Source organism: Moschus berezovskii, chromosome 16 (genome assembly GCF_049115385.1).
Source record: "Moschus berezovskii isolate FMDL1 chromosome 16, NW_MosBer_1.0, whole genome shotgun sequence".
In the NCBI taxonomy this organism is placed as follows: domain Eukaryota; kingdom Metazoa; phylum Chordata; class Mammalia; order Artiodactyla; family Moschidae; genus Moschus; species Moschus berezovskii.
This window is the reverse complement of record NC_142475.1, coordinates 68,823,769-68,884,387: the sequence shown is the minus strand read 5'-3', so window position 1 is coordinate 68,884,387 and position 60,619 is coordinate 68,823,769. Positions and strand designations below refer to the sequence as shown.

General features: G+C 39.5%; 1 protein-coding gene and 1 non-coding gene across 2 annotated transcripts; both read right to left on the bottom strand.

Moving 5' to 3' along the window:
- Positions 1-238: 238 nt before the first annotated feature.
- On the bottom strand, positions 239-26,462 carry VCPIP1 (valosin containing protein interacting protein 1). The gene is made up of 3 exons (XM_055431884.2): positions 23,470-26,462; positions 13,866-13,952; positions 239-4,625 (listed from the first exon to the last, which is right to left on the bottom strand). Exons 1-3 carry the CDS (start codon positions 26,180-26,182, stop codon positions 3,754-3,756), a joined length of 3,672 nt encoding a protein of 1,223 aa, XP_055287859.2. The 5' UTR covers positions 26,183-26,462; the 3' UTR covers positions 239-3,753.
- Positions 26,463-57,070: 30,608 nt separating this feature from the next.
- Positions 57,071-57,143, bottom strand: TRNAR-CCU (transfer RNA arginine (anticodon CCU)). Its single transcript has one exon. It is a non-coding gene; the product is annotated as a tRNA-Arg (tRNA).
- Positions 57,144-60,619: the final 3,476 nt, after the last annotated feature.

Sequence of the window (60,619 nt, the reverse complement as noted above, 5' to 3'; positions counted from 1 at the left end):
ACTTAGCATCTCAAAGAATTATTAAGAATGGCAGAACTTACAATTAACTATAAATCTTACATTGGTAATATAGCTCCCCTTTTGTTAAGTAAACATTCTACTGTGGTGTTTTCAAGTGAATACTTCTGGTTTGAAAAATTATATTGTGAAGAGCCTGAGGTTATGCAATTTTGTTGAATTACATGATAACCTTGAAATGTAGGATATTATCTATACCCCAGCTTAGAGTATGTATCTATTACTCTTATAAAAGGTGATTTTAAAGTCATATTAAGATGGAGTTTAATTCAGTTCTGCAAAAGCTTTTATGAAAATCTTAATATGGAAACTTTGTTCTGAGAACCATGAATCTTAAAATTCTGCTCTGTGGTATTTTATGTATGAACCAATTAAAATTCTTGTTGAAAAATAAAAACAAAATGGTACTGATATTCTGAAATAAACGTTTTATATTGTCACTGTATTGACCAAAGCTTACTTAAAGACAGAAATTACAAGTTTATTTCATACCTAAAGGTTATTTATTAGTGAGGTCTAAATTTTTTAGAGAAATGTTCACTAGCAGCCAGTTAGTAGTTAACTACATAAAATAATACTGTTGTAAATTCTGCATTTAGTAGCTAACATGTGATGTCAGTACAATTCTCAAAAACCTGTCATTAGTAGTGAGTTGCTAGCAAGTGATCTTCCCTGAGGTAAGAGATCATATGCAAAAGTTTGCTAATTTCCAATAAAGTTAGATTCTTAAAAATAATGGCAATAAGGACCTGTGTGGCTGGGAACCATAGATGCATTTCAGATTGACATCTTAATTGCAAGCAGTAGACTTGATTGCAAAAAACCAAACTAGACTCATCAGAAGATTTAAAGCAAAGTTCACAGTCAATAGCACTTGCTAAATGTCTCAGGTCTTTAGCTTAACTTTTCCAATAAAATACCTGAAATACAGTGAAAAAGAGGGGAAATGGGCCTTAGACTTGCTCTTCAGTTCCTGAGTAACCCTTCCCTGTGTGTTCATTATATTCTAGCTCATATTTGACAGTGTCTTGTTTTCTTCGATTTCAACCAGTTTCTCACACCAGTATTCTAGAGACACATCATCTTCAACTCTACCTGGACTGTGGGTCATCAATTCAATCTTGATATAACTACACTTCAACTTTCAGTTAAACACTGCAAATATAATTTAACTATAGGATTGAATTAGAGTTATTATGTTACATGGAGAGCTAAGAAAATATTTTAACTAATTTATGATCCCCAGTTTAGACTCAAAGTGTGGCAATCACAAAATGTAGTTCTAAAAATCATTCCTGTAATTTATGTATTTGATGATGGTAACCATATGGAAAGACAAATAATGATAGTCTAGAACTTAAAGAAATTCTAAGACTTTGTGAAGATGATTCCTGGCCCACTTCTCAAATCCATTAATTCTTACAACCATATTTCAGTTGATTTAAAATAATGTCAAGAAACCTGACCATTCTCAGCATCAAGCCTTTTATTCTTTATCAAGGGAGAACCCAACTACTATTAAAATATTCACACCTAAACCAGCTTCTAAACAGCACTGCCGTAGCAAGAAAAATACTGTTGTCAGAGATTGAGCCTGCCTTCTACTATCCACAGGTGCATTCTAACTTGACTAAAGGGAGATTTAATAGGGAGATAAAATGTGTAGCTGATGTTTTAACTTTATGCTATGAAATGTATTTGTCAGTTATCAAACATACTGAGCCACAGGTGAAGAAAATATTTGTTAAAGAAAAGATGATTATATTGTTTACCTGGAAGAAATGCATTTGTTTGTGAAACAGTTTTCCTGTATCTAAACTAAAAAAAAAAAAAAAAAAGGGAGGGGGGTGTTCAGTGGCTGAAAAAGCCGAAAATAATTACAGTGGTTAGTGATATGTGTAATTTTTAAATTTAATACAGAGAAGTCACCTGCATTAACTAAATGGGAAATACTATTTGGGAGCCACAGTTCTTTATGTAAAACTAATACACAATATAGAAGTTCTAAAATTTCCTTCTATTTATAGACATAGAGAAAGGTATTTGAAAGTAAATTTAGAAAATGGAGATAAAATGTGATTTTAAACAGGTGATAATGTGATAAAACTAACCCAAATGTGTATCTTGCTCAGATATCACCTGCAAAACGTCTACAGAGTGCCCATTCTTTCCCTATTCAAAACGGAGTAGTTCGTTTAATAAGTGGATTCAGGCAGAGATACTTTCATAGAAAGAAACCAAAACCTCCCTTATTTGGGAACACAAGTACTGTCTATATTCCTTATGAGTTAATTGGCTGAGATTTTTAAACACCTGATAATATACTTTCTGATGTACATTTTTTAAAAATGCAAACGGTCCTGCATCTATCACACGAGCAAACAGAGACAGCCAGGCTTTGAATGCTCTAGATAAGAGATTGTATTAACATACATTTTGTCTTTCATCCATTCAAATTCAACTTAATTTCAGTGAACAGAGGAAAAAGATGGATTAATGTGTACATTTCAGAATACAGATTTGCAGAATAGGATAAAATAGTGCGATGCCAATCTCAGGATAAACATTCTTTAAGGAGTAAACATGAAAGCTGCTTCATGAGGAAACAGGCACTAAAGGTTTGATGAATATACTATTTAAGCAAATGCCCAGTTGATCAGGGTATGATGAAGTCAAATTTGCATCCAAATCCAAGTGAAGCTAACAAATGAAGAAAATCTAATGGATTCTAAGGGGAAAAAAAGGAAACATTTTTGGTTCGGGGGGCTCAGAGACATTTAGCATATACAAACTTAAATACCACTGATCAAAATTGTAGAACAATGTAACCCATTCATAAAGATAAATTCTTATTTATAAATTCTCTGTGAATCTGACAAACTCTGAAAATTAGAGATTAACTACTGCTACCATTATTTTTTTTATTATTTTTCTACCACACTTTGCAATCAACTTTTCTGCAAGATTAAAGAACAAAAATTTGGTGGTACCTGACCAGGCCAGGATTCAAAATAATGGTAACATATTATCAACACCAGAGCACACAATTGGCTGTGTTGGCTCAGACAGCAACATTACTGAATCACATTGACTTTATCATTCTAGAGTAGGTACTTTCCCCCAAGCTTGCTCAAATTAGCATATCATTAAGCTACATTCTCAAGATATTTTCAGGAAGAATACGCAGAATACATATCTCTATGAATGTGTTTACGTTCACAGAAATGTCAGGATCCCAGTGTCTAACATATCCTTTATGAATTTCAAGATACAATTTCGTTCAGACAACCTTCAAATTTACATAAATTCTTTGACACTCTAATAAGTATGTGGAATGGTTATCCTGATGACATCAACATTAGCAAAATCTTATTTTCCCCCAGTTCTAGCCTTTTCAGAAATCAAACAGATATAGCAAGAGAATCTTCATGTTTGCAACATTAAGACTTTCAAGGAATTAAAATTACAAAGAACTTCCAATGAACCACATATATGGAAGTAACTCATTTTAGCAGATCTAATAACTATTTTACAGGAATTCAGAGCCAGCCTGGGCAGCAGTATATTAAAAGCTATTGCCAATCACACACTTGCTATCATGCACTGAATAACAAGATATAATCTTTGAATTATATACGTACAAGATTTTTTAATGACTAATCAAGTTATGTGGCCCAGCCAACAAATATTACATATTCACAATAAACATTCTGCCTTTATTAGCCTCTAATTAAATCAAGAGTGATCCATTGGCTCAGTTGTGTTTGTCATCTCAGCATCTTGACTATCCATCTCTTCGGGCTCCTCCACGGAACTTCCCTTTTGTGCTTCTGACCTTGCAGCGAATGCTGCTTCCAGTGCCTCTGCCACACAGCCGTCGGCTGTTTCTATATTCAAATTTTCAGTGTCACCAGTTAGAGAAAAAGATTCAGGTAAGCCAGTCTGAAGACTCCCAGACTTCACAGAAGAACTCACAGCTTCCACTTTCCTTTGAGGAGGATCAGATGGTGACTGCTCTGTACTTTGATCCCGCAAGTGCTTGTCCATCGACGCCTGAATAGAAGACACCATTTCCTGCAATTTTTTCCGCTGGGCCTCAACCATATCAGGATCAAGCTGCCTGCTGTCTCTCATTGTAACTACTCCAGGAGCTATTCGAATAAGCTCACTGTTACTAGGAGCAGCTGTGAATACAGAAGGCTCTGTTTTAATGGAACTACTACTAAAGTCTGTCCCTGTCGTATGCTTCCTTACAACTGGAGTCTCCCTGACTCTTGGGTCAAGGTGTGGGGTACTGGATGCAGTTCCTAGAGAATGCCCTTTCCCCTGAAAGGCTGTTACATTGTGAAGTTGCTCGGATTTCTTTTTCACTACTCCACCACTACCTAGTTTTAATAACCCATGTGAGGGGCTTGATTCCCTACTTCTTGTACTAGCCTCTGCTCGAACCTGACTTACAGCCTCTTTAACTAAATCTTCAACATCAGGACCGATGGGAAAATGTCCTGCAGCGTCCACACACAACTCCAGTCTATCTTCAGAAGCATTATAGACAAAGGTTTTGCCAGGCAGATGTGGGAAAGTACAATGCTTGCCATCAGCCATACCTTAAGAAAGGAAAAAGAATTTAACACATTAAAATCTTACTTTAAAGGTGGAGTAAAGACAATTATAATTGCAAGAGTAAACCTCCAATAATAATTTACAAGTTATTTCAAAACAAAATTAATTAGCAAATAATTTATTATACTTATTAACAGAATTTAATACATTACAAAAAAAAAAGAGAAATTCCACCATAAACCTTAAAGTAGTTCCCCAGAGGGTTTGAAAAATATATATCGTTAACCTATTACAAAGTTAGGAAAGTTAGTCTTGAGACAAACAGCTGAGTTGAATAAAAAAAACATTAGCAACAGTGTTAGTCAAGTATTTGCTTAGAGTAAAGCAATAAGAAAATAGACTTTCATTTAATAAAATTCAAATTATAAACTTAAAAAGTTCCTGTAAGGGCGAAGTGTTGTATACACATGTTGCATAATACTGAATTAAAAATCATAGTAATTTGATTAAATTACAGAATACCAGAATAAAAAGTTTCCTCTGTGTGTATATATGTATTTTCACAAATATAAAAAGTATAAACTTTCAAAATAAGATATTCCATAATTAAAGGAGTCGATGTGGGGGCACATTTAGGAAAGTTAACATTAAGGCTTAAGTATAATTGCAAAGAATTAAGTATAACTGCAAGAATTGACATCTGGTCACAATAAATTAATAATATCTTCAACTCCTTTGAAATAGCTGTATTTCATGTTACAACTCTTATTCTTCTCTGGCAGATGAGAACCACCAAAATAAGAGTGAGTTGTCGATGCACCTCAAATGGTCCAGTGTGATATCCTTTCTCATAGTCAACTGATGCAACAGTAGAAGGTAAGAACTTTAAAGCAGGCTTCCCTTCATTTTCCAGCTGAAGAGTTTGGTCTCACTACGTGGTATTTCAAATGTTTACACTTTATCCAGCCTGGGCATAAAAAAACTGCATGTGTGTTTTAAGCTATCCAATATCTATTTACATGTTAAGTTTGTACACTGTAAGTATACTCCAAATATGCAAAAATCAGGGTTTTCAAATTTTATGAAACCATAGATTTTTCTATGTTTAAAAAAATGAAAGAGAATTTATAATAATATATGTATATGTTTATAGCAAAATATAAAGCCAAAAGCAAACTAGTTTAAAATGAAGGCGACTGTTAGCAAGTACTACGGAAATTCAGAGAGGGGAAGGATGAGTGATATCTGGAATGCTTTGTGGGCATTAGGTAGTCTTAGAAGTATTAAGAATAGCTTCTTCCTTTCTGAAAAAAGCTACAGAATGAGAGTTAAGTTCAAATAAACATTCATTTTGGCGGTAAGTTAAAGATCCAACGAGAATTTCCTCTTAGCACTACAACATTTTTGGCAGAGAGAACTGACAAAAATAGATGGACAAACTTTAAAATCAGACGTGTCTAAATCATACCTTTCAGAGTACAACCCTGAAATCAGGTTTACCATCTACCAATCCCCTACCTCAGAGATCTGTAAACCATGGCCCAGGAAACAAAAGTAGCAAAGAAGAAAGACTTTTGAATGGTAAGGGCAGGGATTCCCCGAGGCAAAGGTTTTACACAATTATTTCAACAAAGAACAGCTACTGAGTCTCACTACATGCCAGGAACTAAAGTAGACCCTGAAGATTAAAAAATAAAATATAATTCTTAGGAGATGGATAAAAGAGATAATTATAACACAATCAGGTAAGTATAACAATGATAGTACTTAATTCACTAATTACTTGAGGATTATATAACTCATGCAAAGCACATACCACAGTGCCTAATATACATCAGGCAGTCAATAGTTTTAATTTCTCTTAGATCAAAAGGTTTTGTAATTGCTTCCAGGTTTCTACTGTGAAGCTTTCCCTTGGCTATTCCTGGAGAGAATCATAGCCCCAACACATTTATCACAGTATTACTTAACAATAAAACAATGGAAACAATCGAAGCTTTCAATAAGAAGAGGGGTTAAGAGAACTGAGGTCTATCTACCTAACAAAAGTAATTGCAGCTACTAATACTGATATAAATAAGTAACCGACAATGCCTCAGATAGACAGTGAAATATGCATGAAGGTAAAATAGCAGGAAAGTACTGTAATTACAATCATGCCAAAAAATGTATGTATAAGAGCAATATTTAGCAATTTTAGGTCATGTTCCCCATTTCTATACTTTCTAGATTTCTTACACTGTTAAAAAACTCTAAAATATATATCAAAGAATCAATGCAAATACTGTGTTGTGATTAAACATAATCATTTAAGCTGATATAACTTACATAGTCCTCTGAATTTTAAGAATCAAGGTATATTAAAATTTCTATATCTTATATCAACAATTCCATTGGACATATATACCAACAGACATGTATAATAATATTTATAACTACATTCTTTCTTACATCAAAAAACTGGAGACTACCTAAAGTGAATCAGAACAATGGATGAATTATATTAAAATGATAATAGAATACTGTGCAGCAGTGAAAATGAACAAACTCGTTGAGCCCATGAATTTGAATGAATCTGAAAAAAGAGCTGCATAAGAGAAAATCACAGAGAGAATGTACACAGCATAATTCCACTTTTATAAAGTCCAAACAAAGCACTAAACACTGTTAAGGTTAGATACCTATAAAAGTATTAAAACTAAATTTGTCATTCATCTCTGCATTTATCTCTGTATAAACATCTGCAAGGAAACTTACTACGATTTAAGCAAATTAATTTAAAAACACCTTTCCAAACATAAACACTAGGAATATTAAAAGTTGATTTGTTATATTAGGCAATATGTCTGTTCAAACATAAATACATACAACCATCTATCTGTTAAGAGTGGATTGGAAAGTAAGAGAATTATGTTCTTTTCCAGTTTTTGGAGGGTAGGGGTGTACGTTTTGGGGGAGAGGAGGGCATGTTACACTTTGAGTCTTTGCTCACGGCATTAGGATAATGATCTGCCTAATGAATCTGTCCTAAAATTACAGATAACATTTTACCACAAATATCAGATGAAATTATATTTGAAAGGTAAAATAATTTTCTGATGGTGGCCCATTTCAAATGGCTATGTGATGGACAAAAATTTTTAAAATAATTCTGCAAATTACAGCTGGGATTAGCTAAGTAATTATTAGGTACAAGGCCGTTGGCTAACTGCTTTATGTGCACAACCTTATTTCATCCTAGTAACCATCCTGAGATTACCATACCCACTATACAAACAAAGACACTGAGGCTTTGCAATCACACTGGACTAAGCAGTAGAGCCAAAATTTGACGTTAGATGTTCTTACTCCAGAGCTCTAAACTACCTCCTAATAAGAATAAACACCACAGGTAACATTTGAAAAATATTACTGACATCTAACCCACATACAATTCACCCATTTTTAAGTGTACAGTTGAATGTTTTTTTAGTATATTCAGAGTTGTGTAACCATCACCACAATCACTTTTAGAATATTTTCATCATCCCAGAAAGAAACCCTGAACGCATTAGCAGTCCCTCCCATTTCCTTCCCCCATCCCATTCCTGGCTCCAGGCAACCTCTGATATATTCTCTGCAGCTGCTAAGTCGCTTCAGTCATGTCCGACTCTGTGCGAGCCCATAGATGGCAGCCCACCAGGCTCCTCCGTCCCTGGGATTCTCCAGGCAAGAACACTGGAGTGTGTTGCCATTTCCTTCTCCAATGCATCAAAGTAAAAAATGAAAGTGAAGTCACTCAGTCATGTCCGGCTCTTAGCGACCCCATGGACTGCAGTCTACCAGGCTCCTCCATCCATGGGACTCTCCAGGCAAGAGTACTGGAGTGGGGTGCCATATATTCTCTAGGTGGGCCTATTCTGTCATTTATATGACTTTTCATGTAAGTGAAATAATACAGTATACGGCCTTTTGTTTCTGGCTTGTTTCATGTAGCATATTTTTAAGGTTCATCCATGTAGACTGTACCAATACTTCATTCTTTCCATTGCCAAGTAATATTTCATTGTGGGTATAGGCTACATTTTACTCATCTAATCATCAGCTGATAGACATTTGCATGCTTTCACTTCTGACTATTATGAATAATACTATTACAAACATTTGTGTACCATTTTGTGTGGACAGTGTTCATTTCTCTGGGGTACAAATGTGAAAGTGAATTGCTGGGTTGTACAGTGACTTCATCTTAAATCTTTTGAAGAAACTTGCCAGACTTTTTCCCCAAGCAACTATACCATTTTACATTTCCATCACAATTTCCTTGCCAATAGCTCTTATTATCTGTCTTTTTGACCACAGCCTTACTAGTGAGTGTACTCAAAGCCACTCATTGTGGCTTTGATTTGCAATTCCCTATGGTTAATGATGTTGAGCATCAGTTCATGTGCTTATTGGCCATTTATATATTTTCTCTGAATAATGTCTATTCAGAGTCTTTGCCCATTTTTAATCAGGTTGTGGAGAAGGAAATGGCAACCCACTCCAGTGTTCTTGCCTGGAGAATCCCAGGGACGGGAGAGCCTGGTGGGCTGCCATCTATGGGGTCGCACAGAGTCGGACACAACTGAAGCAACTTAGCAGCAGCAGCAGCAGCAATCAGGTTGTGTGTCTGTTTACTGCTCAGTTCTTTATATTTTGGATACAAATCTATTACCTGACAGACAATATTCAAAATCTTCTCTCACTCTGTGGGTTAGTTCACTTTTCTGTTGGTGTTCTTTGCAGCACAAAACTTTGCTTTTTATCTACTTTTTTCTTTTGTTGCTTGTAATTTTGGGGTCATATCTTAAGATTTTGCCTAATCCAAAAGCAAGATGTTTTATGCCTCTGTCTTCTTCTAAGAGCTTTCTAGTTTTAGCACTTATACTCAAGTTTTTTACACATTTTGAGTTAATTTTTTATTTGGTGTGAGGCAGAGGTCAAACTTCGTTCCTTTACATGTGTATATTCAGATGTCTCAGCACCATTTATTGATAAAACTATTCTTTCCCCCATTAAATTGTCTTAGCATCACAGCTAACATTTTTAAAATAATTTCAAACTGAAAACAAAAAACTATTTAGAAAACAAGAGAATCATCCTCATACCACCCACCACAACCCTCCTACACACAAAAAACAACTGAGGAAAGTTATTTTCAGTTCTGTGAAAGACACTGTATATGGACCCCTATTACTGGGAGCCTTATGATCAATTACAATTAAATAATAACTTAAAAAAAAACATGAACTGGTATCAATATATTTCAAAAGATAGAAAGAAGTGACAGATGAAAAGTTAAAAAGAAAAGGATGCCAGAAAAAAAGGGGGGAGGCAGGGGGATGCTCAGAGAGAAATCTATAGCTTTAAATGCTTATAGTAGAAAAAAAAATTTATAATCAATAATCTAAGCTTCTACCTAAATAAGCTTGGAAGTACAAATTAAATCCAAAGCAAGCATAAGGAAGGAAAAAGTATACATAACAGCAGAAATCAATGAAAATGAAATCAGGAAAATACAGAGAAAACCTATGAAACCAAAGCTGTTTCTTCAGCTGGACTGGTCAGCAAAACAAGAAAGGCAGAAGCTGCCAATATCAGAAATGACAGAGCTATAGGCCTTACAGACATTAAAAAGACAGTAAGGGAGTATTATAAACAACTTCATGTCAATAAGACTGCTAACTTAGATGAAATGGACAGATTTCTTAAAGGCAAAACTAACAAAGCTTACTCAAGAAAGGGATTAACCTTAAGAGCACTTTATTAAAGAAATTAAATTCACAGTTAAAAACTGTCCTATAAAGAAATCTCCAAGAACAGATGGCTTCACTGGTGAATTCTACCATTTAAGAAAAAAATAATATCAAAGCTATAACACTTCCCAACTCTATTTTCTGAAGCCAAAATTACCCTGATTAAACAGTCATTACAAGAAAACAAGATGGTAAGATGGCATGGGGTTGCAAAGAGCTGGACACAACTGAGCAACTGAACTGAACTGACAAGAAAACCACATACCAGTATTACTCATGAATATGCTCACAAAAACACTCAACAAAATACTAGCAGTTGGAATCCAGAATGTGATGTTGGTTCAACATTCAAAAATAAACCAATATAATTCACACTATCACCAAACTAAAGAGAAAAGCCTTAAAATATTATTTCAATAGATGCAGGGAAAGAACATCTGATAATATTCAACATCCATTCACAATACTATGAAATCATCGATAAACTGATAAAGGGCATTTCTGAAAAACCTTCAGGTTTGAATGCTTTCCCCCTTAGACCAGGAACAAGGCAAGAATATCCACTCTCAACCCAAAATACAGTAATCAAGACTGTGGTATTGGTGGAAGGAGAGACATACAGATCAACAAAATAGAAAAGAGATCCTAGAAACAGACTCACATGAATAAGGTCAACTGACTGCTTTAAGAGTAACTTTACTGATTATATGCTGTATATAATTCACCTTTTTCAAGTGTCTGATTCATGGTCAATTGATTTTTCAAGTGTCTAATTCATGGTCGATTGATTTTTTGATACAAGTAGCCAATAATTCAATGTACAAACTATACCTTTTCCAACTAATGGTGCTGGAGCAACTACTGGATATGTACACACACACACACACAAAATGAACCTCATCTCATAGCTTACAACATATCAAAAAAATCAATTCCAAATGGATCATATACTTACATATAAAATTAAAACTATAAGACTCGTATAAGAAAATACAAAAGAAAATTTCGGTGACTTTGGATTAGGCAAAGATTCTTGAATAGGACACAAAAAGTATGAATCACAAAAGACTGTTAAAAATCAAAATTATAAACCTTTGATATTCAAAAGATAATGTTGAGAGAATGAAAAGACAGGTTATAAAATGGGAGAAAATATATCCAAAATACTTATCTGATAAATGATGTGTGCCCAGAATATCTAAAGAACTCTTAAAACTCAATTAAAAAGAAATTTAAACCAATTTTAAAATGGGCCAAAAAATAACAACAAGATACAAATAAGCACAGGCTTCCCTGGTGGCTCAGACAGTAAAGAATCCACCTGCAATGTGGAAGACCTGGGTTCGGAAGATCCCCTGAAGGACGGCATGGCGACCTACTCCAGTATTCTTGCCTGGAGAATAATCCCCATGGGGTCGCAAAGAGTCGGACATGAAGGAGCGACTAAGCACAGCACAGTACAAGTAAGTACACAAAAAGGTGCTCAGTATCATCAGTTATTAGAAAAATGCAAATTAAAACCATTATGAGAGAATAATATAAATCTATTAGAATAGTTTTAAAAATAAACACCAATACTACCAAGTGCTGAAGGAATACAAAATGATCCAGTCACTTTGGAAAATGATCTCGAAGTTTCTTATAAAGATGAGCATATACTTACCACATGACTCAGCAATCCCACTCCTAGGTATTTAGTATTTGCCAAAGAAAACTGAAAACATCTGTTCACACAAAGACCGTACACAAATGTTTTTAGTGACTTTCTTCAGAGAAGCCCAAAACTAAAAACAAACTAAATGTCCTTCAACTGGTCATAGGATTTTTAAAATGTGATATATACACACAATGGAATACTACTCAGCAATAAAAAAATAAACAAAAATGAATAACCTATTAATACATGCAACCAGACAGATGAATCTCAAGCATTACATTAAAAACTGAAATTAACAAAAATTTTTTGTAAAGAGGTAAGATGATAAATATTTTAGGTTTTGTGGACCATATAGTCTTTGTCACAACTATTCAACTCTGCCAGTGCACTGTGAAAACGGTCCTATGTAAGTATAAGAGCGGCTGTGTTTTGATAAACTTTATATACAACAGGCAGTGAGCCCGAAATAGCCCACAGGCAGTAGTCTGCCAACCTGCATGTTCAATCAAAAAGCCAGACACAAAAGATTAAACTATATGTCCCTATTTATATGGTGATATGAAAAAGGAAAACAAATAGGGACAGAAATCAAATCAGTGGCTGTCAGGGCCTAGGGATAGAGGTAAGGGATTAATTAGAAAGGCACAAGGCAACTTTTTGGAATGGTGGAAATACTCTATATCTAGAGTGTAGTAGTGGTTACATGACTGCATATGTTTGTAAAAATTCACATGCCCGTATACCTAAAAAGGATGAATTTTATTATATGCAAATTATGTTTCAATTATCTTGTCAAAGAAAGGAAGGGAGGGAGGGAGGAGGGAAGCAAGCCAACTGGCCATTTTCTGGTCCCTGATTCAATAAATCAAAAGAAAAAAACCATTTTTTGGAAACAATCAAAAATCAAGGAAATTTAAATACTGCCTGGTGATATTTTAAAAATTATTGTTCTTGTTTTTAGATGTGATAATGGTATTAAGGTAAAAAAAAAAAACAGTTCTTACTTTTAGAAATACATACTGAAGTCTTCTTACAGATGAAATGACGTCTGAGATTTATTCTAAAACAGTCCATTTGAAAGGGGATGGATAAAAATGTACTGATAATTACCGAGCCTGGGTGGTAGGTAAATAGGGGTTCATTACATTATTCTTGCTACTTTTATATGTGTGAACATTTCTACAACAGCCAAACTGGGTATTGTTTTTTTAACAAGGAAAAAAAAGTACATGAGAAAGAAAAAACATAAAATAGAGATTATGCACTTGGTCTAAAGAGGTCAGGTAGGTAAAAAAGTGAGAAAGCCAGACTGATAAAAGTCAGAAGCCAAAAGCATTCACATTAAATCTTTGAAAAAACATATGGTGTCTAAACATATATACTAGCAATCTCTCTTAACACCTTAAAACTCTGAAGATAACAGTTACACACTTGCACATATCTTTATAAACAATACATACACAATGTAAATGTTAAATGTAAAGTGAATTATTTCCTAGACTCCAGAAAATACTACGGTATATAGTAATCACAGTCCAACACAACAACAACAATAAAATCCGATTCTGGGAGGGACACTAGCACTATAAACAAACTGGCCTCTAATTCCACAATTTAAATGAGAAAATATGAAAAAGAAAGTGATAGGAGATTTTTAGTAATATTATAGCAGAAAACATAGTTGACCATATCAGGATAATAATCCATTCTAACTAGGCAGACTGATAAAGAAGAATATATACCCTAACATTGGAATTCATTTTAGAAGAATATTATCTGAACTTTCTTAAAACCTTATAATAGCTTGAGTGGAGATATTATCCAAGAATAAAGTCAGAAAGCAACTATACCCATGGTTTTCTTCATAATATTGTAGAATACGCCACCCTGCTGGAACATGTGAGGAAGACCTTTTGCATAAGACCATACATCTTCTCCTATAAAATAAAAAGATACAGTATTAGCAGAAAACCAGAGAGTTCAACCCAGGCTTGCTTTAATATGGATGAGCCTCAAACAGAGATTGTAAGGCAGATACTCTAAATGAGCAACACAGTCTAGTATAATAAACCATCTAGGGAGCAATGTGGAATGAGGGACTATAGCCCCTCTAAATGCGACAGCCATTGCCAAGTGCTGTCACAGAAGAATATAGGTCCAATGGTTCAAGAACAAATGGCATTTTAAGAGAAGCCAGAAATCCAAATTTCTAATGTCAGTTCTCCCAGTTTTAATTAGTTCTCCCAGGAACTAATTAAAAAATGTCTTTAAAACTGCATGAGTCAATACTGGGCATATTAAACAAAATATACATGAAGACTCAAACCAGTTTAAAGTAAACTAGTATGCAGCTATGGACTAGAACAGCAGAAAAGGTTATAGAAAGATATTTATGTTTTTAAAGGAGAATATTAAAAATATATTCTATATTTATGTTAAAACTAATAAAAGCAGATGGAAAGGGCTAGGGAGTAAAGTAAATAGGTAGACTGAAGATAAGTAATTAATGTATTTTGTTGTTCCAAAGTTGACTTTTTAAAACAGAAATCTGGGGGGTGGGGGGAATGATGAGATTTAGAATAAATATCAGAAGCCCACAAAATAGCCACAAGCAAACTACCATTTCACAGAAACATATTTTTCAAGAACACCCTTTGAAGTGCCTATTATCAATAAGAAGTTTCAAATAAAAAGTTAAGAATGATAACCACTATCCAGGAAGTTAACAAAGAATGGAAGGAACATAAAAGTTATTTTGTTCTGTGGAATATTTTGTTATTTGTTCTGTGGTTTTTATGTGTGTGTGTGGTTTCATTATTTTCTAATCTGATAAAGTATATGTACTGCTTTTATACTTAAGACTTTTTAAAGTTGATTTCTACTAGAAGACGATACTGTTGGATCTGAGCTTTGAATGGAGGTTATGAGGATGTGAGTTAAGCATTCTGTACCTATAGTCTCTCAGAGCTCTAACCCCTTCCCACATTCATAAACAGGAATATGAATCTGCATGGCAGTTGGTGAAAGTATAAAGTATACAACAAAGCCTAAGTATATAAAAAGCCTCAGCACTTAAGTGTTTCAGTTAATTAGAACATTTACTTACACATAAACACTTCATTCACTAATGATACAGTGCAACCGGAATATGGCAATATTTAAGGGTGAACACAGAAGTTTAATTTAAAAATTTGAATATTAATAAGAATCCCCAAATATAGAACGTTAACAACTCTGTCAGATGTTCTGACTGCTGAATTTATCATTGAACTTTACTTGGATTATTTCTCTGGTGGTAACCTTTCATTTAGTTATTATCAAAGTTATCTTAAATGTACTTAGTATTTTATAAAATACTCTAGGATATCAATTGTCAAATATTCTAGAATATCAAAGCATATCAAAAATTATATGGTAGCACTTAATTATTTGGTCAGAATCTAAACAGGTGCCAAAATAATAAACTGCTCAGAACTGACCACCCAAATGCTAGTAAGAAAAATGATGTTTCTTAGTACTACTTTATAAACCCAATGATTCCTTACTTAAGCAGGCAAAACTCTAAAAAAAATTCTACTTAAGTGCTTATCAACCCTGTGTTTTCGTCATCTCCCTAAGGATTCTTTTTAGACATTATTTTCCTAATCTGCCTTCCTAATGACATTTGAATACTACAGACACACTGTTTATCTGGTTATGCATTATGTGTATATCTCACACTTGTTTTATTAGAGTAAGATTTATTTCACCCTTCCCCAAGAACCAAGTTTCACCCCCTTCAGACTATATGGCCCCAGTAAGTATGCATACTCTATTGCTTTAAGGAAAGAATAGATACCATCTAAATTCCTCCCAGATGCCTCAAGTGGTAAAGAATCTCCCTGAAATGCAGGAGCCTCAGGAGCTGCTGGTTCAATCCCTGCATCAGAAAGATCCCCTGGAGGAGGAAATGGCAACCTGCTTCAGTATTCTTGCCTGGAAAATTCCACTGACAGAGAAGCCTGGTGGGCCACAGTCCATGGGGGCACAGGAGTCGGACACGACTTAGTGACTAAACAATAACAACCACTCAGCTCTGAGCAGGCACCTCACGTGGCTTCATTTTCTCCTCACAACTGAGCCCTATTTCACAGAAGAGACAAGTTCAGAGAGTATAAATCATTCTCCCAAGATCAAATAGCCATTAAGTGGCAAAGCCTGGATTTGAATCCTGGGTACATTCTACAGCTTATACCCTTTCCACAGTTACTAAACCGCTGCTGCTGCTAAGTCACATCAGTTGTGTCCAACTCTGTGCAACCCCACAGACAGCAGCCCACCAGACTCCTCCGTCCCTGGGATTCTCCAGGCAAGAACACTGGAGTGGGTTGCCATTTCCTTCTCCAATGCATGAAACTGAAAAGTGAAAGTGAAGTCGCTCAGTCGTGTCCGACTCTTAGCAATACCATGGACTGCAGCCCACCAGGCTCCTCCATTCATGGGAGTTTCCAGGCAAGTGTACTGGAGTGGGTCGCCAGTGCCCTCTCCAACTAAACCGCTGCTAAAGGTCAAATCATGTTAGAACAAATTTGGCATAACCATCAACACACTCTCTTCTTATAGAAACCCACAGCATCAACGACTGATTGGAAGAAAAAAAAAAAAGGCAAATTATTTCCTTTGGTGTTAATATATACACTTCCACTGAAGTCATGTTTGTTGTAAAAGAACCAAGGAAAGGGATTAGAGATCAGAAAGCAGGAACCGTGACACAGTTAAGTCTCCCATCAGTCACAGTTCCCCATCCCTTCTAGAACTACCCTGGTTTAGGCCTGTCTCCTGCCTGAAGGGCTGCCACTGCCTCATCCTTGGTTTTCACTCTAATCTTTTTCTCCCCAAGTCCCTCCTCCACACAGCCTTCAGTTAAACCTTTAATGGTTCCCCCATACAATAAGGCAAAAGGTCTAGTCCCTTTTTATGGCATATAAATCAGCCTAAGATTCCTTGTCCTCACTCTCGCCTCACATCTCTCATTAAATCTTGATTTCTACAAAGCAAACCACCAAACTGCTCCATTTCCCCAAAGGCCAATAATAGCTATGCATTCTTTAAAACTCAACTTAGGTGTCACTTCCTCTAGGATTCTTCAGTGGTGGGTAGGGAAGTTCCTTCCTTGCTGCTCCTATGTTATGAACACCATAGCCCTGATCACAAGGCAGGTTGACTCAGTTAACTTTTCTGTTTCCCTTTCCATAACAGAAGCTTCTCAGAGTCAGGAAAAGGTCAGTGGCCCATTTGACTTTCTACTTCCAGGGCCTGGCACAATGCTGCAGAGACAGGAGCACTTAGAATTCATATTATGAATAAATAGTATAAATGAGGCTTTTTCTTTTAATAACGCCTGAGAGGAGTCCATGAAAAAACTTAGCTGGAGCACTATAATGACAACTGTTCCATAATGCTATATGGATAAAATGTTAACTAATGGTACTATCTGTATACCTCTTCATGAATTTAATAAAATTATAGCAAAAACAAAGGTAAAGACTTTTAGGTACAAACTTGGAGTTAAAAAATAAACAAATCACAGCAATGTAATGTATATCATGGTGACCATAGTTAATAATACTATATTTGAAAACTGGAAAGCAAATTCTTAGAGAAGAGGACTAGTCTGGTAAAGCATCTACCAAATGTTAATTCATATTCTTCTGATAGCCTCCACTTATTTTTATTTTAATTCAGCTGCTTCTTCATAGTACAACAGTAATAGTACTTACATTGAACATACTGTGCATAACTGTACAAACCACAGAAAACCTCTGTTCATACCCTGTCTTCCTCGAATCCTTCCTAATAATCTTTAATTCTCCTACCTGACAGTAGTTATCACCTGGCAGTGATAGTATGGAAGATTTTCCCTTTGGTTGTCTAATTTTCTTCCTCTTTAAAAAGAAATAAAAATTTTAAAGTATGTTAAATTATTTTTTAAATATTGTTTTTCTAGATTTTAGAAATCAGTTACTAACAACAAAATAATGAGGCTAAAATAATCACTAACAATAAAATAATGAGGCTAAAAGTGAGTTTAAAAGGTCATCATTCCAATTTTCTAACTTTAGATATTTAAAAAGGCAATTTGAAGTTTCTTCTTGGTAATTTATAAAGCAAGTATGATTTTAAAATCTAACATATATGTGAAATATAGTTATTAAAAAAAGAAAAACAAAATCAATTTTGAAATACTATTTAGAGTCCACCCCTCCCCAAATATCTAAGCTAATTCTGAACTCAAATGCCTATTACCATAAAATAAACTGATCAAAATGTACATTTAAACTAGGAACATGGGGCTGTTTCTAGTACAAAAAATTCTAAAGGTGTTCATTAGCTGAGAAAGTTGTTGCCATCTCTCTACCCTTCCTGCAGATTCTGCCATCTAAAATTGTATCTACCTTGAAAGAAAAGTGGAAGTGAAGTTGCTCAGTCCTGTCCCACTCTTTGCAGCCCCATGGACTATAGCCGACCAGGCTCCTCCATCCATGGGATTTTCCAGGCAAGAATACTGGAGGGGGTTGCCATTTCCTTCTCCAGGGGATCTTCCCGACCCAGGGATTGAACCTGGGTCTCTCGCATTATAAGCAGATGCTTTACCACCTGAGCCACCATCTACCTTACCAACTCTCAAAACCATTTCTAAGAAAGGCATGCTTGTTTCTCTCCTTGTACTCAGTCCCTTATGCATCTCTCAGTGTAATCATCAGCATTAAAAGATATATTTATCACACACAGACATGCACACAAACCAAACTGTGTGGAAATGTGTACACAAACAGAGTCTCTGGGGAGTACAAGTGTTTAAGAGAACTATTATATTCTACTCCCTACATACTTGAGTTCTTTGAATTTTTAAAAGTAATATTATCTTATAATTGAAAAAGTATGAAGAAAAAAAGAAACAGAATCATGTTTAACTTAATCTTCAAAGTATATTCTAAAAATCACCATTTATAATATACATATTTACCTTAAGATACATCTATATGCATTCCTTTTATTCAATTTTATAACTGTTCCCCCATTAGAAATATGCTGTTTATAAATCAATTAGAAAAGTTATCTGATAGTATGTTAAGAATAATAGATGCATTAAGTACTATCTAGATTTGAAAGTGTCCTTCACCCAATATTTGAAGAAAAAATTCAAGAAGCAATAATGATATTCAGACTCCAAGTCATCTTAAAAATAAGTATCTGAATACCATGTGTGATTCTGAAAATACCCAAGGCAGCTACAACATCAAGAAGTACTATGAAATTATGAAAAACTACGTTAAAAAAAAAAGCTGTGTAATTTAAACTTGTATATTAAAAACTCATGCCATTCTTTCAGGAAGACAGAAAGTAGTTTCTCAACTCCTGAAAGGATGCTAACCTTTGCAGTAAAGTGGAGTAAATATTACAAGTAGCTTAATTCCATCAAAGCAACTCTGACAACATATGTATAAAACGCTCATAAAACTGACCAACTGTTTTTCACAAATCTGTCTTTATCTCTTGAAAAAGAAAATTAATGAAAAGTTCTGAGGAATGTAATACTAAGAAAAAAGAAATTAGCCTAGTATTTACAGTGGATGATGTACTATCTATCTACCACAAAAAGCTGGCCTATAAGAAAATTTAATTACATATTTTGCAAAGCCAGAGTTAGAGTCACTCACATATTGTATAAATAATGAAGAGAACAGTGTAAAAATTGTTTAATAACGTCCAAGTGGTCTGGATAAAGCAGATTAAAATCTGTGAAATAGTACAGGTAAGAACACTGTTATTTCATTTTTAACTAACATTATTAGATTCAAAGTGACAAGTTCCATGAACTGAGCAAAAGATTGATGCACTCACTTATTGTCTTGATACAAATAATATATATAAATTCTATTTAATAAATATCCTACTTAAAAAAACCATAGAAAGAGAAACCACATGTCTCTGACTATCAAGAAGTCAGCCTATTTAATGAGGATACACAATTATTATACATACACACACACAGCTTTCATCAACAGGTCTCCAGCTTCCTTTTTCTCTATACATAAAAATTATAAATGAAAGACATAAAAAAAAAAAGTCCTCAGTTGAAACCCTACAGATAAATTTACGGAAGGCAAGGATCATGTGTGATTTATCTTTGTATCTACAGCACAGTCTCTAGCTCATAGCAGACATTTTGCTACATCTACATTCATTCATTCAACAAGCATGTACTTAGCACCTAGTAAGTGCGAGGGCTTCCCTGGTGGCTCAGAGGTTAAAGCGTCTGCCTCCAATGCGGGAGACCCGGGTTCGATCCCTGGGTCGGGAAGATCCCCTGGAGAAGGAAATGGTAACCCACTCCAGTATTCTTGCCTGGTGAATCCCATGGACGGAGAAGCCTGGTAGGCTACAGTCCACGGGGTCGCAAAGAGTCGGACACGACTGAGCGACAGAACGGAACAGAACGAAGTGCGAGGGCCAGTACTAGGTGATAGGGTAGTAAGTAAACCAACATATAAAATCAGGAAAACTTGTAACAGGTGCTATGAGGGAAATGAACAGGGTGCCATAATAGAGGGAACCTACTTGGAGTGGCTTAGCAAGGTCTCTGAAACCCTTACCCCTGGGTAAGGTGGTCAAGAGGAAACCTCTTTAAGAAAGTGGTATCAAAGCCTTAACCTAAATGAGAAGGAGCCAGCTATTGGAACAGCAGAAAGCTTGATGAATTATTTGCTAAACTAACACACGTTAATTCACAATTTCTGCACCTTGAAATTTACAACTTTCTTAGTAAACCCTGTCATTTCCCATTTTCCAGACCTCTCCAATCTAAATATCAAGAGTTCCCAGCACTCACTCACATAAGGTTGTGTATACTTACTTAGCTACCCACCATGTTGAGATTTTTTACAAACATAGCACTTTTAAGAAAATCTTCCCAGGAATTCCCTGGCAGTAATGTGGTTAGGACTCTGTGCTTCCACTGCCGAGGGCATAAGTTCAATCCCTGGTTGGGGAACTAAGATTCCACAAGCCCCACAGCATGGCCAAAAGGAGAGAGTATCTTCTACATAATTCAAATACAGTTATGAGAGAATCAGAGGTAGAAAACTAATGCTTACAGAGGGACTAATATACGGGCCAGGCACTGTTTTCGTACCACCATAAAATTAGCAAAGCACCCTGCTTAAATTCTGGGTCAGGAGTAGAAGTGGGAGATTTAAAGAAATGTGTGGGTTTTTGAGGGCAGCAATATAAATGCCAGAGGTGGAAAGAAAAGAGATCATTAACAAGAAGACATCATCTTAGTGAATTTCTTGCAGTCCACAGTCCAGTACTCAGACATTAAGGTCCAGAAACCTCAATTCAAACTCAAAAAGTGACTAATCGTAAACAAGAATTATATTTTACTAATTTTCATTATGAAATAGTAATTTATTATGCTGGCCAAAATTTTAGACTACTGATCATAATCTCACCGGTGCCACTGCATTTTTAATCTCCATGGAGAACACAACCTCCAGATGAATATAAGCCTCACCTCACTGTCACCTCCACATCAATACATATATCAGGAAGCTAAATGAGTGATTAGACTAGAAACTTGATGACTATGGAATTGGTAAAGGGATACAGATTTTTCAGCCAGACCTCGGTTAGGACTGATCAAATAATCCTGCCCTCAACAGAGATTACCTTTCAGTTACCAGAATTTTCATGAGCCCCAGTTGACACATCTTTCTTTGTACAGCACTGTATAAACAGTGCCAAATTCTGCTTTTCAACTGTTTTTCAATGTTCAATGCTGACCATCCATTCCATTTCCGCTGACACAGCCTTTCTTTAGCTATGTTAATGTCATCTATTTAATTCAATCAAAAAACCTTCCAAAGTGCCTACTACCTGCCAGGCACTATACAAGGTGCTGAGCATCCAAGGCTGGATATGAGCCACATCCTCTTCTATTGAGAAAAACCTCTCTTCCTGACCAATATCTGACCTGGCGATTACTGGTTTTTTAAAACATGCCTTCAGCATACATCTAAGTTTACCCATTCTGTGCTGGTATTATTTAATTTACAGAGTTCTGGGAGTACATTACTATTACCTAAGTATCAACTACAAGGGGTAATTCTGTGTACAGGAGGCAACTGAAGACCTGAGCAGTTAAGCAGCTTGCCTAAAACCACTAAGTTAACAAGTACTGAAGCCAGAATTCAAATTGTAGGACTTTCTGACTCCAGAAATCACAATCTTTTCCTTTACTCCACACAGTCTCCAACAAACTAAAAACTCTTAAAAGACAGAAAAATGTAAAGTGCCCCTAGTAAGTACATTTCTTGACATATCCCCCAATTCAATAGTTACATCTGACAAAATAAAGTCAGCAATATTAAGTTATAAATTTGTGTAGACAGATCCCCTATTAATAGATCCCCTATTAACTAGGCCCCCAAACATAAGTCAGAAATAAATTATCTTCATTTTGGAAGGTCAAGGCCCAATTCACTGATATTTAGTACTCTTAGAAAAGACCATCAAAACCCAGATCACTTTTTTACCTGAAAGATCTCATCTCAGCAAAAATAAGGCCCCTCTAATATGTAATATATTTCAGTTTTACTTCTACTTTAAGCCTCAATAAAACATACTAACAGTAATTTAAAAACAAAGATTAGCCAATAAAAATAATGTAAAAAGTACACCAGGGGTTCATTTCCCAAGTCATTCAAAGCTTTAAATCACCTATTTGGTTGACAATATATTTTCCTTTAATTTGTGTTGAATTATTAAAAAGAAATGCTTCTTAAGCAATCCCATCAACATCTACCTCTGTTTACTATGTTTTTCATGAGTTATAATAGTTCATTATAACTGATGGTAAACAGTCACCGAACACATTACTTAAAACACAAATCCCGATGTACAAATAAGAAAAAGCTGATGGACTGGGAAAGGGAGAACAGGAAATGGATGAGAGATTATTAGGTGGGAGTGCAGTGAGCATGTAACCCAGAAACTGCAATTCATCAAACAGGAAGTTCTGAAATCACATGACACGCAGGAAAATGAAATTTAAAAATAAATGACAAGGGACAAGGTGTGCATGCTCAATAGAGCCAAAGGGGTAAAAAATGAAAAAGGCTGTAAATGGAGCCATTACAATACGAGTTTTTAAAAATGACAAGCAATACATTATACTTAAATAATCTGGTGACAGTAAGGGACTACTTTCACTTTCTAAGTTATGTTTTCCCAGCATTTACTCAATAGAGAATCACACTAACGTCTATCCACTGTTAAAAAACGAAAGAAAATTTTCTTCTAAAATATATAATCATTTTTTACGTTGACCAGATTTTTTTCCACAAAGACATGAGAAAAACTCAGTATATTACATTCAGTTATGAAACACCATCTGAGTTAAGCTGATCTTACCCATTAACGTTGCTAAAAGACACAAGGAGTACATTTCTTTGTCAGCTTGCTCCTGAAGCTCCTTGGATGACAGTCTGCTGGTGACAGCACTGTCTTCTGGTTTCACAGTGTGGGCCGAGTGGGCAGCAGTAGACTGACCCCCTTCGGCTTTACTTTTCAGAATCTCGATTGTGATTCTGTCACCATGCTGTAAAGGAACTGGCTCCTTTTCCATTCCTGCCTGGGGTGGCATTAACTCTTTAGGAGGAAAGCCGTATCGAATACACTGTAAATATGGCGGAACGTTGAATTCTCTGGCTATGCTTTCCTGAAGTTCAAAAAACGTTGTTGAAGACTTAAGTGTAACCATGGACTGCCGTCCGTCATTAGTTGTGATTCGGATCTTTTTCTCCTTAGAAGTGGTTGGCGAATAGGGAGCCTTGGTAGGGGTGGCAGGTGCAGAGGATGGGCCATCACGAACAGTACTGGGAGAAACAGTCCTGGGCTGCCCCTTCTGTTCTTGTTTTAACTTCTCTGTTTTCCGTTTCTGCATTACAGAAGCCTGTTCCGTAATATTCTGTTGAATAGTTCTTTCAGTTTTACTCATGTTTAACTCCTCCTTGTGCAAAGTTTTCGCTTTCTGTCCAGTAAGAATAATTTTAGTTGGCAGCGGGGACTCCGACTCTTGTCCTTGTACATCTCCAAATCTTTGGGCATGAGCACCATCTATATTTACAGGAGTATAATCATCAGGATTCTTTTTGGCAGTCTGATGCAATATAGTGTGGACAACTTTCTGAACCAAGATTTCACTCCCGAATTCACCTGGAAAGTGCTTGGTAACAAGTTTCATTGCAACATCATACACATTGCTATTCAAAGATGCATCACTTTCATACTGGAACCAATACACTGTTTCTCTGACCACTCTTCCACCCCATTCCAAAGTAATAGGAAAAGCTTCTGGTAGATTGTCATACTCTTTCCCATCCCAAAAATGTTTGAACCCACAACCACATTTGCCACCAGTGGACCTGGAATTAGTTCTGTCCCCATCCAAATACACAATCGATCCATCTCCTCTAACTCTTCGCACAGATGTGCCATGGCACCAATTACAAGCAGTCAGGTTACTCAAGCCGTAGTCTGGTACCAGGACATCTTTCACTGAATCATATGAGCAAACCAAATTGTTCAAGGGAAAGCTATAATTTTTGTCAGGTCTCAGCTGTCCATGAGTACTTTTTGCCAAGTTATACAGTTTCCCTCCGGGAGCCAACCACTCTGGAGGAACATGAAGTTCAGAAAGGGCACCACAGAGCAAACATTTGTGAAGGCGATTATCCATTACTGCTTTTTTAGCAGCTGCTGTGACTTCTTCAGGCTGAACTCCTATCACCCCGGTCCTCCTGTAGAAATACTGATGAACATCAGCCACCAAACTAGGATGGATACCGTGCTTGTCCATAAAGACTTCTTCCATGGCAGCAACAAGCCGAAGTAAGTATTTATCCTGCAAACTTCTGTCTCCTCCAATAACGCAACCACCATCCTCCTCAAGTTTGATGTACTTCTTAATGAGGTCCTGAGGCACACCCCATGCTTTAGGAAGCAAATTCATAGGCAGTTTGGGCAAAGCTGCCCCTTTTATGCCTACCAAGGGGATATAATGGTTTCTACCAGAGCTACTCCAAGCGATACAGATTGGTTTGTTCAAATGACCATCTCTGCCGGTGCACTTCTCTGCAGGGATGAGCCCTGGCAGAAAGGTGGCTGAATAATCACCAGAGCTTCTCATGCCACTGAGCGAATCTAACAAAATAATAGGGCGATGAAGCACATTGGCGAGGCCAAATATGTGGATGTTTCGCAGGCCCAAGGGAACCCCCTCAGGCGGTACAAACAGAGGGTCACACTCGTTGATAATGTCCTCCCACTCGGCGGCATCAATGAAGTCATGGAACAGCGCTTGATACCGGGCCAGGTGCTGCTGGAAGTGCTGTTTAAGATTCTCTCTCAAGGCATGCCAGAAAAGCTCCCGGCCCACTAGGGCCCGGGACACAGCATGCACCAGGCAGTGCCCGTCCCCGTCCACATGCACGGGAATGAGGCATTCCTGACTTTTATTGGCCCGCTTGATGTCCTCGAGGGTGTCATGCAAATACAGGAGGCTTCCGGAGCGGTCCTTGCCGTAGCCCACCGTGTTGACATGCTCTGGTTCGATAAGGAAAGCGCGGTCACCCAGCAAAGCGCAATCGAACAACTCGCCCTGGTTCATGTCCCGGAGCAGCTTAGCCCGGCCAGTCTGTTTGTCCATTCCGTAGCGAGCTAATATGGGCGACAGCAGTTTGCAGTGGTAGTTTGAAAGGCCCATCACCTTTACCAGTTCTGTGTTCTTCTTGGGTGCCCCTGTCACCCCGAGCAGCGCGTTCCGCAGCAGGTTGTGAAGCACTACGTCCGGGTCGGTCACCTCCTCCACCCCCAGCAGCTGTTGCTGCTCGTGCCGCTGTCCGCACTCGGTACACTCGATGCTGACGGAACCGGAGGCCGGGAAGAACAGACGCGCCTGGCACTTCGGATCCGGGCAGCTCCCGGAGAGGATTCTCCGGTCTCTCCGCTTCGAAAGCCCTCCCGGAGTCGCCGCCGCCGCCGCCGCCAGAGACGGCGGAGTCTGCGGAGCCTCTGGGGGAGGCGGCGGCGGCGGCAGCGGAGGCGGCGGCGGCGGCTGAGACATAGCTCTCGGCTCTCGAGTCTCGCTCCGCGTCCCAAGCGACCCTCAAAGGCTCATAGCCCAGACCCCCGCCGGCCCGACTCGGTCTCGTCCAGGCCCAGGGCGAATCACTTTCCTTTCCCTACCAGCTCCTCCTCCTCCTAAGCGAAGGCGGAAGCGCCGGACGTTGTTTCTCTTCTTACTTCTCCACTGCCGTAGCCGTTGCCCCGAACGTAACGGCCACCACCCTACCCCACACTCACACTCACTCACTCTCGCTCTCTCTCCCTCAGACACACAGACATACACGCCCTCCCTGAGACTGCGCAGGCGCAGCTTTCGCTCTGCCCTCTGGGAATTAGAGTCTTTCAGCCTCTCTCCTGGCCATCAAGTACTAAGAGCTTGGGTCCACAAAGAACTACAAGTACCGTGAGGCAAAGCGGTTCGGCGCCCGCAGAGAGGAGGAAGAGGAAAGCAATAGGAATGGGGGCAGACAGGAAGAGACTCGCTTACGTTGCCTTCCGGGAGTTGTAGTTCTAGCTCAATCTCTTTTGTCGTCGTCCCCATTCTAAGGCCCAAGCAAAATGAGTATGAGAGACCACATTTCCTAGGATGCCCTGCGGTGCGACCAAGCTCACTTCCCCCTTAGGCGGAGGGAAGGATGCAGGGAAGCTTGGTTAAAAACAGAGTTAAAGGGAATGGGTGTCGGAAGCAGAGGGTCTGAAGTTCACGACTCCTAGAAGGGGAGGGGAATGAAAGGCTCTCAGTGAAGAAGGTACAGTAAATAAATGTCCAGCGACATGGCGGGCTGGGAAGTTGAGTGAAATGGTCTAATCAAGGCTGGAGGTCATAAGAGAAAAAGGGGGAGAATAGTGAATTGATTCTCGGAGTGTTACTTAATTTTTTTTCTGTCACACTCCTTTCTTCTCATTCCCGCCTCTATTACAAGCCGCTGAGGCGCTTGAGTCCCCTTTTCTGCCTTCCCTGCCCCCCATTGGGAATCACAGGCGCCATTTGTTTCCTCGTTCCATGTACGTCTTTGCAGTTTACAGTGCAAATAAAAATGCTTTGGATGTGTACAGAATTTAAGTACATATCCAGTCTTTTAAGTAGTTTCGTTTGCTCCTTGTCCTCAGAGAGTAATAACAGCTGTCATTTATTACGTTCTTGGTATATGTTTGTCATAGCATTTACATGCACGGTAACATTTGATCTTCATAATGTTATAATAACCTTGCTAGGAAACACTTCCTAAAAGGAAATGACTCGCTCAAGTTCAGGAGCTCTCAGACCTTGGTCTGTACCCATTTTACAGACAAGGGATATAGGCAGGAAAGGTTAGGCCAGTCTTGTAGAAAATAGTAACCAACTTTTAGTCACTATGGCTTTATAGTTTACATCACATGATCACAGAGATCATCCCACCCACACTCCTGTAACGCCTCTACCAGGTATTATTGACTCCATTTACAGTAACAGACTAGAAGGAATTAAGTTACTTGTCCAAAGTCAAATCACCAGGATCTCTCAGACCCAGAGAGTGCTTTTTATACCACTTCTAAGAGAAAAGAGAAACTTTAAAGCACAGACCTTTTGTTAGGCCTCAGGATCTCCTCTTAGTGACTCAAGGGGCTGTAAGGATGTTTACTGTGTGCTAAGAAACTGTCTCCTCGTGCAAAACACATTCATATATAAATTGAAAGCTAGTATTTTTCTTTGAATATTGTACAGTCAGCCCCTTTCCCTTATCATTCTGGAAACTCTTGCTTTCTGAAACCTTAGATAAGTGCACCACCTCAAAACTTCTGAAACATTTGGCACAAAATAGATACATCAGTATAGTCCATGACCCCATTAGAGTTTTCTGTAGCTGCCAAGTCTATTTTTACCACATTAGGTTTTTCTGAATAAAATTTGATGCTTTGGAATGAATTGTCTATTAACTAGACATTCCTAAGAGGTATTAGTACTGACTTTCACTAATTATTAACTACATTTTTCTTCTAAAGAAATGCGTTTTAGAAATCCTTTAAATGTTAATCATTTTCTTGCTCAATTCTACCTGGCCTGTGCAAAAATAATGGTATCTCTGTATAAGAGAGATAATGTTACTTGACTTGAAGGGAATAATCTTCAATAAAGTTTTTCTTAAAGAATTGATACATGCAGGTAACTGTGTTTGTTTCTATTTTAACAGTAGTTTGGTGGTACACTACACGAAAGGTCTTGGAACTGATTTTTAGTTCCAAGTTGAGAAATTAGATATGCCTTTTAAATGGAAATTATTTTCTACCATGACAGAAAAGTTATACCTGTGGTGAAATTATATTTTTCTTATGACCAATGCTGAAGCTCCAATACTTTGGCCATCTGATGCAAAAAGCCAGCTCATTAGAAAAGACCCTGATGCTGGGAAAGATTGAGGGCAAGAGGAAAAGGGGACAACAGAGGATGAGATGGTTGGATATCATCACTGACTCAATGGATGTGAGTTTGAGCAAACTTCAGGAGATAGTGGAGGACAGGGAAGCCTGGCCTGCTGCAGTTCATGGGGTTGCAAGGAGTTGGACATGACCTAGCAACTAAACAGCAACAACGTGATGAAAGCCTAGGCGAACAAGAATGATAATGCCAGTGTACAGTTCTAACATTGTCGTGTACTTTCATGTCAGCATCACCAAGTCACATTTTCCTTGTTGATGATAGATATGAACAGTGAAATGAAATTTTTAAAAATTGCATCTGAATATTTTATTCTAAACTGTACCTTCACAAAATAACTACTTCTTCCCTACTGAAGACTGGCTTGTCAGTCATAATCCATTTAACTGGTCCAGTATTTCTTTATCCATATGGAACCTAGATTAGTTAGAATCAAACTTCCAAAACTAAATTTGATATCTAAACCCATTTGTTACCATAGTTGTCCTACGTTTAAGGGTTATAATTTTGAAAGAAAAAAATAGAAATACCCTGGATTAAAGCATAGTTAATGGGAGGAAGAGGAGGTAAATTTTCCAGCAATTCTAAAACGAGATCATTTAACCTGAAAGTCATTTATTTAATAAATCTATAGATGGAAAATTCAGAAGGTAAGAAAGCTAACATAAACAATATATTACAATTATTATATGTTGTGTATTAAATTATATTAAACAGGCCAAATCCAATATGTGAATTCTTTACTGGCACTTAAGCATGGATACCTATAAAGTAGGAAGAAGATTGTTAGGACAAAACAAAATCATAGTGCAGAAAGCCCCTAACCTGCTTATATGCAGGCAATACACGTGTGTCCTTCCATTTCACCTAATGCCATGATCTTAATTGTGTAATAACCTGCTTTGTAGGATGCATAATAGTTCTTATTCTTGCCTCAGTGTTCCAGATGGGAAAAATGAGCTGGGCACCTAATGTTAGCTGTTCTGATACCCACCTCTTCTACCAACATCATCCCAGCATCGCTTATATCTGAATTGTCAAAACGAAAACTGAAACCCTCTTTTTTTTTCCCCATAATTTCTAGTATGGCACTTCTAAACTTCCTGTATTGCTTTTAACAAACCTGGTAAATGTAAGGAGCAAGAGGCCTCCATTTGACAATGGAAAAATTATCATCGTTTGTTCTTTTTTATGTGGAAAAAAGAAAGGAAGCATAACTTTGGGCCTCATGTTTTCGCCTATGAAAGGTACATCTGTACTGAGAATTGACTGTGTCACTTCGGATACCTACCCTGGACATTCACAAGCTTTCGTTGAAGTTTGGGGTGGATGTGAGAGGGAGTTAATTACTGAAGTAGGTATTATAGAGACTTAAAAGGAGAAGATTGCAGAAGTTAATCCCTGTCCCAAAGAAACGTCCCAAAGGAACTTTAAGTCTAATAGAATGAATGTTATTGTTTAATTGCTGAGCCGTGTCTAACTCTTTGTTACCCCATGGACTGTAGCCCACCAGGCTCCTCTGTCCATGGGACTTCCCAGGCAAGAATACTGGAGTGGGTTGCCATTTCCTTCTCCAGAGGATCTTCCAGGTCCCAGGATCAAACCACATCTCCTGCACTGGCAGGTGAATTCTTTACTGCTGAGCCATGGGCGTCCCCAATAGAATGAATTGTTGTTCAGCTGCTAAATCACGTCCGATTCTTTGTAACCCCATGAACTGCAGTACGCCAGGCTTCCCTGCCCTTCACCATCTCCCAGAGTTTGCTCCAACTTGTCCATTGAGAATAAGCAGGCTAAACTAAATTGTTCATAAATACCAGCAGAATAAAGAATATAATCAAAACTAATAGGATAACTGATTTACTTTGCTGTACAGCAAATTGGCACAATATTGCAAATCGATTATATTTCAAGAAATAAAATCACAAGTGCTATGAAGAATTTACTGAGGACTTATTATAGGACAGGTGTTTTAGGTATATTAATCTTTAAAACAGTCCTGTGAGGTAAGTAGGGTTGTCTTTATTACACAGATGAGAAGATTTAAAGCTGAGAAGTTAACGTTCTTTTCGTTGTTACCACCCAGCTACAATTAGCAGAGCTGCTTCAAATCAAGGTTCTCTTCCTGTTCAGCACTCAGTCTCTCCATTGCATCATAGCTGCGTAGTGGTTTGAGAGAGAATTCGCCAAGACGTGAGAGTGCAAATGGTGGCCAGGAGCCAAACTTGGCTTAGATGTGTTTTTGTTTGGCCAGAGGCAGGTTAACTTTGCGAAAAATGTGGACATGTTTGGGCAGTGGCCAGCACTTCACTCTTTAAGGTCATGCCCCAGGCCCTCTTGAGACAAACTACCTGCCTGGCTCCAGGCAGCATTTGCATTTTCTATCACTGGGCAGTCACTGAGGATCCGGAGAAACAGTAGCTCTCAAGAGGCTCACAAAGAAGGTATGTCCAAGGGTAGACATTGTCCACAAGAGCTGCAGAGTATTTGAGGAAGAGTGATTGGCAGTACTTACCACTACATGAACATGAGAGAGGTCAAGTATAGGGCCACACATTATGCCTTAGCACAGTCATTCTCAAACATTTAGCGAGCTTCAGAATTGAATATAAAGCTAACATATGAATTGCTGGGGTCTGCTCCAGAAGGAATACATCTGGGCTGGAGCTTGAGAATTTACATTTCTAGCAAGTTCTCTGGTACTGCTGATGCTATACTCATCCAAAGATCACACTTGGAAAATCACTGCTTACCTGACTGCAGGGCACTTTGAGGGAAGGTTTCAAAGCCAAGATTTTGTGTCTTGGTTTCTATTGTTTGAAGTCCAAAAAGAATCACTTGACATAGAATGTCTAGAAAATAAGTAGAAAAGAAGAAAATTACAGGGAACTCTATGTAATGCACTGTGGGGGACCTGAATGGGAAGGAAGTCCAAAAGGGAGAGGATGAGTCTATATATCTGATTCATTTTGCTGTGCAGTAGAAACTAACACACCATTGTAAAGCAATTCTACTCCAATAAAAATGTTTAAAGGAAGAAAATTCAGTCTGTTATCAATTAGATTTTTCAGTTGTTAACATTTTTGATGGACTGTTCAAGTCCTTTATTTCTTAAAAAAAAATGGAGGGAGGCTATCCTTTTTTAAGAAACCAAAATTGTATCATTCTCAGCCTTATCATAATAGCTATTAACACTGAGCTTCTACTGTGCACCAGGCTCTTTACATTTATTTAGTTAATCCTTATAGCATCCTTATGAGCCAGGTACTATTATTATCTTTTTTATATTACAGATGAAGAAACTGAGGCACAGAGAAGTAACTTGCTCAATGTCTCATTGCTAATAAGTGCCATGAAAGTGAAAGTATTAGTCTTTCAGTCATGTCTGACTGTTTGTTACCCCATAGACTAGACCACCAGGCTCCTCTGTCTATGGGATTCTCCAGGCAAGAATACTGGAGTGGATAGCCATTCCCTTCTTCCGGAGATCTTCCCAAACTAGGGATTGAACCCGGGTCTCCTGCATTGGCAGGCGGATTCTTTACTGTCTGAGCCACCAGGGAAGCCCAATAAGTGGCATAATTAAGATTAAAACCCAAGTAGTCTAGCTCCAGAGTATACTCAGCTGTTGTGCTATACTGACCCTCAGGCTGTCTGACCATTGTGCTATACTACCATGCAGACAGTTCTTAACGTGTATTCATTCACGTCATGAACAATCTTGATAACATTAAATATTCTTGTCCAACATTTAAAACGAACACCTCCTTTTAAAAAAATATTTCAAGCTTTCAAAGATGTACAGAAAAATAATATGAAAACCACTACTAGGTTTAACAAATGTTTCTATTGCAGCGTATTTGCATCCGAATACTCCCTTCCAAAACACACACACACACACACACACAAACATACATATAGACTCAGTAAGACTATGATTTTGAGGTTTGATTTTACTTAAGATTGTGCCTTAGGAGTTATAAGGGAAATCACTTCCCTTAATAAAAATAGGACATCCCTTAAACTTAGTAATGGAGGAAGAATTTCTATGTAGTGAGCAACTCCATTGTTACTGTTACCATTATCATACCACAACCATACCATTCCCCTTAAACACCCTAGCCCAAGCATGGCTTTATTGACTACTTATAATAAAGGCAATAAACACAGTAACATACAGCTGGGTGACACGAAATGTATGGCTTACTCAGCTTACAGGCAACTTGGCCTACCTAGGTCACATTCCACCAGGGTTTCATCTCAGTATTGCCCAATAGAACTGTCTGCAGTGATGGAAAAGTCCCTACCCGTCCTGTCCAATATGTCAGCCACACGTGGCTGTTAGGTACTTGAAACAAGGCAAGGGCAACCGAGGTGCTGAATCGTTCATTTAATTCAATTTACATTAAAGTCACCACATTCAGCTAGTGGCTACCATATTGGGCAGCCCAGATCTAGGTCCTTAAACCCCACACTAAAAATAATGATTCCCCCAAGGCCAGTGAGTTCCTGGCTCTGGTGGGGGTCAGGGGATGCACCCTGACTGCAAAAGAGAACAAGGGAACTTTGGGGGATACTGTAAATATCTTGATTATGGTAATGGTGGCATGGATATATACATTTGCCAAAACTCATCTGAGTGTGCCCTTAACATGGGGACATTTTGTTGTATGTAAATTATACCTCAATAAAGTTGATTTTTAGAAGGGGGGAAAAAAACAATTTTCTGAGACAGGAGTTCTACCTCTTGTCTATGTCAAGCATGCCTTCTGCAATCCCAGTTCTTTCCCCAACAGCCCCCAAAGTCATTACTGCGACATAATAAGACCTTGTGTGAACCGACCCCTGGCTGCTTCTCTGATGTTATTTCCCTGGCTTGTGATTCAGCCACACCGGCCATTTTTGTTGTTGTTTAGTCACTAAGTCGTGTCTGACTCATTTGTGACTCCATGGACTGTAACCCACCAGGCTCCTCTGTCCATGGGATTTCCCAGGAAAAAATACTGGAGTAGGTTGCCATTTCTTTCTGCAGGGGATCTTCCCAACCCAGGGATTGAACCCGTGTCTCCTGCGTTGGCAGGCAGATTCTTCTTTATCACTGAGCCACCTGGGAAGCCCAACCGGCCATCTTATTGGTCCTCAAACAAACACTCCAAGTGCATTCCTGTCTCAGGCTTTTGCATTTGCTCTTCTTCTAAACCTTCCCAGACAATATTCATTTAGGTATCTGCTCAAATGTCAGCTCCAAAAAGATGCCATTCGTGCCAACCTCTCTTCAGCAGCACTTCTGTCCTTGTCACTGTCCATTCCATTATCCCTTGCACTTTCTTTACAGCACGAATCACTATCTGAAATTATATAATTACTTGTCTATTGTCCTCCTTCCCCATCAGACTGTAAGGCTGTTCATAAGGGCCGGCAGTTTGTTGATTGTTGGATTCCCAGTACCAGGCACACAATAGCCTCAATAAATTCTGTTGAATGAATGAATGGTTATCATCCATGGCAGTTTCTCAGCCTGAGATCCAAGTATATGTTCATAGAAAACCCACAAATTCTCTACAAAATTAAAAAAAATTTGTGTTATCATTTCGATACTAGTCTAAGTAATATGATTTTTCTAGATGAGCACCTTAAAACATGAAATTTCAAGTGCTGAGTTCATACTGAGTTAGGGTTTTGTTTGGATCCAATGAACACCAATGGACATCCTGACAAAATGTGTGAATACAGATTTCATATAATTTTGAGAGTTGAGTCATCACTTGTCACAGAGAAACCTCAACAAAAGAACCAGCACGTTAACTGTCAGTGCCACATTCCAGTTAGAAGCAGAAATTGCACAAAACACACAAACATGTGCTTTTATTCACAACAGCTTTAGCTGTGAGTGAACTAGTTAAACACACAGTGAGGAATTGCTCTTTGGTTCCCAGCAATAATTAAACTGTGTTGTGTAGTCTCTAAATTGTGCCCAACTCTGTGTGATCCCATGGACCATAGCCCTCCAGGCTCCTCTATCCGTGGGATTTCCCAGGCAAGAATACTGGAGTGGGTTGCCATTTCCTTCTCCAGGGGCTTTTTCCGACCCAGGGATCTAACCCTTGTGGTTCTGCATTGACAAACAGATTCTTTACCACTGTGCTAATTGGGCCTTGGACTGCAAGGAGATCCAACCAGTCCATTCTAAAGGAGATCAATCCTGGGTGTTCATTGGAAGGACTGATGCTGAAGCTGAAACTCCAATACTTTGGCCACCTCATGGGACAAGTTGATTCACTGGAAAAGAGTCTGATGCTGGGAGGGATTGGGGGCAGGAGGAGACGGGGACGACAGAGAATGAGATGGCTGGATGGCATCACCGACTTGATGGACATGAGTTTGAGTGAACTCCGGGAGTTGGTGATGGACAGGGAGGCCTGGTGTGCTGTGATTCATGGGGTCGCGGAGAGTCGGACACGACTGAGCTACTGAACTGAACTGAGTGCCGATGCTTTAATTTAGGACATGTGCATAATTTCCTCAATGTATTGTTGCTCACTGGCGTAAAAGCCCCCTCCTGCAGACTGCCTTGGATTTAACTTCTTGTTATCGGCACTAGATGTCAGCAAATCTCAACTTGGAGAGAGTGATTAAGTGGATAGCATATCCTTGACAAGGACACCTCAGCCAGCAATTTCCCATTTGAACATTTATTTTCAAATAGCCTGGCATTTGCTAAGATGTGCTCCCCAAATTCTATGGCTATTAATAGGTATTGTCCAGGGAAGGGTTCTACAGTCAGATAGGTTGAGGAAAGGTTGAGTAAACTAAGTCTTTTTTCTGCTGAAGAACTTCTCAGAGCCTTTCTAAGCTGATGACAATGTTACTCTTTCCAGAGAGCAATGCTGACAGCTCCGAATGCCTAGGGAGAGGAAGGGCTTAGTGACCAGAGTCTGCTGGCAGCACAAGATCCTAAGTTACACTTACTTTCTTTGCAAAGTTTTATTTATTTACTTTTTTTGCTTTGTTTTCTTTAGAGTGTATATTTCAAGGGTGATTTGGGGATGGTGAAAGAAGTAATGGCCTAAGCCACCCGGACCCTATTATTGACATGGAGCGTTTCCACACTTCTTTGGTTGCAAAACCATTTTGAATCTGTGTCAGAGGCACACTCTTTAGGAAAAACCAACACAGACAAAGTTTGCCTCTACCTTTATCTGGGTGCTTGAAAAAGAGTTAACTGCTTGCCCATATTTTCTGCTAGGATATGGAGGCTTTTTCCATTTAATGTTATACTCTAGTTAATATGTGGTTTTGTATAAGATGTGGGCAAAAGATTCACCTTATTTTATTTATCTCTGTATTTTATATTGCAGAATACCAGTTGTCCCCAAACCTTGCATTAAGTGTGTTTTTGGTTTTGTTTTCAGGTCCAGAATCCTTCAGATCAACTTACCAATAAGTTCAATATGTAAAATAGTTAAATGTGGATGAAATGAGGAAGGATGAGAGTTATTCCAACCTGGCAACACTCCCTATACCTGTTCCCACCCTCCCTATATGGGAGGCTCCAAGGAGCATTTTGAACATCATTGGAGTACTTCATCCCCTCATAAATGACTTTAAAACACCATGTCTGTAATATGCTACATTAAAATTTCTACCCATTTCATTTTTTTTTTCTATTTTACTGCCAATTTCATACTTTAATTAAGAACCTAAGAGCTTTATAAGGGCTTCCCTGGTGGCTCAGAGGTTAAAGCGTCTGCCTCTAATACAGGATACCCAGGTTCGATCCCTGGGTCGGGAAGATCCCCTGGAGAAGGAAACGGTAACCCACTCCAGTATTCTTGCCTGGAGAATCCCATGGATGGAGAAGCCTGGTAGGCTACAGTCCACGGGGTCGCATAGAGTCGGACACGACTGAGCGACAGAACGGAACGGAAGAGCTTTATAATATAACCAAGGAAGAGATCGAAACATGTAATAGATGAGTAAAATAACAATATGATTTGGGGGGAGGCTACAATATTAGCATATTTCTTTTTAAAATAATGTTTACTCTTGGCAAGATTTGACTAGATACCTTCAACATAGAGAAGACTGCTGCTGCTGCTAAGTCACTTCAGTTGTGTCCGACTCTGTGTGACCCCCATAGATGGAAGCCCACCAGGCTCCCCCGTCCCTGGGATTCTCCAGGCAAGAACACTGGAGTGGGTTGCCATTTCCTTCTCCAATAGAGAAGACTAACTTGGTAAAACTATATATTGATCGATAAAGTGATAATGTATGTCACAAGTTTACAAGGTTGACATTCTTTGCTGTACCACACCACTTACAGGATTTAATCCTAAAGAAATTACCATAATGTATAGGAAATTTTTGCTGTTGTTTATATTATTGATAATATTGAAAATGGTCCAAATGTTTAACAATATGGGACTGGTTGAATGATTCCTGGCACAGCCATGAGACAGAATACTCTTCAGCCTTTACAGTGATGTTGTAAAAATAAAAGTATTTTATTGCTTACTGGTGATACATATGGTGCTGTACCAAGCACCTTAATTATACTGTCTCACTTAAGCCTAACAATATCCCTCGATGATAGGTATTATCATTCCCATTTACAGATGAGAAAATACAGAAGTTCGAACAGCTAGTAGTGTTCCTGGAATTCAATCTCTTTCTGCTGTTAACTCTCATTCTTAATCAGTGTCTTAATGGTGGAAAATACTCACTTTTTACTTATAAGTTACTGTTTCAATGCAGTATAACTGACCTTAAACAACAAGCAAACAAACAAACCACACCCTCCTATGTGCAACTCCTTCTTCCTAACTTTGGAAGTTACTTATCCTTAGTATTCGCCCCTTCATCCCACCCCTATTCCCCCTCCCCCAGTGAATCTACCTTTGTGGATGTATGCTGTTGCTTCAGTCATCTCCGACTCTTTGTGACCCCCTGGACTGTAGCCCACCAGGTTCCTCTGTCCATGGGATTCTGCAGGCAAGAATACTGGAGTGAGTTGCCATTTCCTCCTCCAGGGGATCTTCCTGACTCAGGGATCTAACCCCAGCCTCCTGCCTCTCCTGCATTGCAGGCAGACTCTGTACTGCTAAGCTACCGTGTGTTAGGGGGCTTCCCAGGTGGCAGTAGTGGTAAAGAAACCGCCTGCCAATGCAGGAGATGTAGAGACTCATGTTCCATCCCTGGGTCAGGAAGATCCCCTGGAGATAGGAATGGCAACCCACTCCAGTATTCTTGCCTGGAGAATCCCATGGAGAGAGGAGCCTGGTGGGCTACAGTCCATGGGGTTACAAAGAGTCGGAGATGACTGAAGTGACTTGGCATGCATGCACACACCATGTGCTGGGCTTCAAATGCCCACTGAGGCCCAAGAGGACAGGGAGAAAAAGCCTCTTCCCCAGAGACTCCTGGAGGAGTCTCTGCTCTAACCCTGAAGGTCTGGAGCAATGCCCTTTGTCCTAGAGGATGTATTTTCACTTACTCATCTGTCCAGCATGACTCATGACCAAGAGTGTGGAGTAAATGAAATTTTACAGTATTTATGTTTTTGTGACTTCTGTAAACATGGCAGTGTGGAAAGAGCATGCATGGACTTTGGAGTCAGACAGACCTGAGGTGAACTCCTGGCTTTGACACTTAGTAGTTGTGCAACTTGGGACTAGTTAATAAGTTCTCTGGGCAACCTCATCTGTAAAACAGGAATAATGAAGTCTGCTTCACAGAATTGGGTATGAACATGCAATGAGACAGCAAAAATGAAAGTGGACCCTGTAGCCCCTGGCACACATAGACACTCAGACCTTTCCTTCCGCTCTCAGATTGTGGTTTGGGGGACGAGCATCTGCCAAGTCTTGTGTTTATTTTTATACTTTTCTACTATATAAAGTACAGGGCTTTGTTTACAGCAGCGTCCTATAAATAACAGCTGAACAATGTTGGCATACATGAACAGAAACTAAATCATGGATCGATTTTAGGTGTGGGTTTTTTAAAAAAAAAAAAACATTAATATTTATTTGGCTGCATCGGAACTTAGTTAGGGCGTGCAGGATCTTAGTGGTGGCCCATGGGCTTGGTGGCCCTGCAGCATGTAGGATCTTACTTCTCCAGGGATCTAACCCACATTCCCTGCACTGGGGCTTCACTGGTGGCTCAGATGGTAAAGAATCTGCCTGCAATGTGGGAGACCTGGGTTCAATCCCTGGGTCAGGAAGATCCCCTGGAGAAGAGAATGGCAACTCACTCCAGTATTCTTGCCTGGAGAATTCCATGGACAGAGGAGCCTGATGTGCCATGATTTTTATAGTCCATGGGGTGGCAAAGAGTCAGAAACAACTGAGTGACTGAAACTTTCACTTTCTTAACCGTTGGACCACCAGAGGACTCCTCTAGGTGTGTTTAAATGTTTATTAAGTGTTTATCCTATCATAGAGAAAATCTGCCAACTGTAGATAAATGGGATGTGGAGTCAGGGCCTAAGCGTCAACTAGATGGTTTCCTGCACAGAGCCACCAAGTCCAAAGGAGAATGGGAACCAAGCTCTGGGCTCTAGACTCACAGAGCCCCCGAGAGCACCATGTTTCATTGGCTCAAAGGCAGCCTTCTGTGGGTAGATGACAGCCTGCCCTGGCCTGTCAGTGTCTCTTCTGACATGAGGGTTTCCTCTTATAAACAATTCTCTATGCCCAGTTTAAATGTTTTCTTTTTATCTTTTAATTATAAATTCATGTAAGAAAGATATCATGTGAAACTCCTTTACCCATAAGCTGACATTGCCATACTTGCTATAACTTTAAAAAAAAATTTTAACTTAATTTCAGACTTTTAGAAAAGCCAGAAGAATATTACAAAGAATTACCATGCACCCTTCACAGTTTCCCAAGAGTTAATGTCTACCACATTTGCTTATCCTTTTCTTTCTATGTTAGATAGGCAGATTTTTTTTTTTCTCCTGAGCCATTTAAGATAAATTTCCCTCCCTCCCTCTTTTTCCTTCCTTGTGTGTGTGTTAGTCACTCGGTCATGTGCAACTCTCGGCAACCCCATGAACTGGGGCCCTCCAGGCTCCTCTGTCCATGGAATTCTCCAGGCAAGAATACTGGAGTTTGTTGCCATTTTCTTCTACTGGGGATCTTCCCAATTCAAGGATTGAACTCAGGTCTCCTGCATTGCAAGCAGATTCTTTACCATCCGAGCCACCAGGGAAGCTCTCCTTCCTTGCTTGCTTTCTCTCAAATAAAACATTTAGGTATAGCTGAGCTCCCCATTCCTCACCTATCCCCTTTCCTCCCTCCTTGTCTTCCCTCACCTTTGTCAGGGAACCTGCCAGCTTGCATGTTTCTGTCCTTTTACTATGTATGATTAGACCTAGAGATGAATTTTTGTTATTTTGAGACTTGTTTTATAATCCAGAACTTGATCACTTTTATGAATGTTCTATATAACCCGAGAAAGAATGTGTACATCTAATTCTTCAAAGGATCCAATAGCTGTAAACCACTTACAACAGTGTCTAGCACAGCATAAGCACCATAAAGTGTTAAATTTTTAATAAATAGCCATTTGGCTGTACAGTTATAAATAAAGCCCACTAGCTCATATTTTTATTATTGAAGTATAATGATTTATAATATTATATTAGTTTCAGGGGTATAACATAGTGATTCAATATTTGTATGGATTGTACTCCATTTAAAGTTATTATAAAATATGGGCTATATTCCCTGTGGTGTACACTGTTTCCTTGGAGCTGATGTATTTTATACTTAATAGTTTGTACTTCTTAATCCCCTACTCCTATCTTGCCCCTCTGGCTCATATTTTTTAACTGTCTTGTTCAAATTGTATATGTACAAGCTGTCAATTTTTAGAGAAGTGGGTTGAAACCTCCCTTTGATTTTAGAGCTGTGTACCTTTGCCTGTATTCTGGCCACTCCTGCTCGTTGGCACAGAAGTGAGAGATTCTAGTCATTGCCCAAATCCCAGCCCCTGATCCCTCCCATTAGTGAGGGCTGTGCTTCAGTGCACAGCAGAGACCTAGGATGGAAGTTAGGAAACTGGCTGAATAGCAGAGATATCTCAGGGAAATGTAAGTTCATGAATTCAAACACACTAGGAACCACAGTGGCATCATTTCCCCCGTGCAAAGTTTATTCTGCAACCTACTCATCACTTGCTCTACTCTGATATTTTTCCTCTCAAAATCCCCCTGCTCCCTCAACCCTAATTCCTCTGAAGCTTCAGTTAACTTTTCAGATGATACTCACCATACTCCCTTTTTCCAAAATTCAAACTCTGAATTTCAAGATTCATATGATACTTATAGGACTAGAAGCTTAATAAAAATGATTCTTAGCTAATTCAACAAAAATGGAATGCCATTGGCTGTACAGTGGTAAACAGAATACACATGGAGACGAGTAGGGTAAAGAGACACAAAACTATAAACCCTAAGCAATTGTGAAAACTGATAAAAGAGGAAAGAACTGTTTCCATAAGGGAGAAAACAATGGGTTGGGGAGGATGTTCCAAGACGAACGACAAGGTCATGGGCCAGGACAGACCTTGGCTGTTGGAGGGCTGACGGAAACCAATGGGGCAGGAATATAGTGAGTGCAGATGAGTGGCCCAGAGGAGGCAGGAGAGACACACAGGGACTAGCTCACATGGGCCAAGTGAGCCATGAGACAGCATTTGATTTCACTCCAGGAGCTGGAATCCACTGAAGGGTTTCAGCAGAGAGTGAGATGCCTGTATTTACAATTTTAAATATAGCTCCAGCTGGTAGGTGGAGAGTGCATAGAGAAAGTCAGACATGGAAGCAGGGGTATCATTCAGGACATCTTTGACAAAGGAAAGTTTTTGTGACCTCAGATTATTTTTCCCTCTTGTCAGAGAGTTTAAAACCCACAATGGCAAATAAAACACTTACAGTAACTTCATCTATAAAGAACTGTTTGTGCAGTTTGCAAATAACTATCATAGACTCTTCACAGGTCTGGAAGGTTGAGATTGATAACCAAAACTCCCTTTCCCACTTTAAAGTTCAGAGGTATTTTTTAAAAACATTTTATTTTGAAAAATTTAAGCTTCATAAAAAGGAAGAGTATAATAAATTCCCATTACCTTGGGAATTACTCAGTGAATATTGTTTGCTGACATTTACTTCATCTATCACTTTTTTCATCCTTTGTTGAAGTAATTAAAAGCAAATCCCAAATACCTAATTTTTTCCCTTCACATATTTTCTCTAGCTCTAAAACATGAACATTTCCTACATACCACAAAGCATAAAATATGAAAATTTACTGCTAATATCTAGTATCTATTCTATTAATATAACCAAATTTCTCTGATGTCTCAAAAATGTCTTTTCACAGTTGGTCCACACCATGTATTTGGATCTCAGATCTTTTAAGTCTCTTTTAATCCAGGGCATTGCTTTTTTTTCTCCCTCCTTTTTTCTTTTCTCCTTTTTAAAAATTGATGTCATTGACTTGTAGAAACTGGATTAGTTGTCCTATAAAATGTCTAAATATTTCATAATAAAAACTTTAAAGTTAAAAGAAAAAATAAGAACAAAACTGTGGAGTTTGAGCCTTTCAACTTCCAATAAGTTAGCCCATCTCTCTGGAACGTTCTTTGAAGTGTCTGGCATACAGTCCAATCCAGTGAACCATAAACACTCACCACGCTTGGCAGGTATACACAGGCTGTTAAACAGGAGAGCTTGTGCTGAATGTTTCAGTGTTACCATTCAGCCTTCTCAGGTTCTTGACCTGTTTGCTCACTGTGATTTGTCTACTGTTCCTAAATTAACAGCATCTGAAACATAGCACCGTTTCTGAAGCACTTCAAAAGAAAAACAATTAAGATAATGCTTGTTTGCTAACTTCAGTCTTCTCTACTTCAGACGCTAGAAAATTGAAAATAGTTGAACGGAAGGTAGCATCCTGCCAGCATGCTAAGTCGCTTCAGCCGTGTCTAACTCTTTGAGACCCCATGGACCGTAGCCCACCAGGCACCTCTGTCCATGGGATTCTTCAGGCAAGAATACTGGCGTGGGATGCCGTTCCCTCCTCCAGGGGCTTTTCCCAATCCAGGTATTGAACCCTCATCTCTTATGTCTCCTGCAACGTCGGGTGGGTTCTTTACCACTAGCGCCACCTGCGGGGGAGGTAGCCTCACTGAAAACCACATTTGGTTCCAATTTAAGGATGCACAGAAAAAGCAGCGATGAAACAATGCATGTTTTCTTCACCTCAGTGTCATCTTCACCTTTGATTTCTTTTCTGTAATTAGCTTCTGTTGCCAATGATGCTAAGAACTTACCTGCAGTAACTCGAATTAGATCACTGGTTCTTTTGGCTTTTTGTTTCAACAGGTACATGAATGTTATTGTAAATTTTAAAGGATTTTTAAAAAAAAATCCATCTTATGCTAATCATTTTGAATAATTTAGTAGTTTGAAGATTCAAAGAAAAGCTTCAATTCCAAACTGAGCATAAATCTTGTATTTTAGAAAACTATTTGATATCATTTCACTTCTGTAAAACGAAGGTAATCTCTTTATTGAACCTGTCTCACACATTCTGGACTTAATCCTGGCCTTGCCACAGGACATGCTAGAGAAAACTTGTAACATAGTTTTCTCATGTAAAACAAACATACCCAACTTAATTTATAGGGACCACTCCAGTACTCTTGCCTGGAAAATCCCATGGATGGAGGAGACTGGTGGGCTGCAGTCCGTGGGGTTGCTAAGGGTCAGACACGACTGAGCGACTTCACTTTCACTTTTCACTTTCACACATTGGAGAAGGAAATGGCAACCCACTCCAGTGTTCTTGCCTGGAGAATCCCAGGGATGGGGGAGCCTAGTGGGCTTCCGCCTATGGGGTCACACAGAGTCGGACACGACTGAAGTGACTTAGCAGAAGCAGCAGCAGGGATAATAAGTGAAACAGAGTTTAATGTGTAACTTGGGTAATTCTGGGTGTGTCTTTTAGATCTTAAAAGATTAGGCCTTAAATTAGGAGCCATTTGACAGGGGCACATATTAGTTTTTTGGGGGGGGCATTTTTTTTTCCCTGTACCATGCGGCATGAGGATCCTAGTTCCCACACCAGGGGTTGAACCCACAACCCCCTGTGGTGGAGGTATGGAGTTTTAACCCCTGGACCACCAAGAAAGTCCCTATATTAGTTATTTTAACATGAAAGAGAGTTGGGAATCAGGATCACTGAAGCCTCAACCAGACAGCTACTGTGGCTTCTGCTGCCCTCTCTTGATCCATATACGAGGTACGTGTGTAGAGAACCAGGCTAGAGCCTTGACATGCTGTCTGGGATGAATTGGGCGGGCAGTGGATGGTCTTTCCCACAGTCCACTGATCATTAGTCCCTCTTTTCTTTGTGCTCCTATAGCTCTTTGGATTGATCATACCCTACCTTGTATTATACTTACTGTGTACAAATATATACCCTCCACTGAAATATAAGTATCTTAAGAGCAGGGATCATAGCTGTCTTTCTAGTAAGACCTCAGTAAATGTTTATTTAATTAAATTGGCCTTCTAATGGTAGAAAATGTTGATGCTTCCTCATCCTGCAGTTCAACTAGTTGTAAAGTAGCAAAAGCAACTTACACCAAACCCAACTACACTAAAAATGAGATTAACATTGACAGATAATATTCTAGGAGTTATAATGGACCAATTGTTGAACCAATTGTTGGTTCAACATGATGTTGGTTCAGCGTCATCCATTTATTTAGCAAATCTTTATTGAGACCTTGATGTATACATCAAGTGTCTGGAAATGATTTTTATAATAATAAAAGAGCAATAGGAGTTATAAGTCACAAGAGTCCTAAAAGGAAGTAGTTTACAGTGCTACACGTAATTACAGTAATTTATTGAATAGCAGCTATATGCCAGGAGCTATACTAATTGTTTTTCTTACTGTAGATAATTGAATCTTCACAAGAGTCCACTTTACAGATGAGGAAACAAACTTGAAGAGATTATGCCATTTGCCTAAAGTCATAATAGCTAGAATGTAGATTTAGAATTTAACTCTTGCCTTTACTGCTGCTGCTGCTGCTGCTAAGGTGATTCAGTCGTGTCTGACTCTGTGTGACCCCATAGACGGCAGCCCACCAGGCTCCCCCATCCCTGGGATTCTCCAGGCAAGAACACTGGAGTGGATCTTGCCTTTATTAATCACTACTGAATATTGGATCACCAATGAGGTTTGCCAGCACATGCGAGAAAACCACCCTGACAGACTGTAAGAATCACAGTGACTTCTAAGTATATAAAAGTTTAAAAATCTTTCCAATGAAGAGGGTCATATTTCCCTACCCTAACAAGCCAGAGCCTCCACTCATTCCAGAAAAACATGAGTTGACCTGTCCATGTATGCAGGTTCCCAAATCATTCCATCCCATGCTGGTACTTGTATTTATTGCCATGATCAAATGCATTATACAACTCTAATTAGGCGTCTCTAACGTTTTATCCAAAGTGAGATTTATTTGAAGTGTTTTAATCCATTGCCATCCTTGTTCTTTTTTAAAATTTGTGAAAGAATCCACCTAACAGAATTTATCATGTTAACCTTTTTAAAGCATCCAGTTCGTTAGTGTTAAGCGTGTTTGCATGGTTGTGCAACCATCACCACCATCCATCTCCAGAGTTCTTTTAATCTTGCAAAATCGAAATTCTGTACCCATTAAACAGCAAGTTCCCATTCTCCTCTTCCACTCCAGCCCTTGCCAACCACTGTTCTGCTTCCTGCCTCTGTGAAAGCGACTTCTCTAGGTACCTCACATAAAGTGGAATTATACAGTGTGACTGTCCCCTTGTGACTGGCCTGTTTCATTTAGCATAACATCCTCAAGGGTACTTCCCCAGTGGCTCAGTGGTAAAGAGTATGCCTGCAATGCAGGAGACATGGGTTTGATCCCTGGGTCGGGAAGATCCTCTGGAGAAGGAAATGGCAACCCACGCCAGTATTTCTTGCCTGGGAAATCCCATGGACAGAGGAGCCTGGTGGGCTACAGCCCATGGAGTTGCAAAAGAGTTGGACATGACAGAGTGACTAAACTTCCACCACCAGCATCTCAAGCTTCATCCATACTGTAGCAGGTGAGAGAAGGGAACAATCTTACAGTCTAATCATGAGGACACATCAGACAAACCCAAATGGAAGAACACTTCACAAAATATTAATACTTGATCTTCAAAAGTATCAGTGTTCTGAGAAACAAGGTGAGTTGGAGACTCTTGCCATGTATTAGAAGATGCCAGGGAAACATGGCAACTCAACGCGGTGTGGTACTGAAATTGGAGCCTAGAACAGGAAAAGGACGTTTACCAGTGACATATTTTAGAATTGCTGGAGCGTAAGATGAGAAGAGTTTACTCATTAGAAAAGACCCTGATGCTAGGAAAGATTGAAGGCAGGAGAAGAAGGGGATGACAGAGGATGAGATAGTTGGATGGCATCACCGACTCAATGGACATGAGTTTGAGCAAACTCCAGGAGCTGAAGGACAGGGAAGCCTGGCATGCTGCAGTCCTTGGGGTCACAAAGAGTTGGACTCCCCCTGCACTGGAAGTGCAGAGTCTTAGCCACCAGGCAAGTCCCTATTTTTTTTAAACAGTTTTATTGTTTCATTTTTCCATTTAGATCTTTAAAACTCTAGTAAATTATGGATAGCCAGTTATCCTTGTGCTGTTTGTATTTAATAATCCAGTTTTCCCTCACTGACTTGAAATACAGCCTTGAGCATATATGAAACCTCTACATAAAAACCCTCATTATTTTCTGGACTCTGTTCCACTTCAATGATCTACTTATGTTTTGTTGGTCAGTACTACACTATCCTATTTACCATGTTTTATAGTTCTTTTCAGTGTCTCATGAGCTAAGTCCTATTTTGCTACAGTTGTTTTTCAAAACTCTCTTGGCTATTTTCAAGTATTTACTCTTTTAGATAAGCTAGAGAATCAACTTTTAAATTTAAAAATTCCATTGGGAATTTGATAAAAATTGCATTTAATTTACAGATCAGCATGGGAAGAATGGGCTTTTAAAAAGTATATATTGAGGTTTCTTATCCAGATATGTCTTTAAATTCTTCTTATCTGAAAATTCTATTACCAGCATGTAGAATACTATATTGAGTTGTGGTTACATAGAACACATCATCTCATTAATGCAGTAATAGTAGTGCTAGTGCCGCTAGTAGCAGTATTAGTGGATAATAATAGCAGCTTTTAAATACTGAGTGTTTACCAAGTGTTAAGGACATTGTATATATAATCTCATTTAATCCTCACTATAACCCAATAAGATATTATCCGTGTTTTACAGATGAAGAAATAGGCTCAGATTTGTCAACTTGCCAAAGTCAACAAAAGGAAGCCTTGTCATATTTCAAAACCATGTTTTTAATAACTACTATCTGGCCCTTCATTACATATAAAGTTAACTCTCTCTTTGGAAAAAAAAAAGAGGAAACCAAAAAGCTCTTTATGGTATTAAAGATAAACATACCAACCTCTTTCTTTTTGAAAAAAAAAAGTTCTTTTAGTTATTTAGAATGAATTTTTTAATTGAGATTTAATTTGACATATAACATTTTCAGATATATAAAATAATTCTATATTCATATATATTATGAAATGATGGATGTGAGAGTTGGACTGTGAAGAAGGCTGATCGCCGAAAAATTGATGCTTTTGAACTGTGGTGTTGGAGAAGACTCTTGAGAGTCCCTTGTACCGCAAGGAGATCCAACCAGTCCATTCTAAGGGAGATCGAACCTGGGTGTTCATTGGAGGGACGGATGCTGAAGCTGAAACTGCAATACTTTGGCCACCTCATGCGACGAGTTGACTCACTGGAAAAGACTCTGATGCTGGGGAAGGTTGGGGGCGGGAGAAGAAGGGGACGACCGAGAATGAGATGGCTGGATGGCATCACCGACTCTGTGGACATGGGTTTGAGTGAACTCCGGGAGTTGGTGATGGACAGGGAGGCCTGGCGTGCTGTGATTAATGGGGTCGCGGACAGTCGGACACGACTGAGCGACTGAACTGATGAAATGATCACTACAGTGTCTGGTTAACATCCATCACCACACATAATTACAAAACTCTCATGCCAATTTCCTAAAGGCTTTTAAGTCAGAGGGATTTTAAATTGTATCAGGTATTTTCCTAGCATTTCTTGAGAACCTTGCCACCTAGTTTCTCCTTGTTGGTGTCTCTGAGCATTGCCACTCTGGCCTACAGAGGGCGCCATTTCCCTTTTAATATTGTTGCTCAACCATTAAACACTCAGGAATTCCCTGGCATACAGATAAGACCAGGAAAATTATTTAACAGAAGTTTACAAAGGGCTCCGGAAGAAAAAAAGACAAATGAGTACAGGGAGTAATAATATACAACTAGATCATTTGTTCAGTGAATGAAGTGCAGTCATTTCCACATCAGACACCATAAAAGGATTCCTCCCTACCTTGCTTCCCACTACCTGCACAAAGCAGAAGCCACTTTTTTCTACCCTGTGTTATGTCCTCTAGGGCTTCCCAGGTGGCTCAGTGGTAAGAATTCACCTGCCAATGCAGAAGAGTCGGGTTTGATCCCTGAGTCAGGAAGATCCCCTGGAGAAGGAAATGGCAACTCATTCCAGTATACTTTCTTGCCTGAAAAAAATCCCACAGACAGAAGAGTCTGATGTGCTACAGTCCATGGGGTGGCAGAGTCAGAGTCAGACACGACTTATCAACTAACCAACAACAACATCAAATTATGTCCTCCAGCAAGTAAAAAATTTCAGAAACAACAGATTGGTAAGATGAGTTTCAGCTCTGGGCTTCCTTCCAAACTCTAGTTTCCAGTTTCAGTATCGGCTTCTTTCCTGCATCCTGGACACCAAGCTTGCCAGCCTTATTATTATTATTATGGCTGTGCCAGATCTTAGTTGTGGCATGCAGGATCTTCAGTTTCAGAATGTGGGATCTGTCTCCCTAACCAGGGGTAGAACCTGGGCCCTTTGCATTGGGAGCACAGAGTCCCTGCCACTGGACCACCAGAGAAGTCCTGCAAGGCTTCTTCTGGGAAGATGGCATTGCTGACCCCTGAGTTGTCCATTTACCCTGTTGTTGGGAGATGGTTATCTGTGAGTCTCTCATGACCCTGCATGTCTTGCTCAGTATGCCCAGAATGCAAGACCCTGACTGTATTACTTATTTATTACTACATAAGAGGTTACTCTAAATCATAGAGACTTAAAACAACAATCACTTACTTTCTGACAGTATCTGTAGATTTGGAATCTGGGAACAGCTTGGGTGAGTGTCCCTGGTGCAGGGTCTCTGACAAGGCTATAGTCAGGGTGCTGGCCAAGGCTGCAGTCATGTCCTCACTTGAATGGGGGAAATTCTGCTTCCATGCTCACTCACCTGGCTGTTGGCTGAAGGCATCCTTTCCTGACCATCCAGGTCTCTCTATAAGGCAGCCCACAACATGACAGCAGTCTTTCTTAGAGTCTTGGGCACAAAAGATGGTGCCCAAGACTGAAGCCACAGTCCTTTTAAAACCTCCTCTCAAAGGCAACATCCTGTCACTTCTGCCACATTCAGTTAGTTAGAAGTGAGTCAGTTAAGTCCAGTCCATAGTCAACAGTAGGGGGTCACACAAAAGAGTGAATACTGGGAGGCAAGAACCTCTGTGGGCTGTCTGGGAGGTGCTCTGGGGTTTCCTGGAGGCTCAGTGGTAAAGAATCCACCTGCCAATGCAGGAGGCGCAGGTTCAATCCCTGGATCTGGAGGATCCCATGGAGAAGGAAATGGCAACCCACTCCAGTATTCTTGCCTGCAAAATCCCACAGATAAGGAGCCTAGCAGGCACAGAAGAGCCAGACAGGACTTAACAACTAAATAGCAGCAAACAACAATGGAGGTGCTCTACCACTCACTACACACGCCATTTCCCATGATCGAGTTTGCAGTGGGCAGTCTTGAGAGGTGAGGTGATTATCTCCCTCTGGGACAAAGAGCAGGCTTAGCTTAGTGCTTGCTGGAAAAGCAGTGGGTTCCCCAGGCTTACTGCTCCCCAGCTGCAACACCAACCCACTGCATGGACGGCATCTCTCTGGGGGCTCCCCATGTCACCTGTGTGTAACTTGGAGACAAGAGGAATTGATACAGACATTCTGATGCTCATGCTTTTTTTGCTGTAGTTCTTTTTCTCTCACTCAGGGGTCTTGTGTCTTCTTCCAGCATCTGTGAGACATCAGTTAGCAAACTTGTTGCCTTGTAAGTAGGATAAAATCAAATCACGAACCTGACAGTCCAACTGAACAGGACAACCTCATCAGAATTGTACAGGCTTGTGAGACTGGCATTCACAGAAGAGATCCACATACATACCCTTCGTTTTAATTGACAAGTACTTTTGTACCAGGCAGGCATCATTCTAAGAGTGTATGAACATAGACTCGTTTAAGCTACGAGGTAGCCACTATTAAAAATCCCTGCTTGACAGGTGAGGAAGAGGCCCAAAGATGTTAAGTAACTTACTTCAATTCCTGTGGCCCATAAGTGTCAGAGCCCCATTATACAAACGAATGCAAAAACAATGTGCCCACAGCATCCACTGATCCTCTGTATCATGCTGCCTGTGCTTAGTGTTAAAAAGGTACAGAGCAGAGAAATGAGGGAAATGATAAAATTAAAGACGTCTTCAAAACATTTATTGACATCATTGGTACAAAGTTCTTCATTCCTAATGTAAATGTTACAGTTTTTGTGACTTCCTTGTGTACTTGAAGGGTAATCCCTACCAGTCATATTGGTCAATGATGTGATTTGATATGCTGCATTTGGCTCATTAGAATGTGATTTAGAAAATGTGCTCTATATTCAGACTCAGGCTATGAATGTAAAAATGCATTGTCCACACAAAAATCTGCACATGAAGTTCTTAACAGCTTTATTCACAGTCACCAAAACTTGGAAGTAGCCAAGATATCCTTCAGTAACTGAATGGATAAACTTGTATATCCAGGCAAGGGAAGATTATTCAGTGCTGAAAAGAAATGACTTATTAAGCCAGGGAAAGATGAGGTGTGGGGGAATGCATATTACTAAGTAACAGAAGCCAATCTAGAAGGGCTATATACCATATGATCCCTCCTGTGTGACAATCTGGAAAAGCCAAAACTATGGAGACAGTGAAAAGATGAGTGGTGGGAGTTGGGGGAAGGAAGAGATGAACAGGCAGAGCACAGAGGGTTTTCGGGACAGTGAATCTATTCTCTTTGATACTATAATGTTGAACACACATCATTATGGGTTCCCCTGGTGGCTCAGACAGTAAAGAATCCACCTGCAGTGCAGGAGACCTGGGTTTTATCCCTGGGTCGGGAAGATTCCCTTTAGAAGGGAATGGCAACCGCCTCCAGTACTTTTGCTTGGAGAATTTTTGGACAGAGAAGCCAGGCGGGCTACAGTCTATGGGATCACAAAGAGTCGGACACGACTGAGGGATTCACACACACACACACACACACACACACACACACGTCTTTATACATTTGTCCAAACCCACAGAATGTACACCACCAAGAATGAACCTTAACGTAACTATAAACTTTGTTTAGTAGCAATATATCAGTGTAAGTTCATTGATTTTAATGAATGTACTGCTCTGGCGGGAGATGTCGATAGTGGGAAAGGCTGTGTATATGTGGGCCATCAGGTCTATGGGAGCTCTCTGCTACTTCCTGCTCAGGTTTGTTGGGAACCTAAAACTGTTCTGAACAATACAGTTTATCTTTTAAAATGCTTTTAAAATTACAGTGTGCTTTAAAATGGAAAATACTGTTAATAGTGTCAGTGTGTATAGCAATTTTTTTTTAACCTTACTTTGTACCTGTTCAAGTTTCCCACATCCTTGGCCGCATCTTTCTGCTTGCAACCTCCTTCTTTCCTTAGCAAGTGTAGAAGGCCTGCTCCCCGTATGGGCTCTCTTCCTCTGTTGACCCTCTTTGAACCTTTCCAACCCAGGTTCAATCCAGGTGTTCTACAGTCTCATGGCTACATTGAAACTGTACAGCTCTGCTGAAGAAAAATCACAACAGTGTTTTCTTTTTGTTTGATTTTCTTTTTTCACACTGCATGGCATGTGGGATCTTAGTTCCCCAAGCGAGAATTGAACCCACACCCCCTGCACTGGAAGTTCAGAATTTTAATCACTGGATCACCAAGGAAGTCCCCCCCAAATCATAATGGTGAACATGCTGCCTGCAGTGCAGCTTGCAGTCTCCTCTATCAGCTTATCCCTCAGTGTTTTCTGCAACTGTGTTTCTCAGATCAGAGCTTTCTAGTTCAAAATGCGTATCAATAAATTTTAACTGTAGTTTTTTTTTTGATATTGTTTTATTTTGATTAAATATTTTCAAAGCCTTATGCCATTTATTCTTGTGCTATAGATATATGTCAGCTTTTTGCTTATGTATAAAATGAGTTCACCTCATTAATTAAGCCATTTTCTATTAAAATAAATGATCGAATCTGGCTACTAATTATCACATGCAGTAATATAGCAGGTAAACATATCTATCGATGAAGACTCACCCAAAAGTGCTTATACATTAGCAAAGAGGAGAGGGGAAAATAACAGGTAGGTTAATATGCTTGCTAAGTCACTTCAGTCGTGTCCGACTCTGTGTGACCCCATAGACGGAAGCCCACCAGGCTTCCCCATCCCTGGGATTCTCCAGGCAAGAACACTGGAGTGGGTTGCCATTTCCTTCTCTAATATGTTTAGAGTTGCTTTAATTCGTGGTTAGACAGGTCTCTTTAAGAAGGTTCTGTGGAGAAGTTGAGTCATACTCCCTTATCCAATGTGCCTCAATGCCCTAGAATACGCCTCCCTTGTTCTTAGATTAGGGCACCTTCCTTTCTCAAGTTACTCAGTCAAAAGCTGGTCCAGTCCTTTCCACATCTCTCTTGTAACTTGACCATGGACCACTCTTGGGGGAGTACTGACCCCTAGGGTCTAGGCAGTGGTCTCAAATTGACAGTCCCTGAGGCAGATTTGCTAGATAGATATGGCTTATTGGCTTGCACAGTGTTTTAAGAAAACCTGAATTCGTTCTTCTTCTTATTACTGGCCATGATGCCCAGCTTGCAGGATCCTAGTTTCCTGATGAGGGATGGAACCCCTGCCCCCTGCGATAGAAGCATGGAGCCCTAACTGCTGGCCCACCAAAGGAATTTCCTTTTCCTAGCATTTTGAAGTCATGCCATTTCACATGAAAATGTATATTGCTAGTTTTTATTGAAAAATGAACTGACCTGGCAACACTGGGCCTGTGCTCTTTTATATAGCAGCTGTCAGCCGCTCCCTGGAGAGAGGGTGCCCTCACCTGCCACTCACCAAGACTGTCAGTTGCCATTCGCATCACTTTCACTAGCTCCAACGCGCCGCAGTACTGGTGGTGCCGCCTGGCGCTTCAGGTGTTGTAAACTCTCCTACACCTGCTCCTTGATGCCTTTCACCCAGCACTACTTGTTGACACTGGAGGGTCTGTGATGCTCTACAAAGATCATGGGCTTGGAATCAAATGGACTTAGCTCTGCCACTTTCCTACTGGGTGACCTCTGAGAACTTCCATTTCTTTATCTGTCAAATGGTGTGACTGGCATGGTTATGAGGATTAAAGGCAATATGTGGATAATGTGCTTCTGATAGAAGAAGCAGGAAGCAGGCAGTGAGTGTGGCCTGCCTCCACTGACAACCTCTGTCCTCTCCTCTCTGGAAGATGACAGGGCCACTCCTGTGGTCATCAACTTGTAACTGATTTGTACAATACTCTAGGTGTCTAGACACAAGTGAGAAAATCACAAGAAACGAGGGCGTTCTTAAGTAAAATTTATTTCCTGTAATTGTCAGCTGTCATCATCAAGGACAATTACGGAAATAAATTTTAACTAAGCACTTCCTAGTTTCTAGCTGCTATCATCAAGAAGGGCTTCCCAGGTAGCACAGTGGTAAAGAATCCACCTGCCAATGAAGGAGACGTGGGTTCGATTCCTGGGTTGGGAAGATCCCTGGAGGAGGAAATGGCAACCCACTCCAATATCCTTGCCTGGAAAATCCCATGGACAGAGGAGCCTGGCAGGCTATAGTCCATGGGGTCACAAAGAGTCAGATGCAACTGAGCACACGTCATAGGAGTTAAGCAGTTAGCCAACAGCACTTCCATTACTCGCAGGATAATCTTACAGTATGCTAAATCAGACTCGTGCAATTAGTTCTATAAAGAAAACAAAAATGAAAATGTTTTTGAATTAGCATGGTTTCCAAAATGGGGGAAAACAAAGATAATTCTTCATATCCCAAGCTTAGCTGCATCTCTGCAGAGCTACTTATAAATCTAACATTCCAATTTGTTTTCCTTCTGCTGCTTTAACAAATTACCACCAACTTAAAATAATAGAAATGCATTCTCTTACAATTCCACAGGTTAAAGATCTAACATTGGTGTTGCTGCTGCTGCTGCTAAGTCACGTCAGTCGTGTCCGACTCTGTGCGACCCCATAGACGGGCAGCCCACCAGGCTCCCCCGTCCCTGGGATTCTCCAGGCAAGAACACTGGAATGGGTTGCCAATTCCTTCTCCAATGCAGGAAAGTGAAAGTGAAGTCGCTCAGTCGTGTCCGACTCTTCGCGACCCCATAGACTGCAGCCCACCAGGCTCCTCCGTCCATGGGATTTTCCAGGCAAGAGTACTGGAGTGGGGTGCCATTGCCTTCTCCAATTGTTACTGGGCTAAAATCAATGTGTCAGCAGGCTGCATTCTTTTTTGGAGGCTCTGGGAGTGACTCCATTTCCTTTGCTTTTCCGCTTCTTCTAGAGGCCACCCACATTCGTTGACTCTTGGCTCCTTTCTCCACCTTAAAAATATATATATATATTCATTTGACTGTACCAGGTCTTAGCCATGGCATGCAAGATCTAGTTCCCTAACCAAAAATGGAACCCAGGCCCCTTGCTTTGGGAGCACAGTCTTAGCCACTGGACCAGTGGGGAAGTCCCCTTCCTTTCTCCACCTTTAAAGTGAGCAGTGTTGCACGTCTCTGAACATTCTCCCAGGGTCACATCTCTTTCTCTGACTCTTTTCTGTTGCTTCCCTCTTCTACTTCTAAGGACGCTTTGATTCCATTGGACCTACCCAGAAAATCCAGGACGTTCTTCCTATCTGAACATTGTTGTTGTTCAGTTGCTCGGGTGGGCCCGACTCTTTGCGACCCCATGGACTGCAGCACACCAGGCTTCTCTGTCCTTCACCATATCCCAGAGTTTGCTCAAATTCATATCCATTGAGTCAGTGATACCATCCAACCATCTCATCCTTTGTCATCCCCTTCTCCTACCCTCAATCTTTCCCAGCATCAGGGTCTTTACCAATGAGTTGGCTATTCACATCAGGTGGCCAAAGTACTGGAACTTCAGCTTCAGCATTAGTCCTTCCAATGAATATTCAGGACTGATTTCCTTTAGGATTGACTGGTTTGATCTCCTTGCTCTCCAAGGGATGCTCAAGATTCTTAAGATCAGTAATGTTAATTCCACCTGCAACCTTAATTCTTTGCCAGGTAATGTAGCATATTCACAGATTCTGGGTTCTAGGACATGGACATCTTTGGGGGAACCACCATCCTGTCTATCTAAACGGGTATTTTATATATGTAATATATATGTAATTTATATATATCAATAGTTTACCCTTGAACAACACAGGTTTAAACTGTGTGTATCCACTCATATGCAGATTTTTCTCAATAAACATGTACTACAGTAACACACGGTCTGCGATTGGTTGAATCATGGATGTGAAATTGTGGATATGAAGAGATGCCAAACAGTTAGTCACAGATTTTCACCTGGGGTTGAGACAGGGATCAGTACCCTTAACCCCTATGTTTTTCAAGGGTCAACTATTCATACATATATGTGCATACATGCTCAGTTCTGTCTGACTCTGTGATCCCCTGGACTGCAGCCTGTCAGGCTCCTCTGTCCATGGGATTTTCCAGGCAAGAATACTGGAGTGGGTTGCCATTTGCTCCTCCAGTGAATCTTCCTGACCTAGGGATCAAACCTGCAACTTCTGCATTGGCAGGTGGATTCTTTAGCATTGTGTCACCTGGGAAACCCCTATGTGCTGCTAACAGGCTTCTAAATGAAATTTTATATTATCACAGACTTTTGTAAGAAATTTAGCTATTCGTACCATGCCCAAAGTTTCTGAACTGTTAATAGGTCTTCCTTTTTAAAAAGACAAATGGGTATAAATTCCTCCAAAGGTTGTGAGCTTTAGGATTTTGCTTATTTGCAGAGTTTAAAAGTAAACAAGACCTCAGGAAATCATGTGATCCAGTTTCTTGCCCTGAATACCTCAAATCACCACATTTTCTTGCTATGTAGGGAAATGGTACAGGATACCATTTTAAGTAGATAGGATCATTCTATGATCTTAGTTTCCAGAAGTATTTTCCTCTACTTGTTTTTCATGATTGTTCTCCAATGAAGATAAGTAGCAATTAAAAATAATTTACCCCAATCATGGGTTAAAATGACAAGTAACGAGATGAAATTTGAAAGACTGGGTTGAAGCCAAACAATATGCCTGTAAAACTTCCAAACACATGGTACTAGGCTTGAAGAAACAACACAAGGCAAAAGTGGTAAAATAATTTAAAATGCAGTATACTGAGGAATATGTTCAATAGTGAAGGCAATCTACATTGCATAAGAAAAAATTAAGGTGTTTTTCTCATTTTTTCTTTTGTTTTATCAAGGATATAAAATCCTCCCTGCAAGTACAGTATATCTTTGTACCTTGAAACTTCCCTGTCTTAGCACAGTGCTTTGCAGAGGAAGTGTTTGTTGAATTAGTAATGTTTATATTTACATAAGACTGCATTAAAAGCACCTTGCAGACATTAGAAGAAAAAATGAGTCATAAATGGTTTATTTAAACCACATAAAAACTAAGTAGGTGTTCAAATGGCCAGTTTCAAATTCAAATCTCAACCCATGGGGAATCATTCCCTAGGTAAAAGGCCAGATTTGGAGGTCAGGGAAGGAATTGAGAAGCAGGTGATAGTTTAGTCATGGGAACAGTCCTTTTATATTTTTATTTATTTCATAAAGGATTTAAACTACTGATGTGGGCGAGGATTACATTTTTAATTTCTACCTCTCTGTATCTAGCACAATACCTGGTGCACACTAGGCACTCAACAAATAGTTATGTTGTTTTTTAAAATATTTATTTCCTTGGCTACCCCAGGGTTATAATTGCAGCACGAGGGATACTCAGTCTTCTGAATCTTTAGTTGTGGCATGCAAACTCTTGGTTGTGGGATCTAGTTCCCTGACCAGGAATCAAACCTGGGTCCTTTGCATTAGGAGTGCAGAATCTTAGCCACTAGACCATGAGGGAAGTCCCAACAAATAGTTATTGAGTGAAGAAAGAAGAGAACAAAAGTCATTAAATTCTTAGATGACACCAAACCAAGAAACAGGATGGTGAAAGGTAACTAATATCTTGCTTTTTGAATTATGCACCCATCCTTAAGATTGTTTCTGCACGCACATGAATTATGTATTTGTGACCCATGGTAACAGATTGTACACAATATAAACTCAAAATTAAAAAATATAAAACAATCAATATATCTAAAATAATTTAATGGTATGTTATTCCTAGTATAAGAGCCTTTTGCTTTCACTTGATGCTTTGTTATTGGTACATTATTACTATTAAAATCTTGGCTTAATATTTTATGATATAGTGAATTGCAGATGTGTTCAGTTCAGTTCAGTCGCTCAGTCATGACCGACTCTTTGCGACCCCATGAATCGCAGCACGCCAGGCCTCCCTGTCCATCACCAACTCCCAGAGTTCACTCAAACTCATGTCCATCGAGTCGATGATGCCATCCAGCCATCTCATCCTCTGTCGTCCCCTTCTCCTCCTGCCCCCAATCCATCCCAGCATCAGAGTCTTTTCCAATGAGTCAGCTCTTCGCATCAGGTGGCCAAAGTATTGGAGTTTCAGCTTTAGCATCAGTCCCTCCAATGAACACCCAGGACTGATCTCCTTCAGGATGGACTGGTTGGATCTCCTTGCACTCCAAGGGACTCTCAAGAGTCTTCTCCAACACCACAGTTCAAAAGCTTCAATTCTTCGGCGCTCTGCTTTCTTCACAGTCCAACTCTCACATCCATACATGACCACTGGAAAAACCATAGCCTTGACTAGACAGATCTTTGTTGGCAAAGTAATATCTCTGCTTTTTAATATGCTGTCTAGGTTGGTCATAACTTTCTTTCCAAGGAGTAAGCGTCTTATAATTTCATGACTGCAGTCACCATCTGCAGTGATTTTGGAGCCCAGAAAAATAAAGTCTGACACTGTTTCCACTGTTTCCCCATCTATTTGCCATGAAATGATGGGACCGGATGCCATGATCTTAGTTTTCTGACTGTTGAGCTTTAAGCCAAAATTTTCACTCTCCTTTTTTACTTTCATCAAGAGGCTTTTTAGTTCCTCTTCACTTTCTGCCATAGATGTGGTGTTAAGGTTAGATTATTCTAATACTACATTTGAATAGCTTTCCCAGCTGGAAAAGATATTTCAAGAGGGTATTTGGATTTAAATGGAAAAAATGTTTTATTGTTGCCTCTTTCTATTAAAATACTCATTTTCTTTTTTAATCTCATCAACCAGTTCTGCAAAGGTTTATGCTGAAGCTTGACAAGGAAATTTCCATCTTCCCTGCTATCAATTAGCAATTCCGGCAAACTGCAGCCATACCTCATTTTATTATGCTGACTTCCCTGGTGGCTCAGATGGTAAAGCATCTGCCTACAATGTGGGAGACCCGGGTTCAATCCTTGGGTCAGGAAGATCCTCTGGAGAAGAAAATGGCAACCCACTCCAGGTCTCTTGCCTGGAAAATCCCATGGACAGAGGAGCATAGTAGGCTCCTACAGTCCATGGGGTCGCAAAGAGTCGGACACGACTGAGCGACTTCACTCTTACTCTCTCATGCTTTGCAGTTACCACAGTTTTTACAACTTGAAGGTATGTGGCAACCCTGTGTCATGCAGGTCTCTGGCCACAATTTTTCCAACAGCATTTGCTCACTTCGCATCTTGGCAATTCTTGAGATGTTCCAAACTTTTCCTTGTTATGGTGATTTGTGATCAGTGATCATTGATGTTCCTATTGCAAAAAGATTGTTGAAAGTTCAGATGATGATTACCATTTTTTAGCAATAACGTATTTTTAAGTTAAAGTATGTACATTTTGGGCTTTCCTGTTAACTCAGCTGGTAAAGAATCCACCTGCAATGCAGGAGACCCTGGTTTGATTCCTGGGGGGATGATTCCCTGGAGAAGGGATAGACTACCCACTACAGTATTATTCTTGGGTTTCCCTGATGGCTCAGATGGTAAAAGGAATCCACCAGTAATGAGGGAGTCCTGGGTTCAATCCCTGGGTTGGGTAGACCCCCTGGAGAAGGAAATGGCAACCCACTCCAGTATTCTTGCCTGGAGAATCCCCATGGACAGAGGAACCTGGGGGGCTACAGTCCATGGGGTTGCAAAGAGTCAGGCATGACTGAGTGAGTAGGCACAGCACATGCATATTTTTTAAAGCTATAATGCTATTACACACTTAATATAATGACAGTAGAGTATAAATATAACTGATATATGCACTGGGAAACCAAAAGTTTTGTGACTCTGCTGAGATACTAATTTTATTGCCGTGTCTAGAACTGAACCTGCAGCATCCCTGAGGTCTGTCTGCAGTTCAAAACTTTGCATTTTATCTTTTCGAGAAATGAGTTTTAGACCCAGTGAAATCCATTATTTGGAAAATTCTTAAACAAATTACAAATTGTTTCCAAAAAATTTAAGGGTACATGTATTAGAGTTTTAATATAACACACATATAGGGTTTTTTTTTAATTGTGGTAAAAGTCACATAATACAAAATATACTGCTTTAGCTGTATGTAACAGTATATTTCAGTGTCTTTAAGTACATTCACCTTGTTGTGCAGCTCTCACCATCACCCATCTCCCGCATTTATTTCCTTCCTAAACTGAAACTCTATCTACATTAAACTCAAAATCTTCACTCCTCCTCCAAACCTGCCCCCACCCATCCTCTGGCCTCTGGCATCTACCAGTGTGCTTTCTGATCCTATGAATTCAACTATTTTGGGTATCTCGTATAAGTGGAACCAAATAGTATTTGTCTGCACCTAATATATATTGGTAGAGAAGGAAATGGCAACTCACTCCAGTAATCTTGCCTGGGAAATTTCATGGACAGAGGAGCCTGGTGGGCTGCAGTCCATGGGGGCACAAAAGAGTTGGACACGACTTAGTGACTAAATAACAACAACAACAATGTATACGGGAATGTATTTTAAAGGTTAACTTAATATATATCCAACAAACAGATTGTACCTTCTTTTTCTCACCTCCCATGCTATACAGTAGGTTCTCATTAGTTATTTATATTATACATAATAGTGTATATGTGTCAATCCCAGGGCTTCCCAGGTGGCACAAGTGGTAAAGAACCTACCTGCTAATGCAAGAGACTTAAGAGATGCAGGTTCAATCCTTGGGTCAGGAAGATTCCCTGGAGGAGGGCACGGCAACCCACTCCAGTATTCTTGCCTGGAAAATCCCACAGACAGAGGAGCCTGGTGGGCTACAGTCCATAGGATCACAAAGAAGTGGACATGATTGAAGCAACTAAGCATGCAGGCACACATGCACATCAATCCCAATCTCTCAGTTTAATCCACCCACCTCTTCCCCTCTTGGTGTCCATATGTTTGTTCTCAATGACACAGGTTATTTTTTGCAATAGAATTACCTATTTCCAAAC

Coding starts and splice junctions, on each gene's coding strand:
- VCPIP1 (XM_055431884.2), bottom strand. CDS start 26,182: ATGTCTCAGCCGCCGCCGCCGCCTCCGCTGCCGCCGCCGCCGCCTCCC. Junction 13,953..23,469: donor TCTTTTAGCAACGTTAATGG/GTAAGATCAGCT, acceptor TTTATTTTATAG/GAGAAGATGTATGGTCTTAT. Junction 4,626..13,865: donor TATTATGAAGAAAACCATGG/GTATAGTTGCTT, acceptor TCCTTTCTTAAG/GTATGGCTGATGGCAAGCAT.